Genomic DNA, 72,089 nt, shown 5'->3' on the forward strand with positions numbered 1-72,089 from the left:
TTTTCAAGTGCACATGGAATATTCTGCAGAACAGATTGCACATTAGCCCACAAAGCGAACCTCAACAAATTCAAGAAGATCAAAGTCATTCCATGCATCTTTCAGACTACAACAGTATGAAACTAGAAGTCAATCACAATAAATAATTTGGAAAGACCACAAATACATGGAGGTAAATAACATGTTACTAAACAATGAATGGGTGAGCCAGGAAATTAAAAAAAAAAAAAAAAAAGAAAAAAGCACATTGAAACAAATGAAAATGAAAACACAAAAGTCCAAAACCTTTGCGATGCAACGAAAGTAGTTCTAAGAGATAAGTTCATAGCAGTATAGACCTATCACAAAGGAAGGAAAAATCTCAAATAAACAGCCTAAACATACACCAAAAAAGCTAGAAAAAAGAACAAAAAACAAAACCTAAAACCTACAGAAGGAAGGAAATAGTAAAGATTAGAGCAGATATATTCAGCAAAACTAAAAGGCAACTGATGGAATGGGATAAGATATTTGCAAATGACGTATCAGATAAAGGGTTAGTATCCAAAATCTATAAAGAACTTATCAAATTTAACACCCAAAAAACAAATAATCCAGTGAAGAAATGGGCAAAAGATATGAATAGACACTTCTCCAAAGAAGACATCCAGATGGCCAACCGACACATGAAAAAATGCTCCACATCACTCATCATCAGGGAAATACAAATCGAAACCACAATGAGATACCACCTCACACCTGTCAGAATGGCTCACATTAACAACTCAGGCAACAACAGATGTTGGCAAGGATGTAGAGAAACAGGATCTCTTGCATTGTTGGTGGGAATGCAAGCTGGTGCAGCCACTCTGGAAAACAGTATGGAGTTTCCTCAAAAAATTAAAAATAGAACTACCCTATGACCCAGCAATTGCACTACTAGGTATTTATCCAAGGGATACAGGTGTGCTGTTTTGAAGGGACACATGTACCCCCACGTTTATAGCAGCACTATCAACAACAAAGTATGGAAAGAGCCCAAATGCCCATAGATGGATGAATGCATAAAGAAGATGTGGTACATATATACAATGGAGTATTACTCAGCAATCAAAAAGAATGAAATCTTGCCATTTGCAACTACGTGGACAGAACTAGAGGGTATTATGCTAAGAGAAATTACTCAGAGAAAGACAAAAATCATATGACTTCACTCATATATGAGGACTTTAAGACACAGAACAGATGAACACAAGGGAAGGGAAGCAAAAATAATATAAAAGTAGGGAGGGGACAAAACATAAGAGACTCTTAAATATGGAGAACAAACTGAGGGTTACTGGAGGGGTTGTGGGAGGGGGGATAGGCTAAATGGGTAAGGGGCATCAAGGAATCTACCCCTGAAATCATTGTTGCACTATATGCTAACTAACTTGGATGTAAATTAAAAAAAAAAGAGAGTAGAGCAGAAATAAATTATATAGAATCCCCCCAAAAATAGGACAGATCAATGAAACCAGGAGGTAATTCTTTGAAAAAATTAATTAAGCTGATTAAATTCTAGCAAGACTTATCAAGAAAAAGAGAGAAAGCACTCACATAAAATCACAAATCAGAGAGGAGAAATAACAACCAACACCACAGAGATATAAACAATTATCAAATAATATTATGAAAAACTATACGCCAACAAATTGGACAACCTAGAAAAAATGGATAGATTCCTAGAAACATATGAACTACCAAAACTGAAATAGGAAAAAATAGAAAATTTGAACAGACCAATAACCAGCAAATAAATTGCATCAGTAATCAAACAGTTCCCATCGAACAAAAGTTCGGGAACAGAAGATAGCTTCACAGGTGAATTCTATCAAATAATAAATAAGAGTTAAAATATATCCTTTTAAACCTATTCCAAAATATAAGAAAGGAAGGAAAACTTGGAATTTTGAACTTGAAACTTCATTCTTTAAAAACAAAAATAACGTCTAATTTTGAGAGAGCAAAACAGAGTGTAGGTCAAGAAAGGGGCAGAGAGAGAAGGAGACACAGAATCTGAAGCAGGCTCCAGGCTCCAAGCTGTCAGCACAGAGCCCAACGCGGGGCTTCAACCCACAAACCATGAGATCATGACCTGAGCCAAAGTCCAGCACTTAACTGACTAAGCCACCCAGGCACCTCTGAAAGTTCATTCTATGAGGCCAACATTATCCTAATACCAAAATAAAAGAAAGACACCACTAAAAAAGAGAACTACAGGCCAAGATCCCTGATGAATATGGATGCAAAAATTGTCAATAAAATACTGATGAAACAGATTCAATAACACATTAAAAGAATCATTCACCATGATCAAGTGGAATTTATTCCTGGGTTACAGTGTGCTTCAATATTTGCAAATCAACCAACGTGATATATCACATCAATAACAGAAAGGATAAGAACTATATGATTATTTCAATGGATGCAGAAAAATAATTTGACTAAGTACAATATCCATTCATGATAAAAACCCTCAACAATAAGTTTAGAGGGAACATACCCCAACATAATAAAGGCCTTATATGAAAAACCCACCACTAACACCATACTCCATGGCGAAACTGAAAGCTTTTACATAAAGTCAGAAAGAAGACAAGGATGCCCACTCTTTATTTTTTCAACATAGTAGTGGAAGCCCTAGCCACAGCAATCAGACTACAAAAAGATATGAAAGGCGTCTAATCACTAAGGAAGAAGTAAAACTTTCACTGTTTGCAGATGATGTGATACTCTATAGAAAACCTGCAAGACTCCACCAAAAAACTGCGAGAACAGATACACAAATTCAGTAAATTCACAGGATATAAAACCACTGTACAGAAATCTGTTGAATTTCTATGCACCAATATTAAGCAGCAGAAAGAGAAATTAAGAAAAACCCATTTACAATTGCACCAAAAATAAGATACCTAGGAATAAAGCTAGCCAAAGAGGGGGAAGATGTGTACTCTGAAAACTACAAAACGCTGATGAAAGAAATTGATGATAACAGAAACAAATGTAAAGCCATTCCATGCTCATGAATTGGAAGAACAAATATTGTTAAAATATCTATATTACTCAAGCAATCTACACATTTAATGCAATCCTTATCAAAATACCAATAATATTTTTCACAAGACTAGAGCAAACAATTCTAAAATTTCTATAGTACCACAAAAGACCTCAAATAGACAAAGCAGTCTTGGGAAAACAAAACAAAACAAAACAAAAAACTGAAGGCATCACAATCCCAGACTTCAAGTTATATTAAAAAGTAGTGACCAAAACAGTATTGTACTGGCACAAAAATAGACACATAGATCCATGGAACAGAATAGAAAACCCAGAAAATAAACCCACAACTATATGGTCAATTAACCTTCAACAAAGCAGTAAAGAATATCCATTGAGAAAAGGGCAGTCTCTTCAACAAATGGTGTTGGGAAAACAGGACAGCAACATTCAAAATAAATAAACTGGGCCACTTTTTTACACTATACACAAAAACAAATTAAAAATGGACTAAAGACCTAAATGAGACCATAAAAATCCTAGAAGAGAACACAGGCAGTAGCCTCTTTGACATCAGCTGTAGCAACTTTTTTCTAGATATGTCTCCTGAGTCAAAAGAAACAAAAGCAAAAATTAACTATTGGGACTGCATCAAAACAAAAAGCTTCTGCACAGTGAAGGAAACAATCAATAGAACTAAGAGGCAACCTACAGAATGAGAGGGAGATATTTGCAAATGAAATACATATCCTCTAATAAAGGATTAGTATCCAAAGTACATAAAGAACTTATAAAACCCAAAACCTCAAAACTAAATAATCCAATTAAAAAATGGGCAGAAGACATGAACAGACATTTCTCCAAAAGAAACATCCAGGTGGGCAACAGACATTTGAAAGATGTTCATCAGTTACCATCCAGGAAATGCAAATCAAAACTACAATCAGATATCACCTTGCACCTGTCAGAATGGCTAAAATCAACAATACAAGAAACAACAGATATTGGGAAAGATGTAGAGAAAAAGGAACCCACCTGCACTGTTGGAGGGAATGTAAAGTGGTGCATTCACTATGGAAAAAACTATGGAAGTTCCTCAAAACCTTAAAAATAGAACTACCTTACAATCCAGCAATTGCAGTACTGGGTATCTACTCAAAGAACGCAAGAATACTAATTCAAAGGGGTTTATGCATCCCTATGTTTATTTTTTACAATAGGCAATTGGTATCCAATGGCAAAAAAAAAGTGCTATGTATATAAAATGGAATATTGTTCAGCCATAAAAAAAGAATGAAGTCTTGCTATTTGCAATGATGTGGATGGAGTTAGTATTAGGCTAAGCAAAATAAGTCACAGAAAGACAAATTCTATCTGATTTTACTCATGTTAAATTTAAGAAGCAAAACAGATGAGCAAAGGGAAAAGAAGACAAGACAAACCAAACCAAAACAAACAAACAAACAAACAAACAAACAAACAAAAAAACCAGACTCTTAATTATAGACAACTAATTGATGATTATCAGAAGGGTGAGGGAGGGGATTGGGTTAAATAAGTGATGGGAATTAAGGAGTGCATTTGTTGATTGAGCATGGAGTGATGTATGGAAGTGTTGAATCACTATATAGTACATCTGAAACTTATATTACACTGTATGTTCACTGGAATTAAAATAAAAATATAAAAATGTAATCAAGGGATGGAAGAGAATACTCAGTAGATTACATGGCTACTTCAAAATCCAGGGAACAGTAAAAAATTAGCCCTTTGAACCATGTTGAGTTTCTTCCTTCTCAAAAGACAATTCCCTTTCAGATTCACATAGAAGAATAGTGAAAAAAAGCAAACTTAGAAACAACAGGATGAAAAGGTCTCATGTGTGTTCATGAACTTTAGTGACACTTTTATTTCCAAGAAGGAAGGCAGGGCAGACAATTAGTTACCATTATGCAATTTCCTGGTACTCTTTTATTATGCTAATAAATATATTCCCTCTGACAAACTAGATACTGTATTAGAGCCCCTGATGAAAGCTCTTAAATGTGGATTTGCTTTTCCTTAGGGAACCAGATTGTACATTTATTGTTCCTGTTACTGTTCCTTTGAGCAAAAATGTGAATTTACATTAGAAGAGAATTCCAAAGTGGAGCTTACTTTCCACTGGGACTTTTTAATTTAAAGCGCGCTTGCCCGCGAGTGTGTGTGTGTGTGTGTGTGTGTGTGTGTGTGTGCGCGAGCGTGCGCGCGCACATACCCCCATATGGACCCTACTTTGTGTCAGAATTTACAATGCAAGATGTTTTTTGTGTGGTATATCTTCATACTCCCACAGTACCTTGTAAAGTCAATATATCATTCCATTATCTAAAATAGGAAACAAAGACACATTTTGGTGTTCAAGATACTGAACTTGTTTTTTAAATTTTATTTTTTTAAGACAATGAACTTTTTAAAACCACAATACACATGTAAAATGCTTCAATATGAAGAAAATAAAGACTAATAATACCCCACAATAGTTGTAGCATGCTTTAAACTTCCCAAGCTCTTTGATGTCCACTACCTCATTAAATCTTTATGACAACTGTTTGAAGGAGAGCTAATATATCTACTTTGCATATGAGGAAATTAAGAAGTTCAATGACTTCCTAAGGTTACAGAGCCAAGTAGATCTGGAGCTAGAAACACTTCTGTCATCTTTGCAAAAAGACACAGGAAAGGCATTTTATGATGGATGTTTATTATAATTTACTCATGTTTACATTATATATTTATTTCCTTTCCTTTTTTATTTAAAATAATACATATTTGATATAGAAAATGTAATGATACTAATAAAGAAATTGTGGTTTATATACACAATGGAGTACTACGTGGCAATGAGAAAGAATGAAATATGGCCCTTTGTAGCAACATGGATGGAACTGGAGAGTATGAGGCTAAGTGAAATAAACCATACAGAGAAAGACAGATACCATATGGTTTCACTCTTATGTAGATCCTGAGAAACTTAACAGAAACCCATGGGGGAGGGGAAGGGAAAAAAAAAAAAAAAAGAGGTTAGAGTGGAAGAGAGCCAAAGCATAAGAGACTCTTAAAAACTGAGAACAAACTGAGGGTTGATGGGGGATGGGAGGGAGGGGAGGGTGGGTGATGGGTATTGAGGAGGGCACCTTTTGGGATGAGCACTGGGTGTTGTATGGAAACCAATTTGACAATAAATTTCATATATTGAAACAAACAAAAAAAGAAAATGTAATTATCACAGAGAAATGTGATTAAGAAAAATTACCTCACCACCCAAAGGTTATTAATATCTTTTGAAGTAATTATTCCAGATATATAATATAATATAATATAATATAATATATAATATAAATTATTCCAGATATATAATATAATATTATAATATAAAATATACATTTATATTATAATATGTTATATATAAATATATTATATTATATTATATTATATTATATTATATTATATTATATTATAATATAATTATATTATATATGATTGATATATATGATATGATGACATGACATAAATGGTATACTATAATGTGTTATGTTATGATCTAAAAGTCAAAATATAATATAAGAAGCTGCTATATTGACCTGGATATGAACCTTGACCTTTTTACTCAATGACTAGGCAGCAAAATTTTTACTCACTGAATTGCACTTTACGCATCTGTAAGTGAAGATAATAATACTACATTATTTGAGTTGTGGATTAATTATTATTGTATATGTGAAGCACATAGCATGTTTCCTGGGTCTGAATAGATATTTAATAAATATTAGTGTTCATTTTTGCTTGTATTATTATTATTCACCGGTATTTAATAAATATTAGTGTTTGTTTTTGCTTGTATTATTATTCACATGCATATATGTGAAATAAATATTCCATGACATTTTTTATAAACATAAGGTTATTTTGTTTACGCTGAGAAATTTGCTGAATTCTGCTTTTAGTTTTTCACTCAATAATAAGCTATGGATCTTTTTCTACAACAATTGCTTTTCATAACTTTATTTTTAATGATTTTTTATTGTCTTTGGTATGAATATACCATACTTTGTTTAATGTCTTCTTCATTGACATACATTGAAGTTGATTCTAATTATAAATTATTGTAAATAATTCTGAAATGAACATATTCATGCATAGCTGTCCCTATACATTCAACTATTTCTTGAAAACAAATTGCTACTAATTGGAATAATTTGTCAAAGAGAAACAATGGCAAAGGAGGTAGTTCCCCAGAAAATGTTATATTTCCAACTCAGCTAAATTGTAGAGGAAAAGAACAATCGATTCAATGATATATTTCCTGTTAGTGGCAATGATTTAGTCGCAAGAAAGAGAAAATGTTAACTCACTTATTGTAAACAATAAGGGGGTTTATCATCTCATAATTAGTATTATCAAGACTTTAAGTTTCTTCTATTTTTATATTGTCATAGCAGCAGATCAACTGACTTCTTTCATGTCCCTCATGTGTTTAAGATGGCTACAGACAGTCCAATGATCATACCCAGACACCACTAGTCCAATCGAGAAGAGAACTCTTTTTGTATCTTCTTTCATCACCACAGAAAAAGATAATTAGCTGTCTAGCTAAATATAGTAAGACAAAGAGCAAGTCATGTGAGAACAGCGCAAGAAAAAAAGAAAGAAAACAGGTAGGAGCTTGAGAGAAGAGATAGCTAAACTCCAAGCAGAAAGTCTATAATAAAAATCAAGTGTATAAGAATGAGTCCAGTATTAATGAACATGGCCAAATAGAGGGCATAGAACTGAGATTAAGTTTTTTTTATTTGTTTTTTTGTTTTTGTTTGTTTTTTCTCTTGGAGGAGGGGTGTTGGAAAGGCGGTAGGAAAAAATAAGAGTCCTGTTGTTGTTAGAATGTCATCTTCTAGGTATTCTCCTATTATTAAATAGGTATTCTCCTATTATTAAAATTTTAAATTCTTAACTTAATGTTCTAAGGCACCAAGTCTACAATTGTTCAGGGGAATGATGCCTTCCTGTGGAAGAGATGAGAGCACTTCAGAGGAGGCCTTCCACGCTGAAAGGCTGTTCTCTTCGTAATAGTGACTGGCTCTCGTGTCCCCCAGATACAGCAACAGTTCAGCTCCTAACATAAGTCTTCGAAATGGACCTCAATCATGTTATTTAATTCCATTACAAGTTTGAAAAACTGCCATTCTAGTCCCCATCTCAGAGTAAACCTATCTGTATTATTCAACATAGCTCTTTAGATATAATCAAATGATTATCTAATCACTTGATTATCTAATCACTGCATATCTACATATCTAATATAATGAAGAATGCTCCCTGTTTCCTTTCCTCATAAATATTGAAGTCTAAAAAAATTGAGTTGCACATGTCTGTCAGTCCACCCCGAATTTCTTATTGAATTCAGCACTGTCAGAAGGATCTCACACATATTAGTGATATAGTCATTTTAGACTAGACAGTTTATCATGAGTATAATGCATGAATTTTCTAGGGCTGCCATAACATGATACCACACACTGGATGCCTTAAACATCAGAAATTTATTTTCTCATAGGTCTGTAGGCTAGAAATCCAAGACCAAGGTATTTGCATGTTTATTTTCTTCTGAGCCCTCTATTCCTCTTCTTATAAGGATGCCAGTTAGATTGGATTAGGCCCCACCTATATAATTTCACTTAATCTTAATTACCTATTTAAAAAACACATCTGCAAATATAGTCAAATTCTGAATGCTGGGGACTGGGGCTTCATATATAAATTTGGGAGGTACACAATGCAGACCATAATATATATAACAGGGTATAGCTTTCCATGAAATGCAAAATTTTAGAAATCTTAACTAATTATCTAAGTACCAACTATCCTCACATAAGCAAAAGTGATATTTCACAATTTCTATATATTGTTGCCAAATATCCTTCATGCATTCCAAACACAGGTTTGAAAATTACTCAACTCTACGCTACTTAGTCTGTTTTCTACCATACTTAGGTTTAAGACCCTTTGCCCTTGGGCTTCTGTTTTCCTAACAATTATTTAAATTATTTCTCAAAGTAGCCATGAATAAGAGACATAAAGTCCAAGGTAATTGCCCTTGCTTAAAACATCAACTATCCAGGGCTTTCACTTCTCATCTTTCTGACAAGAACGTATCTATGACAAAAATAATCTACTGTCAATTCAATATTTAATCCAGGCTTATACTTGATTTATTAGAACCCTGCCTTCCTCTTCCTTTCCCATTAATTTATTTCCTTTTCTTTATACCTTTCCTTAGGGTCTTAAAACTATTCAGTCCTAGATATATAGTTTTATTGTCATAGCTCTTCTGGCTTCTTCAACTAAGATCCTCTTCATTATAAAAGTTTCCTAGGATTTCCTGGAAGATCGATGTTAACTTCCTCTCAGATATTTATACATTTTAATCATTTTTTATATCATAAAAAAATTCAGGAAATTCCCAAATGGGAATTGTTGACTAACAGTTATTTAGTCAGATATTTAGTCAGATATTTCAGATTTCACATTTTCTGTATTGCTTCCTGGATTGAGGCTCTTTCTGAGAGAGTCACTGCAGTAGATCTCCTTGTCATCAAATATTCCAATCTCTCTTTTTCTAAGCCTCAGACAAGCCTGCCAAATCCTTAGCCACTGCCTATATGTCTCCTTGTATTTCCATCCCAATTAGATGACCAAATATAACACCTCAAGTACAGCCCAATGGGGAGGGCTTACCCCTCACCACTGTCTTTAAGGGCCACCACTGAGTGGAACCAGAGTATAGCAGCAGTGCAAGTTAGACTTAAATACACTTATCATGTTGATGTATCCCTCAATCACACATGGTATTTTCCCTTCTCGGTTAGTTTGTGACTGCAAGATGTGAGCTGATGGGGAGGCACTAGAGCAATAGCAGTGGATGACATGGGGGTTTGGGCTATTTTCTTTGCAGCTCACTTCTGATTCTGCCCATGCCTCATATTTGGTGTCGTAATAGGGAAGAAACTTAGCATGTCTGATTCCATATTGTTTCTATTTCCCTTGCTTCTGTGACCTATAGGTTAGACACCTCAGCCTTCCATGTAGGCATGTTCTTTCATTGAAGGAATTTTGCTTGTAACTATGATTTGCACAAACTGCTTTTTATCTGAAACCTACATCACTGTAGAAGATAAGGAAGTAACCAGATAAGGAAGTAACCAGAATGGTCATCATCCCAACTTTTCAAGATTGAGGAATGATCATAACTTAGGGGGGAATTGAAACCATGCCCCATAGAGTTAATGAGATTGAAACTAGCAGAAAGTTTAAAGATTGATTTACAGAGAACTGTTTCCCACTAATCAGCTATTGTGTCTTTTCAAACCTCACTAACTAAGCCATTAGCTGTCTCTGCAGAAGCCTGAGCTCAAGGTCAACTGATAGGTTCCAGCCTATGAACAAACAAGGCCCTGCATTCTTTACCCAAAATAAGGGGCCCAGGACTGGATCCAGTTTATACCAGCTCTCACAGCATCCCCATAGTTCCTTCTCTTTGTCCTAAGAGAACCTACTGATGTCAGGGGCTGAATTTTCCCTTGCTCTCATGCCAAGTCTCTACCTCAAAGTGAACATGCGATGTATGCAACATGCATGTTTGCTCAGTGCACACGCTTCCTCTTTCCTCATGAATAATCATGTTTCACCTTCCTTTTCATCAATGTGTGTATAATCTCCTACCCTGAATTTCTTCTTAAAAAATCTGCTCCTTAACCCAGAACCTGAAAGATGGTCTTTGGACATCAGTCCGCTGTCTCCCCAGGTTGCTGGTCTCCTAAATTAAGCAACCTTTCCTTCCCAACCAACACTTGTCTCTTGAGTATTGGCTTTCAAATAGCAAACAGGCAAACTTGGGTTTCAATAAGTGTCTCATTTCCATCTTATGATGGATTACTTCTGAGCCTGATCATATTTATGATTGGACTCAAAATGAATAGCTCTGGCTGACCATTTGATACTCCATGATGACCAGATGCTCTGTCTCACCTGGGCCCAGGTAGATAAAATATATTTGCTACAGAACCCTAGAATTTTAAGTAGTAATTGTAGTTTGGGGCCTTGCTATGAACTCTACTTAGCACAGAGACCTTTAAAACAATACCACAAAACTGCCACAATGTTCACTCAAGTGGCAGGGCTGCTGGCATGATAGTATGAACCTACCTACTGCTAGGCCCTTTCCTTCTTTGCCCCTCGCCCTCCAAACTGTCAATCTTCCTTGGCTTTCCGTAAATGGGTTGGGGCAATATTCTCAATAATGAAATATGCTGCCTCCAAAGACCCTGGAAAAGCCTGATGGGTGATGTGCTTCCTTCTACTGGTGGGAATTGTGAGATGAAATAATTTGTCTTTTACTATACAGTAGATGTGGTAGGAGATCCTAGACTACTTGACTCCTAAAAATTTCACTGGTGTGGCAGACCACAGTGTGGAGCTCATGTTTCTTATCAAAGCTTCCAATGTATTTGTCACTTTTTGATCACCTGGTTTCGTTAACATAATGTCTTCAATATTGTGTGTCACTATGTCATTCTGCAATACATCTGAATAATACTACTTATTTGAAATACATTTTGAGAGAGTGTAGGATTGTAAGAACAAGACCAACAATATATATTTCTTGCCTTTCCCATTTAAAGTGAATTGCTTGTGGTTCTCACTTTGGTTAAGTATGGGAAAAAAAATACATTTACCAAATCAGTAGCAATATACCATACACCTAAAGTTGTGTTTATATACTGTAGCATTACAGCTGCAATTGGGCCAATTATGCGCTTGGGGTGTAACTTTTTTTGTTTGTTTGTTTAATCTTGTTCAGGAATGAAGGACAGTTTTAAGGGCCTCCACCTAGTCTTTTCCACAATAATAGTTCTTGCCCCACAGGCAAAACAAAACAAAACAAAACGAATCAACCAACCAAACAAAAAAGACAATGTGAAGGTTTGGCCAACTTCTATATATGTCCATTCTTTTCAGGCCACACTGAAAATAACCACTGAACCTGGTGAACCCAGTGTGAGTTGGACCTCAGCCTAGATTCTATGTGTTACTTGGACTCCATATTCCTCTATTCTAGCAAATTTTCTATGATGATACCCTTATATTTGTAAGTATTAATGTGAGCTCAGATTCTGTGTCTGAAATATCTGGGAAATATCTGGTAAATCCTTTCCTCTACCATATGGACATATGAGTACAAGTCTATATGACACCGTGGAGAAGGAAAAAATTGTTATAACATACACCTGCCATGTTTATACAGGACCTTCCTCCTCATCAGTCAATGGATTCTGAAAGCTGGTTCATGTCTGGAAACTGGGAAAGGGATCATGATATTATGGGAGTAACTGTATTCAGCCTCCTGATTACTAATCACTGATTTATTAACAGTGTATAAATGGATCAACAACCTTGTTGACTGGCCATCTACCTTGCTGCTAGGAATGCAGTATTCTGTTACAATTTTCATAGCTCTCTGCAAGTGAGGCCCTTCTGACTTCTACTCTGACCTGCTGTTCAGAAAAATAATTGCACCTATCTTGCTTCCTATTTTTAAGTACCCCCAAGTGGCTTATATTATTTTGAAATCCTAACATTCCCACTGTTATTAGAAAACTAGGTCTATAACCACATCACCTGCTCTAACCCTTGCTTACAAGATGATCACCACTGAGTTTTTTTAAAATGCCAGTGCTTCTTTTTGTCAGAGCATTTCCTATTGCTTTGGTAAATGTAGTGCATTCATGGCCCTATCTCAAAACAGTTGGCTAGGGAGATTTTTGGTCACCATATTAATTCTATCATGTCCAATTCTGTGAGAATTTTTATTCCCTCTCCATTGTTTGTAACAGTCTTTCTGGCACTGTTATCTTATTTTAGCTGAGTCATTGACTTTTCCAAATGTGCAAGAATTGACGTAGAAGTGTATTTATTAGTATTTCTCAGGGTCCTTTTCAGGATGTTAAATGGCATGTCTCTGAAATGATATAATCTTTCTTATTTAAAATTCTATTATTTTCCTTTATCCAGAATCCTCAGATCCAGTCCCATATGTATTCTACTGGTTGCTGCTGCTATGTGTTGGGTGGGTCCTGCAGACCCTCCAGCAAATAAAGACCTTCTCCCTTGGAAGGTTCACTAGTTTTTTGGTCAGAGGATTGTAACTTGACCCTAATTATTAGTCTGGTGGCCAGAAGGAAACGTGACTTCCTTCCTCTTCAATCTTAAGAGGGAGGAAGTACATATATTCTTGCAAGGCAGGGGCCTCTGTATTATTTTTAAATAAGTGGAGAAAGCTCTAGCCTTTTACAATATGGATGAACTTTTTCCACAGTCCCAGAAGAGATATATGAATCAGTGACTTTCAGGTGCATTGTCTCAAATATCCCTGTTAAAAGTCTCATGGCCCCTCTTCTCCCCAATTTAGGACCTAACTTTAGAATAACAGACATGCCAGGATTGAGAATTCAATATTTTCTGGAATTGTTCCTCAGAGCTTTTGCTCCCTAGCTGCAAGGCAGACAGTCATTATAAAATCTTCAAGGAGCTCTTTTGGCGTTCACACCTAGCCTTGAATTGGTGATCAGCTACCTCAAGCCTTTGTGTGTGTGTGTGTGCATGTGTGTATGTGTTTTCAGTGTATCAATGACTCTTTTGTATGCATCCCTACTATTTTCTTCAAAGCTCTCTATACACTCTAATGCTATATTTATCAGTGCATTTCCATCTTCCAGTATCCCCTTCTAGTTCATTGCTAGTGAACTTGCTAACACTGTAGTACAAACTTACGCTAAGGGCAATCAGTCCTCCACTGATTTGTGTGATGACATCCTCATTAACAGCCAACCAGGGAGTGATGCAGATACAACATACCATCTTTGAGTCTACTTCCTAGGATCACTTCTGGTACCAACTGTCATGAATCTCATTCCATGGAAGAAAGACTCAGGTATTCTGATACTTGTGTGTGTGTGTGTGTGTGTGTGTGTGGTGGGCAGGCTTATTGGAGTGTTATTTCAGTAATAGCATCTATCAGGCATGCAGATTGCAAGACTTAGTAGGAGTAGCTGAATTGAAGTGTAGTTGCAAAAGTGGCCACAACTGATCCCATGAAAACTACTAGAGCTGGATGATTCTTTAGAATCTTCCTGAATAAAGTCAAGGGACAAGGCCACAGTACCCACACCACAAAAAGTTGTTGCATGCAGAATTTTTGAGGCAGATTTCTTATAACATAACCTATTCCTGGAGAGGGACTCAGCCACAAGCCACCAGCAGCTAACATTCTGAGCAGTTGGAGAAATGAATGCACTGGTCCTGAAGATTAATGTAAATGGCCTACAATTAGGCGCACTACATTTTTTATGATAATAGCAAAAAATTAATAAATAAAGGGAATAATAAGGAGGAAGTTCATTGATTTCTTATAAAGAAATATGTTTAAGAATGATCAATTCTGTCCTTCAGGAAGGAACAAAACTGTGCTAGACTTTCCTCTTCATTCTGTTAATTGGATGCACAGAACAAAATGTGGCCTTAACAGAGAGGAAAATGATATCTTAGGCAGTAGTTTGAAGTAAATAATGTCAACAAGGACTTAATAGGCTTCAGTTTAAGGAAGAAGGTAAAAAGTATGACTAAGGATATGGTAGAGTTTCTTCTCATTAGGACAAGGGCAAGTTTGCCAGAGGTATGTGTTATGAGAGAAAATAGCATGGGTGAATTTACTTACAGTTAGGACTGATCAATATTGTGACTTATATAGTATGGTTTATTGAATACATTTTATAAAACAAGGAGTATATCCTTGGAATTTGGAAAATAAAACTCAGGTCAAGATAAGTTAAATTATTTAAACTTGGTCACACAGCAAGTAAGAACTAATAAGAGTAACTATTTCTAAGTATCATACTTAGAAATATTTGTAACCCAATAATATTTAAAAAGAAAATACAATTTGATCTGCCACAAATTCTTTTGGATTCAAATATGCATGTGTGTATGTGTGTGTGTGTGTATGTGTGTGTGTGTATGTGTGTGTGTGTATATATATATATACATATATATATACACATATATGTATAATTTAATAATAAAAACATACATATTTTTGTACTATACTTCTTAGTACAGAATGAAATATCTTGAAGTTTGAGCCTAGGGTAGTAATTATGAAAAACAAGACTAAAGAAGGCAGGAGACTGAATCTCGGACCAGAGGCACATGTCAGTATAAATCATGGGAATGGACAGGGTTGAGTGGATTGAGTTTGTTTAATTTAATAGCCCCAATGTTCCAAATGTGGCTGCAAGTGGTGAGAGGATATTGGTATAAAGAATTGTTGAATTGAAGCTACATAGAGAAACCTCTCAAAGATTTCTGAAATTAGAGGGTTTGTGTGTTGGTGTTTTTTTTTTCCCCCAAGCTTAATCCTTTATCACAAGATCTTTGGCAAATATTTCTGTTTATGAGCTGAAATAAATTTAAACAGGAAACTTTACAATTTTTTTTGTGATTACACAGCAGTAATTTCAAGACTGTTTTCCTTGGGAATCCGGTTGGTAATTACTAAAACTCCAAAGCTAATTATGTTGTTATGCTAGTGGGACTGTAGCTATGGATGAGAAGTCTTTTCCATTAACAGGCTCAATTTGTAGGCACTAGTAATTCTATTTTCACCCTAAAATCTTCCTCTCCTTTGTACTCTTTAGGGGTGGAGGAGGGTAGCAATAATTCAATTGATATGTCTCTTTGGAGAGGGAGAATTTATTAAAAAATCTTTAGTCATACAGAAAATAATTTGTTTTTTAAGGAGCAAGCAATTGAGCAGCCATTTAAAAGATTCTGAAAACATGAAGATGCTGTGTTTTAAAATGGCAAACTGTTTCCAAGAGGACTGAGACCTCTAACAAGGCAGAATGAAATAGATTATAAATAAGTTATATTAAATAAATAATCATAGACAACATTGTTGTGAAGAACTAATATCTGGCATCCTACATGAGTAGGATGCTGTTTCTATAAGCTGTTAAGTGTGTAGTGAGGTGTGAGGCTTCAAATATACAAGAATATAAATATACTTGGACAGGCAGTGTATCTAATGCATCCCACATTAAAACAAAGACAGCTGTGTATTTTAACAATACCACATCTAAGTAAACAAAACAGCAAATTTGTTTAAACAGAATGTCAAAAATTCAAACAAATAAGCATTTATTTGAATGAGTTATTAAACTATTAAACTGTGTTTTTTTTAAAGTTGCTCTCTTCTAAGACATGAAGGAGAAATTAAACACATCCAAGGCAACACAGAAAGGAACAAAGAATGTAAATGGCCAAATGTCAAGATGTGCCAAATCAAAGCTGACACAGCAAAAGCATCATTGCTATATTCTTATAGCCTCGTGGAAACAGGACACAGTTATATCTTCTGGAAAATGGGAGTAAGTTCTAATCTTGCTTCCAGGGCATACTTGCTTTGTTGCCTTGGGCAAGGTTACTGGTATCTCACTCTTTTTTAGTTTCCACATTTAAAATAGGGCCAACTATTCTATCATGCTGGTGATGGGGAAAAGCTAACACTTTTTATAATACTTAGAAATTATCTGCAATCTAATAATTTTAAACAAGAAAATATGATGTGATTTGCAACATTTCTACATCTTTGATAATACCATAGTCCTTAATAGTGAAATTTATAGCAAAATGGTCCTAAGTTGTGATTATTTTATTTATTTAGTTTTTTAAGTTTATTTATTTATTTTGAGAGAGAGAGAGAGTGTGAGCAACTGGTGGGGGACAAAGAGAGAAGGAAGGAGAGAGAGAAAATCCCAAGCAGGCGCCACACTGTCAGTGCAGAAACCATGGCTCAACTCAGGAACCATGAGATCATGACCTGAGTGGAAATCAAGTCTGATGCTTAATTGACTGAGACACCAAACATGTTTGTGATATATATATATATATATATATATATATATATATATATATATATATATATATATTGGTGGACAATGCCATGCTGTAGAAATTCTGAATTCTTTGCTAACAGGGACTTATGACAGACATTAGTTCTAATCTTGTATCTGCTATGTACCAAGCTGCTTGATTTTGCATAAAACATCTCAGTTCTTAATATTTCAGCTCTTAAACTCTCTAAATTTCAGTAGCTTTACCTATAAATTAAGGATAATAACACCAATCTCACAGAATTGTGAAGAATCAAATAACAGAAACAAGGTAACTACCACAAGCAGAAAGAGCTTAATACACTTTCTGGAATTTCCACAGGCAATTCAAAAGGAAACTAAATGTTAAAAGTATTCAAATATTTTCTTAAAATTGAAGTTAAAAACAGGGAGGGGGACAAAACATAAGAGACTCTTAAATATGGAGAACAAATGGAGAGTTACTGGAGGGGTTGTGGGAAGGGGGATGGGCTAAATGGGTAAGGGGCATTAAGGAATCTACTCCTGAAATCATTGTTGCACTATAGCTAACTAACTTGGATGTAAATTCAAATCAATCAATCAACCAATCAATCAATAGAAAAAAAAAAAAGAAGGTAAATTGTAGTCATCACTGTCCTAGATTTTAAAAATTTTATTTTCCTATCCACCACACCTAGCAACAGCAAGAACTAATTGGTATTGATACTGGCTATTTCTGAATGGCATCTTGCTTTTAGTTTGCAAAATAAAATTGCTTCTGAAGAAGACAATTATCTCAGGTAGTCTTTGTTTATATTATCATGCAAATTATTTATTTTAATGAGAAGTAACTTATTGTTTTACATAGTAGGACCTTAATAAAAACATGCTAATTACCTGATTAACCTAGCCAAGCAAAAAGTAATCTAATTGGCTGGATTCAAAGCACATTTGTATGTTGTGAGAAAATCCGAATTTGAAATGTGTTCATTTTCATGGTGACTTTGAGTTGAGAGCAATTATATATATTAATGATAAGGAACTGATGAGAGTTGCTTTATGACCTAGTAAATATTTGGGAAAAGATTAAAATAACAAAAGAAAAAGAAAAAAATGATCAAATGTCAGAATTTTAGGTGCTAAATAAATGTGATCGACTAATTCTCAAGCTATTATCCTAATTCATTCACATGTATTTTAGTATTTTAAGATCCTATTTTTTAAAAGTAATTTATACACCCAGCATGGGCTCAAAGTTACAACCTTGAGATCAAGAGTCATATGCTCTAAGGACTGAGCCAGCCAGGCACCCCTCATTCACATTTATTATAATGAAAATATATTAAATGAGTATTCTTAGAATATCTTAGAACATACATGAAGGACTTAAATAGATAATATCCTGAATGTGACCCTGAAGCTACAAATGGTGAGAAACTCTCAAATAATCTATGGCTTTATTATCCCAGCTTTATGAAACTCAATGAATTATAAGAATGTAGTTAATGGGTTTCTTTTTATCAGAATTACATATCTAATACTTTCTTCTAAATTATAGTTGTCTATTACTATGAAATTTTAGCTCTGAGTAAGCATTAGTACATAATGATGAAATGATGAGTTGCTTTCTATGAACTATGCAAATTAGGAAAAATGGCTAAAAATTTATTATCTAGGAGTTTGTATTCATTGTTTTTTTTTTCTTTTGGCACTAGGTGTAATTTCAACATAAAGATTTTTGAAAATAGCAGAATGTTAGCAGAAAAACTAAGAAATATGATTTGTGGAATATCAAGAATGACTAAAATAATCTTATTTAGGCTTTAAAGTAAGATGTAATTCTCTTTCCTATGGTTTTTTAATGTGTGTGAAAAAATGGGAAATGAAAAAATAAAATTGCTGAATTAATGAATTATCCTTCTTCAGGTTGCATAAAGATATATAGTTTTGTGGGTTTCTCTAGCATTAGAAAAAAAAAATGTTGGCTGTCTAGCATCAGAGTCAGTGTCCAACTCCTGCAGGGTGAGATCAGTGGGGAGAGAGGAGTTGGGAAAGAAAAGAAAAATGTCTTTCTTAAATCAGTGAAAGTGTAAGTTGTCTCTGTACTTTGTGGAGAGGGCAGGAGTTTAAAGATTCTTGAAAACTTCCTATTACCAAAGATTGTTTACTGAATCTCCCTGTTATTATGGAAAACTTACATTCTTTTGTACCAGACTATGTTTTGCTCCCCTTCAGTTTTTGTTTCTCTACACACAAAAGACACACAGTTTTTTTCTCTACACGGAAAGTGGGAACCTCAATCTATTAACCTGGGTGTTTGACTTTGCTTCAGAGTGGTAACTTCCAATTATCTTTCTATTGTTCCATTTGTATATTGAGACATAATAATATTAATCATGATCATGACATTAAATGACTCTCAGATAAATGTAATTTACCAATTATATGGCCAGCTTTAAGATATTTTTCATACAAATATAAAAACTGAAATTATACCTACTATTTTCTCAAAAAGAGACATAAAAAGGGATGTTTTAATCACATTCATTCAGACCCATAGGCATATATTTATATAAATAAACATTTACATTTGGGGATGTCAGTATACATATTCTACAGACACTGTGAACATTAGATTACTGCCAACTGAGTTCTAAGTACAGGAGTTTCACATATTTTAATGATATAAATTATATCACTGGATAGCTAGGAAACAGTAGTGTGCATTATTTCAGACGGATTATGTGTTAGTGAGAAGAAACCACACACACATGTGCTCATACACATACACACACACAGAGTAAGATGAACTTAAATCCTCAATATAATTACTTAAAGATACAAAATCTTACAAAATCCAGAGGCTACACAAAGCAGCACATCTTGGTGCATTATTCTTTGATCCCCAGTGTCCTAAATGGGTAGAAAATGGCTACCAATTGCAGTGTTAGAGCAACTTAGGGTTTTGCAAGATGTAGGAGGTGAAATTGATTTGCAACATAGATTTTACATAGTTAAAAAAGAAGAAAAGGAAATATTTATTCATCTGACTTCTGCCTTGTTCTTGAACCAAACTTAGTATCAATAGGGTTACGATATCATCTAGGAGAACAGTCAGTATCCATCTCACAAGTCTCTGGATGAAATTTGTACCTAGTACTTTCTCCCAAACCAGGAAGACTCAAGTCCATAACTATAATTTAATAACCTTTGATGTGGGTGGTGTGATAATGAATTTGTCCAAGAACCAATATATATCTATTTGCTGAAAATATTTCATTGCTTTATCGTCCCTTGGTATTTCTAAGATGTTTAACTGGAAATTTACACACACATACAAACACATACAATGGTGGTAAAAGTCAAGATTCATTGAGAGCTCCAATGTGCTTAAAAGTTTCAATTAGTTTCAATTAGTATAACCAGATTGTGTTGTTTGTTAGTTTTTTTATTACATGATTGTTATTAATGAGAAATGTGAGACTTAGTCCTAAATGATATGTATGACTAGTAAATGCTGGAGTAGAAAATGGAAAAGTTATAATTCTACAGAGTTTCCACTCTTAAATATTACACTATCCTGCCTTTCAGAAGCAGGATAAAAAGTCCAATTTCATCGAATTCCCTGGATCTTATTTTTTTGGCTCCTTAATATTAAGCTTGTTTCCTTGCTCTAAGTCTCATATTCAGTGTCCTTTTCATCATTTGCATAATACATGCTTATTCAACAAGATGAAATCATTCAAAAGATCAAATTTTAGTGGTAAGAATTTCACCACCCCTAAGGTAGAATGCTCAAGTGTTCCAAGTAATGCAGTCTTACGCAAAATCACTAAACTATACCAAGTTACTTAAAATAAGATACTAAAACTGATATTTTGACCCAAGACACCAGGATAGGGTATATGTGAAATTTCAAAGTGAGAACTCCATATGCATAATTTACAAAGGAAATTGTTTCTAGTCATTCTCTCAATTCTTAGAATCCTCATTCCAATTAAAGACATATAAGGGGATAAGAAACTTACTGTGAGTTATTGCCATGGTAAGAGTGTGATGAAGAGAGCTTCAAATGGACCAGTAAGAAAGCTTCCTAAGCATTTCATAGATATGTGGAAATTATATACTGGTGCCTGACTCATATCTGAGAATCCAAAGCAGCTCATGGCAACATAGTAGAGATGTCTATATTGGGATAAGACAGACTCCCAGGATGCGCTAGCACAAGGGATATGCATGTGTTTCCTGTGGACTAGGTGTGGGTTGTGGGAAAGAGGGAAGTAGCCTGGAGCTAACTCAAGTCCCATCCAAAAAAGTACTTCTGTTGGAAAGTGGTAACCTCAATAGATAAATGAGTACTAAAGAAAAGTTAATGGGCATAATTTTGTTGGAAATGAAACACAAACTTTAGAATGATATTTATTAGCAAATACAACATGTCTGGGAAGGGAGATTTCCAATTAGAAAATCTTACTCCTTTTGCATATATGAGCAACTGCTGTGAATTTTTCAGGTTGTAAAAAGCTATAGAAGACTATAAAAGAATGATATTCAGAAAAGAGATAAATTCTGATATCACTGATGTTAATGCAACTAATATTTGCTGTGAGAATTGTAGTAAGAATGAATATTCACTGGAATACTCATTATAGGGACACCTGAGTGGCTCAGTTGGTTAAGTGTCGAACTTTGGCTCATGTCATGATCTCACGGTTCATGGGTTCAAGCCCCATATTGGGCTCTGTGCTGACAGCTCAGCCTCTGAAGCCTTCTTCCGATTCTGTGTCTCCCTCTCTCTCTGCCCCTCCCCCTCTCACTCTCTGTCTCTGTCTCTGTTGTTCTTTCTCAAAAATGAATAGATATTATTATATACACAATGGAGTACTACAGGGCAATGAGAAAGAACGAAATATGGCCCTTTGTAGCAACGTGGATGGAACTGGAGAGTGTGATGCTAAGTGAAATAAGCCATACAGAGAAAGACAGATACCATATGGTTTCACTCTTATGCGGATCCTGAGAAACTTAACAGAAACCCATGGGGGAGGGGAAGGAAAAAAAAAAGAGGTTAGAGTGGGAGAGAGCCAAAGCATAAGAGACTGTTAAAAACTGAGAACAAAGTGAGGGTTGATGGGGGGTGGGAGGGAGGGGAGGGTGGGTGATGGGTATTGAGGAGGGCACCTTTTGGGATGAGCACTGGGTGTTGTATGGAAACCAATTTGACAATAAATTTTATATATTGAAAAAAAATGAATAGATATTAAAAAAAAAGACTCATTATACATAATATGCATTATATATTTAGACACATATATATGTGTGGTATGTGCCTGTGTGTTTGTTTATGTAGGGTTTAATGATAGCTTGGACTTTAATGAACAACAAAAAATATATATAAAAACTGCTCTAATCCTTTTCTCCCTTTTTCCTTCCTTCCCTTTTCACTTAAATCCTTTAAAGGCTTACAAAAAATGCCCTAAAAAAGCCTTGCTTAAGCACAAGAATCCACATAAAGGATAACAGTCCAAAGATAAAAAGGATTTCAAAATTATCCTTAAAAATATTATTTGAGTCATGGTTCCATCACTTATTATCTGGGTGACATCAAAATAACCTCTATGATCCTCAATCTCCTTATCAATAAATGGAAACAAAATTACATGTTTATTTTTTAAATGATAATTACATGGGAAATATGTGGAAAGTCCAGGGATCAATGCCTGGGACATATAAAAAGTTCAATAACTGGTAATTTTTGTTGTTGGTACTAGCCCTAAAAAACATCACTTCAGTGAAAAATAATTCATAGCCTTAAGTCTGTTGGTTTTTCTCTCATCTGATTCATAAAACTTTCTATATATCATTTCATTTTTCCTAGGGATGAGCACACCAGTTGGCACAAGATCTCAATTTGGTTAAGTCAGGTCAAATAAGTTTGAAGACTAAAGGGATCGCAGAAATTTATTCTGTTTCTCATTTTTAGAAAGCATGGGTGAGGTAGATTCAAGTGACTTGCTTATAATCACCAATTTATTTTTGATAGACTAAAACTAGATTCCACGTTTTCTGTACCTTGATCATTACTATTTTTATTCTTATGCATCACTTTATATCAAATATAAAAATATAAAAAAGAGATGCATTTCTATATATTTTTATGGTTATAATTTAAGTTAGAAAATATTTTCTCTACAAACGTATCTGCCTCAAAAAAATTAAAACACATCTTAATTACATTTTGTATTTATTCTAGAAATTCACAAATGTCTACTTCACATCCAGACCTTCTTTGACTATATCCAGGATAGGGAAATCAGGTGATTCCACATGTAAGACAAGTTCTTTTGCCATCATTACTCATCTACTGCCTTCTCACTTTCTGTGAGATGGAAGGTTGATCTGGTTGTGCGGAAGTGAGAAATATGCCATCTGCTCAATTTTCTTTTCCAAGAAAAGGTAGCACTGTTTCTCTTCTCTTTCCTCCAGTTTTAGCTATCATTAATTCTCATTCATTGTCTGTTTTTAAGCACTTAATTCTGCACATATCAAAGAGCTAAGATACCTGCTGTTTTCAAATATTCTGTCAGAAATTTTGAGTGAATAACACTGTAAAAATTTACTCATCCAATGTTAATTAATTCAGGATTTATTCTTACATGAAAAAATATATAGATTTCAGAATTTTAAATCTGTAGAAAACCTCATTTGAAAATCATTTACGTGTTGCAAGTTAACAAATGTAAAAGTTACTATATTTACGGTTTTTCTTGACACCTCCAGGCCTCTGTTCTTTATTCCAAAAATAACTATATAATATTTTGATCATGATAACCAGTCATTGAATATACTTTGACAAAAATACATTCATCCAGCAATAATGCTTTTCACAGGGAATAAATGCAAAAGGTAAATGGATTAAAAACAATTGAAACCAACAATATAAAAATGTATTAGCCCAACTGAATACTTGGTCATTCCTTTGACCTCTCCTTACACATGTCATCTGTGATGTGATTACTGGCCAAAATGTGATTACTGGCCAAAAATCATCAGAATGGATTATTGTGGCATGATCTGGAATCCAACAGTCCTGTTTTCCAAACAACCTTTTTACCACCATGAATAAACCTACGTAAGCCTCTTCAGTATACTGAGCCTCAGTTTCTTGGTCTGTAAAAAGGATCTAATGATATCTATTTCATGGAACTGTTGCCTGGATGAAACAATTGATATATGCTGCTGAACACAATTTCTAGAACACAGTATAATCTCAATAAATATCAGATTTCTTATTTTCTTCCAAACATATGACATCTTTTCTTCCTTATGTTATGTGGTAGTCTCTCAATAATTTTTCAAAATTTTAATCTTTACTTGTAAAATCAATTTATCACATAATCTTAATTTCTATATTGACTATGTTTAAATGTGGTTTCAGTGAGTTAAACTGGAGTGCCTGGCTGCCTTGGTCAGTAGAGTGTGTGAGTCTTGATCTCAGGGTCATGAGATTGAGTCCCATGTTGGGTGTGGAGCCTACTTAAAATTAAAAAAAAAAAATTAAAAATAAAAATAAAAATAAATAACAAGTCACATTTCAGATAGTCAATTGTAATTTTAATTGACATATAAATATTAATCAGTATGTTCATGAATGATCAGATTCTAAAAGATTTTAGAATTCTACTAAAGAAATAAGACATATGTACTCAAAATATAGTAAGATAGGCTATAATTCTACAAATTTTGTTTCTTACTTATAATGGATTCCCAGTGTCTACTTCAGTTCAATTTATACTAAGTAGTCAATAAATAATTGATGAATTAATTATTGAAATCATGAATGAATGGAATGTGATGAAGACCCCAAGGATATAAATTCAGAGGAAGGAGTGATTTTTTTTTTCCTGGAGAAATATTTGAGAAATTTTCATGATTAAACTAAGTACTAAAATAATAATAAGTTTTAAGGAAGGAAACTTTAAGGACCATTAACTCAAACTCACTATTTTTTATAAGTTTTAAATTTTATATAATTTCAAATAAGAGAAAATGTATAATGATTGTCCACTAACTCTCATATATTCCTTGCCCAAGTTATATTTTGTCTCATTTGTTTAATCATTATTGATAAGAATTATTTGAGATTAAGTTGGAGATATTGTGCTTCTTTACATCTTTGTAATAGATTTGTATCTCCTAAGTCAAGGGCATTGTCTATATAATATTATTATTATCAAAAGTGGACAATTTAATATTGATACAACAGTTACCTAATTTATAGTCCATATTCCCTTTTCATCAATAGTCCCAATATTGTATTTTATAGCTATATTGTTCCTACTCTTGAAATCAATTCAGATTCACATATCATATCTAGTTTGTCCTGTTTCTTTGTCTTTTTAATTTAGAATGGATTCTCAGACTTTCTTTAAAAAAAAACCAAAACAACACTTTATTTATTTTTGAGAGAGAGAGAGAGAGAGAGCACAAGTGAGGGAGGGGCAAACAAAGTGAGAGAGAGAATCCCAAGCAGGCTCTGCGCTGACAGCCAAAGTGGGGCTCAAACTCACAAAACTGTGAGATCATGATCCAAGTTGAAATCTAAAGTCTGATATTTAACCAGCTGAGCCACCCAACCATCCCTTCTTTTTGTTTTTAAAACATTTTTTTAGAAGTATGAGCTAGTTGAAGTCACCTCATTCTGGGTTTGTCTGATGTTTCCTCGTGATAAAATGTAAATTATGTATTATTTTGTCAGTAATATCACAAAGTGATATGGTGTCTTTCTCATTGCATTATATTAAGAGGCACATGATGTTGGTTTGTTCCAATATTGGTGATATCAACTTCGATAACATTTTCCCCCTCTGGATTTAATATTCATTGGTTTATCATTTCTATCTTGTTTCTACTCCAAAAATATAAGAATTTAAGAATGTTTAATTTTTTTTCAGTATTGAGTCATGGATTCTTATTTTACTGAATACATTCATCATTCTTATTATATAATCTAATGCTCAAACTATTCTTTTATGTACTTCTAATAGGTCCCAATCATTTTCTCAGTACTTCCTTTCTTTCTCATGTAATGAAATGTTCCAAGAGAATTCTTTTACATACCTGCCCTAGCCTTAGAACAGACTGTTATCCATTTGAATGTCAACCAACTTACTTTTAAATGAATGATTAGAAGAGAAGTGCATGTGACGGTACTTTTAATCTTAAATATTTTCCATTTTATAAGTGAGTAAATTTATGATTTCTTATGTAAATTGTAGGTTATTGTAAGCTGACATCCAAAGTAAAGCAAAGCAGAACAAAACAAAACAAAAGAAAACAAAAAGAGATGAGAGAAAGAAAAAATAAAAAGAAACTCAAGACAATAATTCAGGTGCTACTTTTGGTCCCCACATCTCAGTTATCTTCAGTCTGCGAGGAAAAAAAAGATCTTATTTTCTTCCTCCTTTCAATCACATTCCTTTTTCTGCTTTTTCTTTCCTCTGTGAACCCCATTCCACTTCCTGGATCATGGGAGTAATAAAATTAAACCTTTACCAAAGGTAAATAAAGCTTGTGTTTTCCTCCTTGTACAAATCTCCAAGGGAAGAAATCTCTAAGTGTTTAGCTACCTGCTTAGAATTTGTATGTGTTTTACAGGTAAGGGAATAGAAAAATAACACACATGAATTAATGTGGCAATAAATTATCTTGTCCCACCTCTTTCTACCATATCAGAAGATCATATTTTCTTGCTGCTTGATAACTAAATATCCAACATATTGCTGCATATTTGTATGTGATCAGATACATCAGATTCAGCAGGGGTCGACTCTATGTAAAATTGCTTTCCTGCTGCTCTGGGTTCTTGTGAAAGAAAACCAGTGAGTAAATCAATTCACTCTAAGTATCTATGAATTTAAAGTGTTCACCCTTTCCAGGACATGGACTTATACACTGAGAGAAAGAAATGCTGAACTCTAAGGAATGGAGCTCTGTAGATATTTGGTAAGATACTGTTTGAAGAAAGGATCAAAACCACCAGAAGATGGACCAATACCTTTTTTTAGAAGGTCACAAACCTCACTCTACAGATTGTTTAAGTAGGTCAGAGTTCAGGGACTACATAACATTTTTGAAATGGGAACTGTTTAATTCAGATAAATTAAGGCAGGTAATAATGCATTGCTGAACTATAAAACCAGAAGGTAGAGGTTTGTGGATAGGGATTCAACCCATCTGGAGTGTATTCCCAGAGCCATTGGTGAATAAGTAATGGGATTTTCATTTGGACAATTTTTGCTTGCAGGTGGCAAAATGAGTCTTCCCCTTTGCTCTAGGGGTTTAGAACCTAGAATCTTGGCAAAGCATGGAACTCCTTTTGTTTATGCAGAAAGAGATAGAGTTGGGAGTTAATATTCATTTGTGATTTCCTTAGGGATAAAAAAGGTTCAGTTATCAGCAGGAAAGGTAGCTGTCTCTGGAAAAGCTAAGGATGATGACTTCTACATTTCATCATTTAATATGCATCAAAAAGTGGACACTGACCTTCAATGAGTACAGCTTTCATTTATTGAATAATGAAGCAATTTGCTGTCCAATTGTTTCATCAGATTCTATTAGTCATCTGGGATACAATGGATAAGGAGTTTAATTTTATTATTTTCATGGGATCAGACCATTGGGAGTGAGTCTAATTTAGGAAGACACAGTAGAACGTGTACTTTCTATAGGTTCCTAAAAAGAATATTTTAATTCTTTTGAAATAATGGGTTATAAAAGGTCTTGTGAGTTGATTTCACTGTTATAAGCTCTTAGACTTGACAACAGGGAGACAAGTTGCAAATGGAAGTTGTACTTATCCTGCTACATTGTCAGAGAAAACCATGAAAGATAATCTCTTCACAGAAAAAGAACACATCTACCCAATAATGCTTCAACTCTGCCATTTAGTTTTCTTCCCAAAGTTTACCTCTACTTAATCAAGGAGAGCACATTAGGATCAGACAAATTTACTTGAGCAGACCCAAAATGGGGGAAAATGTTGGTTCTGAGAGAATTTTCTTGAACCTATATTATTTTAGACATGAGTTGATCCTTACTGAAATAAAAATGGAACTTACCATCCTATTTCAATCTTAACACCAACTATTCTGTTTTGATAAATATCCTCAGCATTTGGATTTCCCTACTATCAACAATACATATTAGCTATGCACCAGGATCATATTTATTTCTTGGACCAGTATTTCCTTTTATTAAAAAAATTTTAATGTTTATTTATTTTTGAGAGATAGAGAGTGTGTGAGTGGGAAAGGGACAGAGAGAGAAAGGGACACACAGAATTCGAAGCAGGCTCCAGGCTCTGAGCTGTCAGCACAGAGCCCCAGCAGGGCTCGAACTCTTAAGTTGTGAGATCATGACCTGAGCTGAAGTCAGACGCTTAACCAACTGAATCACCCAGGCGCCCCTTGGATCAGTATTTTCTAATTCCATTAAAAAGCTAAGTGAAACTAATTAAATTAGTTCTGATTCCATCTGCTAGATATCTTTCTTTATAGCAAATTATACCAAAGACTATTGCAAATCTAAACTTTGTTGGCTTTGATTCTTTCTGAAACGTCTTTGTTAGCCTATAATTTAATATCAGTGTTATGCTATTGGCCTTTAATAAGGATGATATAAGAAACACTTTTATCATAAGCATTTCTTCTATAATCTTACTATTAATAACATGCATTATTCTTTTCAATTGTTGCTGGTAAAGTTTTTCAGAATAACCTGTCATTGTATTTGACATAAGGAAAAAAAATTGCTAACATCATCTTTTAATTGGATAGAATAATTAGAATTCTACCCTAATTCTCCATTCACCTTGGTTTTTAGAAAGCTTTGTGTAAATTAATAGTCACTCATACTTTGATGTACCATTTGTTTTTTCCCATTTCTTTACTTTTTATTTAATTTTGGTATTGTATGGTGCTCTTGATTTGAAAACCACTGCTAGATTTTGGGGATATGAGGGAGATGTGTATTTTGCAAAAATATGCTCATCAAAGTGATAGTATTCTGCAAAGTAAAGCCGCCATTATCTTTCTTTAAAAAGACAAGTTAAGTGTTTCTTTAAGCAACGTGTGATAAAGGGTGTAAGATGGGGAGATGGCAAAAGTTCACTCAGTCTATTTTCAGCTTCCCTACTTCCTTCCTTTCTATAAATTGAACTAACCTATAATATCGATCTTGGAATAGCTTCCAAGGTTAGGTAAGGATTATCAGAGTTTGTCTATTAGCTGAAATAGATGTTCATTCTTCTTGTAATACGATAGTCATGAGTTCAGTTCTTGTATGGACCATTTATATTTGCTTTATTCCAACACCCCAATAAGTACCTATATCTTTGGCTAATTCCTAAGCAAATGTGCACAGTTAGACATTACGTTAAGTGGATATGAAAAAAAATCCACCATTTAAATGTGCAAATGTAAAGTATATCAATGATCCAAAAAAAATTGTTTTAATGTGTAGCCAAAAAATATATGTTATTGGTTAGTTTTGTCCAGAACTAGGATAGCAATCAGTAGCAAAAATTATAAATATGAGAGCAAGCCAGACTATTTACCTTTTGGTTTTGGCAACTGTTCGTTGACTATATGCAGAACAACGTTCTTTGGTTTTTTTAATTTTTTTAATGTTTACGTATTATTTGAGAGACAGAGACAGAGCGTGAGCAGGGGAGGGGCAGTGAGAGGGAGACACAGAATCCAAAGCAGGCTCCAGGCTCTGAGTTGTTAACACAGAGCCTGACGCGGGGCTCAAAACATGAACTGCCAAAGTCGAAGGCTTATCTGACTGAGCCACCCAGCTGCCCCAACGTTCTTTTTGATATGTAAGTTCACAGGCTTAAAGTTACTCTGTTAGCATTGCAAGATTTTCCTACGCCTGTAAGAAGCATTCTACTTCCAGATAATCACCACTCCTCAATCCTTTTGCATCAGAATCCATTCATTTTTGCAAACTTGTTTCTTGTAGCAGAGAATCAACAATATAGACCATACAGAATATTTCTATTTAAATTTTGTGATGAAAATTATAACCTAGATCTCAGAAACCTAATTCTTCTTAACAGTTTTGCTGCTTTAAGATACATTTTTAAAAGACTGCCTTAAGAGCTGAGGATCCATCCTCTTTCATAGCTATTTCTTGGATCAGGTCATCAGATAAGGATGTACCTGGAATAGACTTTAACAGAATTATTTATAAAAACTATGCTATTAGATTAGATTGAGGAGACATAAGATACAAAAGTGTGAAAGTATTATTTTTCGTATAGAAAAATTCATTAGGAACCAATCTCTTAAACTACATGGTGGCCTATTTGTGATGGTTCAGTGCAAACTATAGCCACGGAGCCAAATTCAGCCTGTTGCTTGTTTTTATAAATAAAATTTTATTGTAATGCAGTCATGTCTATTTATTTCTTATATTGTCTATGGCTGTTTTCATGCTATAGTGCCTGGGCTAAGTAGTTGCTACAGAGATTATATGGTTTACAAAGTCTAAATTATTTACTATCTGGCGCTTTACAGAAAAAAAAAAAAGAAAAATGTTTGCTAACCCATGATATTTAGTAAAGCTTGCACTGAACAAGTCATTTAACAAAATTCTGGGCAAGGAGAATTTATTTACGATAGACTTCCTCTCATTGCTTTGGTAACTAGGACATGCTTAATTAAACTTGATATGTACCACTGGTATAGTACCACTATGTTAAATATGTTGCATACTGGGGCGCCTGGGTGGCTCAGTTGGTTAAGCAGCCGACTTCGGCTCAGGTCATGATCTCGCGGTCCGTGAGTTCGAGCCCCGCGTCGGGCTCTGTGCTGACAGCTCAGAGCCTGGAGCCTGTTTCAGATTCTGTGTCTCCCTCTCTCTCTGACCCTCCCCCATTCATGCTCTGTCTCTCTCTGTCTCAAAAATAAATAAACGTTAAAAAAAAATATGTTGCATACTAATGTAACTCCTTCCTCCTCTTGGTGCCACATTTGTGTTTCTTTCCTCCATATTTTCTTAACTTCTAAAAATCTATTTTTGCTGGATGGATATCTGCACAAATTCTCATACAATCTCTACATTTTATTAAAAAACACTAATTTTATTTGCATTCAAATGTTCACCTCTCTTCACAAAATTATATTTGTTTCACAGTAAGTCAGGTGGAACATTATCTTGTAGAAAACATTTTTTGGCAATTAAAGATAATGTGGTTTTTAATTTAATATAAGATAATTCAGCTCCAAAACTTTCTCTCTCTCTCTCTCTCTCTCTCTCTCTCTCTCTCTCTCTCTCTCTTTTAATCAAAGGACTGTTATTTAAACACTTAAAAATAAAATATTTGAGGAGTTAGCATAAAGATAGTAACAACACTAGAGCAATTAGACTTAAGTAGACCTAGGCTCAAATCCTGGCTATACCAGTTTCAAGATATAGGCAAGTCATTAAATACTTAGGGTCTTCTTTTCTCACCTGTAATGCGGGAAAATATAATAAAATTGTGCATGATTAATATGAGAATTAAGTAAAAAATGGCATAGATATTTGTCTGTTTTGTTTGCTGCCATATCACCAGTGCCTGGCACATAGTAGGTATCTTGATAGATAGATAGATAGATAGATAGATAGATAGACACCTTGCAGTTTCATAGCATACATTAAGCATTCAGTAAAAATCAGTTTCTGCGTCCTTTTTAGACATATCATAGTAAGGTTCTTTAGTCTTATTTCTAAATAGTTATAAGTTAATTGGAGAGAATAACTTTTTAACCTATCATGCTGCCAATCTGGTTGAGACAGGAGAAATTCTGGTTATATGCAATGCACACATGGGCTACTTCGAAGCCTGGCACAAAAAAATCTCAGAAACATGTTTTTTGTGGAGATCTTTTTAACCTAAATTTTAGTACCTGGAGTTATGGTCCCATCTTTGTCAAGGAAAAACTGAATGTGCAGTGAATAGTAGGAACGTTGGAAAAAGATGTCTCTCTCTCTCAAGTATCTTAGTTCAGCTCTGCAGTCTGTGAAAATTCACAACTTTAGGGTCTGGCAAAAAGATTATTTTGTTGATAAGCCTTCTAAGAAAGTTTGTATTTCTCATTGTGGACTTTTAAAATCATTTTTCATCAAATCAATGATATAAGCATAAATAGAAAAGAAGACACTGCTGATTTAAGAATCAGCAATATGTTTGGGGGCACCTGAGTGGTTCAGTCAGTTAAGTGGAAGACTTGGGCTCAGGTCATGATCTCATGGTTTATGGGTTTGAGCCTCATATCAGGTTCTGTGCTGACAGCTCAGAGCCTGGAGCCTGCTTCAGATTCTACATCTCCCTCTCTCTCTGCCCACCCCCCCCCCCCCCGCAAAAGGAACCTTGTCTCTCTCTCTCTCTCTCAAAAAAAAATTTAAAAAAAAGAAACAACAATATATTTAAACACAGGTGCCATTATTAAGACTGAATATGGAATAAATGGAATAAAGGGAAAAAATGTGGGCTGCAGAATGGGGAGGTGGAGTTGGTTTGCCATTACAAGATAAGGTCAGTCCACTGACTGATGTTTAAAATAAGAAAAATTGCAAATAAGCAATTAGATCATTTCACTGACTAGCCTGCTGATGTATTCATTTGTTCATTAAACAACTATTTATTGATCATTTGTGTAATAGTTTTACATTAGTAAAAGTAATAGTTTTACATTAGACAATTAAAATAGACCAGGCCCTGTCCTCAGGGAGGATGCCTACATCAGATGGTTGGATTTGTCCTTTGTTACAGATCCCTTAAAAATTCATATTTATGAATGCCTTTCTCCTTTATTATGTACTGCCCTCACATTCATGTTGAAACCTTAACCCAAATGGGATGGTATTAGGAGGTGGGGCCTGAGGTAATTAGGTTTAGAAGAGATCATATGAGTGGAATCTCCTTGATGAGTTTATTGTCTTTATGAGAAAAGAGACTAGAGTTCCTCTCTCTCTCTCTCTCTCTTTCTCTCTCTCTCTCATTCTCTCTGCCTTAGGACACAGAAAGAAGATAGCCATCTGCAAACCAGAAAAAGAGCCCTCACAAAAACCTGACAATGCTGGCCCCTTAATCTTGGACTTCCCAGCCTCTAGAACTGTGAGAAATAAATTTCTGTTGTTTAAGCTGCTCACTCTGGTGTTTCGGTTATAGCAGCCCAAGCTAAGACACCCTTCAAAATAGTCCAAGATGTTTACTTTAATTTGATTTAATCTTCATAATAACATTGAGATGGGATACTGCAAGCAGGAAGAGGTAGAGGTCCCCTGAAAAAAGAAAGATTTAGCTCTCGTGACATAAGAAAAGTCATTTTAGGCCCCCAGCTATCTCTTAGCCTCTCTTAGGAGGCTAAGAACAAATAGCCACTATCTGGCCAGGTGATAGCCAAAACACACTCAAAAGTAAGGACTGACCTGACACACATTCTTGAGTTACCGTAGTAGGATCTAAACCCCTTTGAATGCTCAGATACTGAACCAAGGAAAGCCAGAGAATTCATGATGCTGACCATTGCTGACCTTTGTGATTCAGACCTGGAGTTGATCACGTTAAGATGACTCTTGCCCCAATTCCATGCTGTATTCCCCATTGCACAAGCCTCTTCATAAATATGTATGTACCCTTAGCTTAAAACTTTCCCAATTTTGTTGTTTGGGGGGATGCTGTTTTGGAAAAGTTCCCCAGTGTTCTTTATTGGTTGCAAATAAAACCCTTCCTTTTCCTATTGTTTGGTTTAGAAGTGTCTTTTTAAAAATTTTATTATTATTATTACTTATTTATTTATATTTTAGAGAGAGAGTGTGAGCTGGGAGAGGGGTAGAAGGAGAGGGAGAGAATCTTAAGCAAGCTCTATGCTCAGCCTGGAGCCCAATGTAGGGCTCGATCTTACAACCATGAGATCAGACCTGAGCAAACTAAGGGTCAGACGCTCAACCAACTGAACCACCCAGGTGCCCCTTGTAGTGTCTTTTGGCTTGACATTCCCCAAGAGGTGAACCCAGTTTTGGGTAACAGGAGTGCAGAGAGTTTAGTTTGTTTAGCGTCTCTCTTTTGATGAGCACTCTTTGAAGCAAATTATACATCTATGAGCTTTTAGTTCATCCCAGTGTCTCTGAGTTAGCCAGTTCTACTTAGTTAGAAGTGGAAATATCTCTACTGTAAGGTGATGCTTTTGTTTTGAAATCCTTACTTTATCCACTCTATAGGATAACTGACACTTTATTCAACATTAGATTAGTAATTATTTAGGATTATGTGGCTTCAAGTATCAATTAGGGATGATAGTCAACTAAAAAAATACATTTTTTGTCATTCACTTTGGCAATTAACATAGTTAAAATAAAATAAGATAAAGTAAAATAAGTATATACTTTCTATTTTTTTATAATCTAGGGGTGAAAGGTAATAGCAGAGCTGATAATAATTAGTAGTCATACAATTGTTATAATTAGTATCTTGCACACATTTAAAATATTGAAGAAGGGGAAAAACATGTATCTTTCTCCTGGTCCCTGAACCTTACTAAATTCTTCACAGCACATGGAGGGCAAGGGCATTTAAATGCTTTTTTTGGTCCTCTAACATAGAGACTAGGAAACTGAAGGATCCCATGAAAGACTGCTTTTTTGCTGCCTTTATTTTTGTTAGGACCTGCACCTCCACTTTATACATGCCTTAATGCAAGTCTTTCTTCTAAAGTTCAAAGAGTTAATAATTTCTCTGGAGTCTTCTAGCATAATAGGTAACATCTAAGGAGTGACCAGGCAAGGTCATCACATGTGTTTCCAAGGACCACTGACTCTGGACACCTCCATGCCAAGAACTTCTGGCTCTAGGGCACAAGTGACTTATGAAGGACACCTGAGCACTCATTTTGTTTGGACCAGTTCCTAGAGGCTGAAAGGACACACCCACCAGACCACTGTCCTCAATAAAAACCCCAGCCTCCGAGGAAAGATGAGATTCTTTCCCCTTTCCTTTCTGAGTTTCTCAGACATTCCATCTGTTATACTCTATCACTTAGGCTTTCAATAAACTCTGCCCTTACTTCCTCTCAGTTTGTGTTTGATTTCTATCTGCAGGAGGCCAAAGACCCTCTTGGCTGTTCCTGCAGAACCCTCTTTGCATCCTAGGCTGCATCAACATGACATAAAAGAATGTTCCATGCTTTAACCAGTTATACAACATTCAGCATTAAAGCGGTGGGCTGTTGTTGCTGTTGTTGTTTAAATCAATTTGTTCTCTACAGTTTGCAACTAAAACTAATTCACCATTCAGTTGGGATTCATTTTCAATTCAATTTCTTGACCAAACTGCATTTTTACATTAAATTACATTCTTATGGATCTAAGTTGAGTGTTATTATAATGATTAATAAGGCCCTGTAACTTTATAAATTAATCATAATTGGCCAGAGTGATTGGGAAGGTAAATCCCATTATAGAGGATTGGATTTGAGAGAGTGGAGACAAGGCGGGTGGGTGAGGGGCTTTTACATTCTGTTATAGATGTTTTGTGGAAATATCCATTAACCTAGAGGGATTAGTATTTATTCATTTGTGAACTTGTTTTACTTAGCTCAAACCTTCTATTTTTTTTTTTTTTTTTTGGTAATGAGTAAATGAATGAGTTAGTGAGTGACAGTAGCAATTTTCAAGTGCTGCTTAAGATAGCAAAATAGTAATAACAATCCTTTGAAATAGACTATAATTTCCTACTAGGAAGAATATTTTTTTCTATTCAATTTTGAGTGTATATTATGTAAAGAAGAAGATTAAGAAAATGTTCTATGCTTTAGTCTAAGTATCTATGATTCTCATTCATATACTCTATAGAATTTATAAACATGAAAAAAATTCATTCTAGTACAATGTAATTAACCACCATTTTATTTTCTTTTATTTAAAAATTTGTTTTTAAAATGTTTATTCAGTTTTGAGACACAGAGAGAGATCGAGCATGAACAGTTGGGGGGGGGGGTGCGCCGGGGGGGTGGTGCAGAGAGAGAGAGAGAGGGAGACACAGAATCTGATGCAGGCTCCAGGCTCTGAACTGTCAGCACATAGTCTGACTCTGGTCTCAAACTCATGCATCGGTGAGATAATGACCTGAGCCCCAGTCGGTCACTTAACTGACTGAGCCACCCAATGCCCAATCAACTATTATTTTAAAGTGATTTTGACTTTATGAATTCATTACAAAATATCTATCTATCTACCTATCTCCAGAAAACATACATACCTTCCTTCCTACACCATTAAAAATCCACAATCTTGTTTTTGTTCACTTTGGTAATGTAAATATATGGTAGAAGGCAACAAATAATCTTTTATTCTTCAAATTGCCTTTAGTCCTCCTCTACTATGTTTGATACTAAGTTGTAGACACATAAAGTGGATGTTGTTTTTATGTTTAAATTTGACTGGACTAAGGGATACCCAGATAGCTGGTAAAATGTCATTTCTCAGTGTGTCTGTGATGGTGTCTATTAAGAGATTAAAATTTGAATTAGTAGGCCAAATAAAGAATATCACTCTAACTGATGTAAGTAGGACTCAGTAATCCCTTGAGGGACTGAAGGGACAAAAAGATAGGAGAAAGGATGAATTCACTCTCTTTGTTTCAGATGGGACATCCATCTTCTCCTGGCTTTGGACTTCAGGTGTTCTTGGTTCTCATGCCCTTTGTAATTGGACGGGGACTTACACCATTGACTCCCTTTTGATTTTCAGGCTTTTAGGCTCAGAAAAAAAATCACATAACCAACATTGCTATCTATCCAACTTGTAGAAGGCAGATGATGGGACTTCTTGGTTTTCCTAACCAGGTAAGCCAATTCCTATAATAAGTCTCCTCATATGTGTGTGTGTGTGTGTGTGTGTGTGTGTGTGTGTGTGTGTATTATACATTCATATATTTATATCTTCTATTGTTTTTTTTTTTCCTCTAGATAACCCTGACCAGTAGCATGGGGATGTGATATCTAGGCATTCGGGCTAGGTCTTTACTTTCAAAAGCATTGGGCAAGTCAATCAGACAGCTCTACTCCCTAGAGTGCTTGAACCTCTTGCTTGACAAGAAAAGAAATGTAGTATTTGGGATACTTTTGGTTGCAAGTAAGAAAACAAACAAATAAATGCAGTGGTAGCTACAAACTCTTAAACTTACTTACTATAGGAAAAATGTTGTTTGACAAAATTAGAATAGCTTCAGTCACTGTAAGCATTTTAGCTTAATCTCTTTCAAGTACTCTCAGTTCTGCCTTGTGCTGCCTTAGGTTCCTAGGATTGTAATAACAAAGTTACTTAAAACAAAATAATTTTATTTTCTCACTGTTTTGGAGGCCCACTGTTATGTGGCTTTCTCTTTGTGTGTGTTTCTCTTCCCTTTCTGATAATGACACCAGTCACATTAGATAAAGGCATTCAACATAAACCTGTTGAGCATTCTTGTCTTTGTTTAGTTCTCCAAATGATGGATATTTTTCGAAAGATGCACAGAAAGGCTTACCAGGACATCATAAACTAGCTTGAATAAAGTACAGTAAGGTGAAGGAAAGAGGTCAAATGACCATTGCTTTGGTCAATCGCAAAGTCTAGGTATAACCTGCTGGAGTATCACTCTTCAACAGTGAAATGAGCACCCTTGCCAAAGATCAAGGGGTACATGAACAATGAGAAAGTTAAGATTGGAAACCTTTTTCATTGTAGCCTACTGATGTTATGTAATCAACCTTACATATTTTGGCTTCACGTTGCGGTTCATTGATTTGTCTTGGGTGTAGCATGTTAAAAATATTAAAACTATGTGGGGAACCTGAGTGGCTGAGTAGGTTGAGCATCAGACACTTGGTTTTGGCTCAGGTCATGATCCCAGGGTCACAATCCCAGTGTCGTGGGATATAGAGCCCCACCTCAGGCTCTGCACTGTGGAACATGCTTAAAATTATCTCTCTTTCCCTATGCCCCCTCCCCTGCTCTCTCTCTCTCTCTCTCTCAAATCAATCAATCAATCAATCAATCTATGGAACAGAGAAAACTCCTCAACCTGGTTGTCAATTTTTATTTCTAGGTAGGTTAAAAAGCAAGTAGAGTTGTTGCAAGGTGCTTTTCTAGGGTGGTTACAAGGAATCTAACAGAGGAAAAGATAGGGTACCAGTAAAGAACAAATGATGACAGAGATAGAGGGAGAAAATAGCTCCAAATATCCAGTGTAGAGTGAGAGCTCAAATATTTTTTGTGATAGAAGTTAGATGGTCCCAGTAACACTTTAACATCAGAACCTGTTGGACAACGGGTAGAGTTATTTCAGAAAGAATGGATGGTTCAAAAGAAGAGTGACTGCCTAGTGAAGATGGTCAAATACTGGTCAGAAAGAAATAAAACTAAAAAATATTACCTAATATTTCTTATGATTTCATGTATTGTGTTTTTTTTTTCTGCTTTAGTTTCCTTTTTAATTTTATAAAAAATCTTTAAGTCTATGCTATAGATCACTTGAATTTCTTTGTAAAGCAATAACCTAACATGCTAATAAAATAATTTTTCTAAGTTTATTATTTTGAGAGAGAGAGAAAGAGAGACAGAGAGAACACACGTGTACAGAAGGGGCAGAGAGAGAGAGAATCTCAAGCAGGCTCTGCACTGTCAGAGCAGAGCCCAATGTGGGGCTCGAATTCATGAACCATGACATTATGATCTGAGTTGAAATCCAGAATCGGACGCTTAACCAAATGAGCCACCCAGGCGCCACTAACATAACTCTTTTCGATGGCCCCCAAAACTGACCTGTACTTATATACATGGTGCACTTTACCAATATTAAGAAGTATTTTTTTCTTGCAAAGATTAAACAAACAGATCGTATTTCTTACTTTTCTGTTATAATAATTGAATTATGAGAAGCCAAAATGAACTGATATGTTGGAATATCAGTGCCACATTTCATACAATGCTAAAGACAATTTTACTTGCCAAATTAATATGGTTGGTTCTGAGTCCTACCACATGGATGATAAACACGTGGCAGTATTATAAACAAAAGATAATGATAAATGGCAGTGTATCAGGAAGAAGGTATAGAGATGTTAAATGAAATGTCACTGAAGTCATTGCTGACCAGAATGACTTAACTGCACAGTCTGGTACATGAAGAGAACAATACAATGAGTGGAATTAACAGGCATCCAAAAAGTTTCTTTTCTGTGATACAAGAGTGACTATGGAAACAAGCAGAAGAGCAAGAGGGATTCCTAATCTCAGAAGGACCTAGTTTCTGTATTCTTCACAAAAAAAGTGCAAAAAAGGTATAATTCCAAAAGACAAAAAGAAATTATGTTACAGCCAAATTTTTAATACAAACTGAAAGTATGCAATTCACATAAATGAACATAAGGTATTTTACAGAGCTCCAACATATAGTAAACATTGAAAACACATTACATGTTTATGTTATTATAATCAAAAGGTCATTGCTATGTTGGAAACAAAATTACATATGATTTTCTAAGTGAAGAAACATGAGTTTTACTATCTTTTTTGTCCTACAGGTACCTGTATTTCCCTAAGTCTCACCAAGCCACACTTGATTAAGAAGCTCAACCTAGCAGATAAACTATAACATGCCATCTATTTTGAAACCATACTTTTTAAAGAGGGATATGTTTTAGGTCTTTTTGGGGGGAAACATTGCGGCATATAGAAAGAGAGATATATATTCATTCACCATTTAACAAATATTTACGGTAATTTACTTAGGTCACAGAGCAAGACAAAGACAGAGATGGTCCCTGTTCCCACAGAGCTTACAGGCTCAAAGGACAAACAGTGCTGAGCTTCACTTCAAACCCTGTCATTGTTTTTGGTAAATTTTAGCCAGGTATTGAAATAGTTTCTTTTTGATATATGAAGTAGGGCTAAGAGTACTTACCCTAAATGGTGGCTGTAAGGATTTAGTGAAATAAAATGCAAAATTCTCAGGTCTATATTTTTCACATAGTAGGCATTCTCTTTGCTTTCTTTTTCAAACATAGTGCCAGTTAAATAATGTGACAGGCACAGAATCCCATGAGCACAAAAGAAACCAAATAAAATCTTGACTATTCGTAATAATAATTGAGGTGACAAGACACATTGTTGACAATTTAATTTTTTTTAATCAGGGATTGATATTTTGAAGAGTATTAAATTCTTAGATAAGTAAACTTCTAAGTTAAAGAATGAAATTATTCATACATAGAATTGAGTTCAACTGCTGAAATCTTCAGATCCATGTATGAAAGGTGTCTATTCACTAGACTGTAGTATGATTTGCAATTTTCATCAAATCGTGGAATTTAGGTATAGTAAGTCCTATGTATAACTTGCTCTGTTTGTGTGTGTGTGTGTGTGTGTGTGTGTGTGTGATTTTTAATTGGCCTCATTTGCAAGAGTATGGACTAAGATCAAGTTTTGACTATGTTCTTAGGAACCATGAGATGTTTAACATTCCACATGCAAATAGTCTGTGTTCCTGGCCTTTTATATAACGGCATAATGTTAATGACCAAGTTGCACATCACTCACTTACATAGGTGCATGCCCAGTAGAGCTATAGTAATTATCCTTGGTCTGAATGGATGTATTTCTCATGATCTTTTTTTTTAATTTTCTCTTAAAGTCTATGCAAAAATATTGTAATGTCAGTATTTTAAATTGGCTATACCCAAGGTGAAATTACAAACTGCAATGTGAAAGCTAGTCAATTTTACTGTATTAGGTAAGTCAGAAGCTTAAAATGAAAAAAAAAAGATACATCACCTATATTTATCTTCCATCTGCTCAGAAACTGTTCAGATTGCCAACACACTGATGCATCATTTACTTATAATAATGTGTTAATCACAATAATGAGCAATCAATTTTCAGATGTTAAATGAACACTCAGAATAGGAAACCCTGTCATTTAGAAGGCCAGTTAATGAGAGCAAGGTGGAAAAATTGCTTGATTAGGCAGTTGACTTTCTTAATACAAATGTTTGTGTCACCATGAATTTAGAGTCTGCTAAACAATTGAGCTTCTTTATGCTGATTTTCAGCAAATTAAAGAGAACAGACTGTTTTGAAGAGGGATCTTCAAGTACAACTGCTTCATTGAGAACTTCCTGAGAAGTATTTATTTCATGGCTTCTCCCACATAACAGATTTTGCTTGCTTACAAACTGTAACCAAGTTTCTTATCATATAAATAGTCCATGGTCTAGTGCAGCAGTTGCCAGTTAGCTTCTACTATTTAATAGGTTGAAATAAATCAAAAGAAAAATAATATTTGTGACAGATGACAATAAGAAATTCAAATTTCAGGGGCGCCTGGGTGGCTCAGTCGGTTAAGCGTCCGACTTCAGCTCAGGTCACGATCTCGCGGTCTGTGAGTTCGAGCCCCGCGTCGGGCTCTGGGCTGATGGCTCAGAGCCTGGAGCCTGCTTCCGATCCTGTGTCTCCCTCTCTCTCTGCCCCTCCCCCGTTCATGCTCTGTCTCTCTCTGTCCCAAAAATAAATAAACATTAAAAAAAATAAAAAAAAAAAGAAATTCAAATTTCAGTGTCTATAAATGGAGTTTTATTGTGCCACAGCTAAATGCATTCGTTTGCATATTGTCTATAGAGGTTTTTTTGCTACATTGGCAGAGTTGAGTTCAAAGTTGGTTCAACTGGCAGAGCTGAAAGTGTTTACTATCTGACTCTTTAGTTAACAAGCTGGTCAACCCCAGGTCTAGAAGTTATAAGAGTGTAAGTACTATGGAGACAGGAGTGAAGTGCAACATAGAATTTCTACTCTTTATTCTTCTAGTAGCTGAAATGGAGCAAAACAATTTTCTGCACATCTGCCAGGTTACCTTACAATTTTGACCTAATATTTAATACCTTCTTTAATCTGATTCTGCTCTAAAAGAAATAGTCTCAATCTTCCATTGGTTAATGTTCAGTTTTTACTTATCTACGATCCAGAATTGTCAATTCAATTGGAAACAATAGACTGAGTTGTATTTGAGTATTGTGCTTGGATATTTTGAATACAAAAGGAGGCTCATCTATGTAAGAACAAATTTATGTCTCATTGTAACCCATTATGTCATGTTGCTACTTTATATGCTCAATGGTAAGACATGCTCTCCAGGTCTTTCATGTTAGGGTATCTAACCTGAGATACCGCATGCATTCTCACCTAGCATGCCCAACATATAAATTAATCTCACTATCCTCACCATATTTATTAAGACAATTGTGACAAATATAACAATAAAATTAATAAAAAAAAACCCAAAGATTTATTGAATACCATTTTGACCTAGGTCTGTTTTAAATACTTTGTATGTATTAACACATTTGATCCTCACAATAATCCTGTGATCTATCTACTATTTTTCTCCATTTTACTGATAAGCAAATAGAGGCAAAAAAGATTTCATAAGTTGTAATTCAGTTCAGACCCCTCTATTTCCAAGCTTTATGAAATTCAAGACCTCTGAAGTAAAACCTGAAATAATTTTGGAGAAGTGTCTTGATCACAGTGTTACTGTCTGCAGCTGGCCAATCTCCCTTTATCCCTTAACTTTAATGTATTGGAATGCAGAGATTAAATCAGGATATCTTTAGGTTAATCTGTTGAAAACTATTTTATTGTTGCTTTATAGGTGAGACCATCCAAACTTCATAGAAACTAAATGCTTTAGTTCCTCATGACATTGAAAAAGGAGGATATATCAGATGCACTCCTGTCCACAGAGTTTTGAATGACTTAGTAATGAGCCTTTGTTAGTGATTCAATAGTATCACACTGCTGATGTGAATAGTTTGACACTTTTCCTGTATCTGAGCAAAGTGGGACAATCTTGTGGAATATAGTTCACTTGCATAATGTTCCCTTCAAGAAAAAATCTACATGGTTATGCAAACACTACATATGCTTAGAAGGCAGATGCATTATGCATGCCTATTTAAAAGATTCAATTATTGGCATATTAATGTCTTCTTTTTTTCTGCCCTCAGTATTCTTTCCAGCCTCTCTCCTTACCCTCATACCCTCAATCCAACACAGGTGGCCAGATATTTGGATTTTCCTGTCTCAGGTGAAAGCTGTTATTCAGGGATCAAAAACAGAAGACACTCAGGGGTGGCTGTGTGGCTCAGTTGGTTAAGTAACTAGCTCTTGATTTTGGCTCAGGTCATGATTTCACAGTTTGTTAGTTGAAGCTCTGCATCAGGCTATGTGCTGACAGTGTGAAGCCTGCTTGGGACTCTTTCTCTCCCTCTCTCTCTCTGCCTTTTTCTCCCTCTCAAAATAAGTAAATAAACATATAAAAAATTAAAAAAAAAACAACAAACAGATGATACTCAGAGGCATTCTGCCTTCCTGTCAGTAATGAGGGAGAGGTGAGCCATTTGATTCAAGAGAGAGTGAACTGAAAACTCCCTGAGCCTAGAAAAGAGACTAAGGCCCTAGAAGTTGCTTAGTGGGGGTTCCATTTCTCTGTAGGAGCCCCAGAGAGGTGATTGGAGCTCAGAGGAAAATGGCACGGCTGTAGGCAGATCTAGGTACACAAACCCAGCAAAGATGTCTGTACGTGGAGCAGAAAATAGGAACAGTCCAGTTGTTGACTATCTAGGACCTATCTTGGCTCAGACAGTGTATTGTTCAGTGGTGACCATGATGACCGAAGACTAGAGCCCCTTCTTCCTTTTTTTTTCTAATTTTTTAAAAAGTTTACTTATTTTTTTGAATGAGAGAGAGAGAGAGAGAGAGAGAGAGAGAGAGAGAGAGAAGGGGGAGGGGCAGAGAGAGAGAGGGAGAGAGAATCCTAAGCAGGCTTCACACTGCCAGCATGGAGCCTGACACAGGGCTAGAACCCATGAACTGTGAGATCATGACCTGAGCCAAAACCAAGAGTCAGATGCTCAACTGACTGACCCCATCCAGGTGCCCCCCCCCTTCTTTCTTTTGTCAAACACTACTTAGGCCTCTTTGGTTTGGGGGCAATATAAGGAAGGAACTAGTTCTTCAGGTAATTCCCAAGAAGAAATTTTCCTCTATTGTAGCAGGAAACAGGCTTATAGTTGGAGCTACTTTGATTTATAGAAAATAAATAAATGTGTCATCTCTTGCACACCTGAGATTGAGGGACAAAATTCATAGCCATTATATGTGTACATACCTACAGAACAAATTCTTCTTGTGAATATCCTCACCTGTGTGCCTTTATGTCATTCTCCCCTTGAGTCATATAAAACAATGCCTAAGTGAGAATGAAAAGGATTATCCATTTACAAACACATAAACTCTTACTTTAATTTCTCAGCATGCTACCTAAAAAATGGCACCTTGGCCTCATCTAAAAAGAGCAACAGTATGTGCCTCAATTATTATTTTTCACATGTATTTCCATTAGTTTTAGACATGTTCCCTGAGGCTTTTCTTCTGCCCCATTGTTTTGTTTTGATTTTTTTTCCCTCAATATGGATGAAGACTAGAATGTTTGGGTTCTTAATCTATCTTCCCAATAGAGTCATAGAACAGCCTCTGGCAGCCATTTAATTTCCTCCCACTGAAGTGCAGCAGTCGGAAATACCCACCAAGCCCTCTCAGAGCGTATTTGGTATTTCTACTTAATTGTTATTGGTGACGAATTTGAGATTCTTTAATGAAAACTTCTATTGTAGGGCAATATGCTGCAATTTAATTTGGAACTATTACCATAGTTCAGAAGGACATGCAGACATCAAGCTTTATATTAAATAACATTCTTTGTGAGGTAAATAACTAAGAACTGTGAATACAAGTGGAACATTACAGATTCCATTCAGATGAAGCCAAATGGCCTATTCTACAAGGTGTAAAAGAATTTAACTAACCATAAGCCTATGTATTGCAGAGAGAGAAAATGTTATCTTGTCTACTGTTAATGACATTTCTTTAATAACATACTATATTTTAGAGTAGACTTAAATATAGTATTTTATTTTCTCACCTTCTCTTATGTTGAAATTTGGTTTAGTTTATAAATTACTTTTATTTCACTCAGGGCCTCTGACTGTTGGGCAACAATACATATACATATATGAGACATTGTGTTTGTTTGTTTTTTTCCCTTTCTAGGGGTCCACTACTGTACAATAAAGAATTTCAATTTTTACTTAAACAACCACTAGTGGTGGTATTTAGAAAAAACATTAAGTGGCCTAATATCATTTTAGGGAAGTAATATTTTGGTCATGCTTTAGATAGAACATGGTATTTGAAGACCATTAATAAATCCTTGATTCTTTTTGTAAACAGAAAGTTAGAATAAAGTAGACTGAGCTGCATACAATATGATCTTCTTAACAACAACAACAACAAAATCAATATGACTGATCATTGACATCTTGTGAACCATAGAGAAAGGTCTTCTTTGAAAATAGGGAAAAATCAATAAGTGCCAGCAAGATGTGATGTGAGGCATATTTGAAAGGCCCTGATGTATATATGCCCCAATGACAGTGTGACGGTGTCAGAAATACTTCCACTAGTAACAGTTTCCTTGAGCTCTCTGTCCTTACATTGTTTATATTTATTTTTTTAAATTAAATTGTTCTTGGGCATATGAAATAACTAATTTAATTGGCCATAACTTGAAGGTGGATTTTGTCATTGTCTTAGGATCTGAATAGATAGGAGTGATAGGTCTTCTGTCAAATGTAAAAGCTTTGAAAGCTACCTGAGGACTAGTAGGTGATTAGAGAAGAAAAGGCAAATGTCATCTGCTCTACAGTTCCCTTAGGAGTTCTTCTGCCCATAGGTTTCTTTGTGTCCTGATTATACTATTAGGTTTCTGCATGGTATGTATTTATTTGTTTATTTATTATTTCTTTCTTTCTTTCTTTATTTACTTGAGATGCTTTGAGGATATTGAACACTGCATATCTTGAAAATATGGTGGTCTGGAGGTCAATATTTCCCCCACCCTATACCCCAGGGCTTATTTATTTTATATTTAGTGTTCCTCACTCTTTATGAACCAAATTACAATCAATTTGTCAATATATTTTATGACGAAAAGGTTTTGTTTCACTCATAGAGACAAGATAGTACAGTGTTACAGCACTCTAGAACAGAGTGCTTTGGAATAAAATAAAATAAAATAAAATAAAATAAAATAAAATAAAATAAAATAAAATAAAATAAAATAAAATAAAATAAAAAATGGCTCTTTTGTTTTCTAGCTCTGTGACCTTGGTAAGTTATTTCATTTCTCTGCCTTTTTATCCAGAAATGAAAAAAAAGAAAACGTTAAATTAAATTAAGTGAGGATTGTTAATACTACCTACCTAACATGGTTGTTGGTAAGATTCGACTGTCTATGTGTCTATGTGTATCAGTTAGGATATTACCTGACACACAATTAGGGCTAAATAAATATTGTTATTGTTTATTATTATTTACTCTACAAATATTCATTAAGCATGTATTATGTGTCAGAAATGTAGTGTCCTTGGCACTAAAGATACAACAGCAAAAGCAAGACAAAACAAAAACTGTATCCATAACGCACACATCTTGAGTTATAAGCTCAGCTACTATCATTGCCCATTACTCCTTAAAGCAAGGAGAGAAGACTACTACCCATTGTCAAACTGGCTAAAGAATGCAAATGGTAGAAGATGCTACAAAATTTGTGTTTTGCTTTGGAAGATTCATTTTATTGATTTTAGTATATGTGTGACCAAAAGCTAACACATAACAGCTAAAATAATTAAGAGTAAGAGTTTGCTACATACTCATTCTAATTTTTTTTAATGTTTTTATTTATTTTTGAGAGAGAGAGAGACAGAGCATGAGCAGGGAAGGGGCAGAGAGAGAGGGAGACACAGAATCCGAAGCAGGCTCCAGGCTCCGAGCTGTCAGCATAGAGCCCAATGCAGGGCTCGAACTCACACACTGTGAGATCATGAGCTGAGCCTAAGTCGGACGCTCAACTGACTGAGCCACCCAGGCGCCCTGCTACATACTCATTCTAAGTAAAAGTATACATTGTTACTTATTGCTTTTCAGAAAACATATCCTAGTTTTCACTGGGTTATTGACATCTCTTACTTTTTTTTTTTATCATGACAAGTTTCCTTAAACCTTCAAAAACACATATCATATGACATTATTTTCAGTAGTCAGTCTAATGGAAGTTTATCCATTCTACTGAACCAGGAAGAGACTTAAGAATTAAATAATCCAAACACAAATTAAGATCAAATAAATCAAGTAATTTTATCAGTATTTCATAGGGAGAAATAATACCCTTAAAATATTACTGTACAATCCTCATTGCTTGGAAATTATTTCAATTCTTCCTTCTTTCCTCATTTTCTTCCTCCCTCCTTCCTTCCTTTCCTTTCTTCTTTCCTTCCATAGCTGTTATTCACATTTGTCCTCAGTAAAATCAGAGAATAATTTTGGATAACCCAAATTATCTCAAATCACTCTTTCAACTACTCCTCTTCAGGAAACGGATTGACATCTTTAACCTTCCTTAATAGGTTAGTAGGAGAAAGCATAATTTTGAAGTAATTGGATCAGATGATTTATTTAGCAAAACAAAAGAATTATAGAATTTTATAGTTGAAACAGGCAATACAGATCAGCAAAGACAGCAGCCTTCAAGTTTTTTTTTTTTTTTTAGCTGTGTTAATTCTTTTTTCAAATGAAAATTTATTCAGAAGTCCAAAGTGTAAAACAGATAAAAGGAGAGATGCTCTGATTGAAATGAGGTGCAAGCCCTGGAGCTCAACTCCTGTGGTGATGGCAATGGAATTCACTGCAAGTCAAGAATCCCTAGTTTAAATATCCCTGACCAAATTCAAGTCCTTCATTTCACATTTGAAGAAATTTAGGTCTGGAAAGGTAAAGATATTTAAGGCCAGAGATGCAAGTATAAACCGGACCAGGAGTAGAACCAAAGTGTGCAAACAGATATTCAAGCTGTTTTCCTTTATAATAGAAAATAGTATTTTGGACTATAATTACATTGAAGGTTAAACTAGGTATATACATACTACTATTCCAATAGCAAGGTCACCTTTTCAGTAGTGCATGTGGGCTGGGAGATATTGTTACAACCTCTTTGGAAAATAAAAGCTGCCACAATCCTTCTTCTGACCACAAGAGTTCACATTCCTGCACCATGAAAAATACAGTTATCCCCTCTGATGCATATCCAAATCTCACCCCATTGCTGCATCAGTTTAAAGACCATGATCTCATCAAAACCAGGTTCATGTACATAAGAAGCATTAATTTCTAAAGGAATCTCCATACCGGTTTTGGTGGTGACTATACCAGTTCCAACAACACTGTACAAGGGTTCCCTTTTTCCTTCACATGCTCACCAGGCTTGTTGCCTTTTGTCTTTTTGATGATAGTCATCCTAATAAATGTGAAATAATATCTCATTGGGGTTTTGACTTACATTCCCCTGATGTTGTCAGGAAGATTATTCCCTATGTTTTCTTACAGAATTTTTACTATTCCAGGTCTTACATTCAAGTCTTTAATCCATTTTAAGTTGATTTGTGTGTATGATTAACACAGGGGTCTATTTCCATTCTTTTGCACATGGATATTCAGTTTTCCCAAAACCATTTATTAAAGAGATCTTCCTTTCCCCATTCTATTTTTAAAAAAAATTTTGTTAACATTTATTTTTAAGACAGAGAGAGGCAGAGCATGAATGCGGGAGGGTCAGAGAGAGAGGGGGAGACACAGAATCTGAAACAGGTTACAGGCTCTGCGCTGTCAGCATGTAGCCCAATGCAGGGCTCAACTTACAGACCGCAAGATCATGACCTGACCCGAAGTCCGACGCTCAACCGCTCAACCGACTGAGCCACCCAGGAGCCCCTCTCCCCCATTCTATATTCTTGGCACCTCTGTCAAAAATTAATTCACTACACTTGCATGGGTTTATTATTTCTGGGCTCTCAATTCTGTTCCATCAATGTATTTTTATAGCTCATTATCTGTTTTTATGCCCATACCATACTGTTTGGCTTTTACTGTAGCTTTGTAATACTATTTGAAAGCAGGAAGGATGATGTCTTTAGCTTTGTCCTTTCTCAAGATTGCTTTAGCTTTCAGGTTCTTTGGTTTTGTAAAATATTTGGATTTTATTTTTCTATTTCTGTGAAAACTGCCATTGGAATTTTGGTAGGAATTGCATTGAATCTGTGTTGTCTCAGTCACCTCATGTGTAGGAGTCACTCAATTAGTTTCTGGGTTTCTCTTAGAGACAATTGATCTGTGTATAGATGTGGATTTGGTGCCTCCATGGGAGGTGGGGAATTCAGGATCCTCCAAGATTCCATCTCAGTGACATCATTCCTCTTAAGCTTTTTTTTTTTTTTTCCCCTCAGTTTATTGACAGCAGCTAGATGTTAAGCATATCATGCAACATTTTACTTGGAAATCTCAACTAAATCATATAATTCATTAGGTTTATTTTCTATTTTTTATATTTTCCAGGAAATAGTGTTATTTATTTATTTATTTATTTATTTATTTATTTATTGTCATTATATAAGTCTTTTATTCTCCATCATTCACTTTCATTTTCCTCGCTTTCCTGTGAGCCTTCAAAGATACATTGCTCAGGGTTCTTTAGGTTTCTACTAACAGCCTCAAGGATTTTCAGATTTTGTTCATCATCCTTTCCCAAAAGGAATACCACATTTAGGTTTTATTATAGCAGCATCCCCCTAATCTCTCTATAACAGATTCATTAAAATGTATCCCAAGGGGCACCTGGGTGGCTCAGTCAGTTAAGCGTCAGACTTTGGCTCAGGTCATGATCTCGCGGTTCGTGAGTTCGAACCCCACATCGGGTTCTGTGCTGACACCTCAGAGCCTGGAGCCTGCTTCAGATTCTGTGTCCCCCTCTCTCTCTGAACCTCCCTTGCTCACTCTCTCTCTCTCTCTCAAAAGTAAACAAACAAACAAACAAACAAACATATCCCAAAGTTGGTAAGGTGTACCAACAACAATCATTTATTATTAGTTTCCTCTTGGCTTTGGGAACTGACTCTGCTTAGCCAGGCAGCTCTCCTTAGGGACCTCTCATGCAGTTGTCATCAGATAATGGCTTGGTCGTGAGTCATCTTTAAAGCTTTCTTACATATCTGACAGGTGATGATAGCTTTGCCCAGAACCTGCCTCATCTCACAATATGGCATGGGCTTTCTTGCATTATAGTGACTAGATTCTAAAAGCAAGTTCCACAAGAAAGAAACAGGCAGAAGTCTTAGTGCCTGTATGACCTAGAATCAGAAATCACATATCATTTCTGCTATACTCTTATCAGTTAACGGTATAACAACATTCCACCTAGATTCAAGGAGAAAGAAGATCAGCTTCTTTTATAGATGGAGAAGTAGTAAGGTCACATAGTAAAAATAAAAAGTCCATGAGTGATAGAAGATTGTATTACACAGGCCTTTAAAATAATATCTGTCACAACAATGTACCATAAAACATCAGCTGTAATGTTTCAAATGCCAACAGGAAAACATAAAGAAAAAAAATAAAATAATGATATTACATTATTTCATATTAAATGGATGAAAACAGCTTAATGTGTTTATTAAAAAATAAATAAATAAAATATTTCCCACCATAGAGATACTATTTGAAAAATTTGACTGTTTCAATGCTTTGGTATTTGAAAATAGACAGATCCAACAAAATGTATGATAGTTGCTGCTAGGAGAAAGTAAATATTTCACAATAAATGATATGAGTCATACTCAGTAGGACAAATAAATATGTCAGACTCTCTTACAGAGATAAAACAGTCTGAATATGAAAAGAATAACTTTTGTACTAAATTCTAAGATACAGTAATGTGATAAAACATAATATCTGAAAAACTTAAGTTTTATCACTTTTAAACCTCTTTAAGAGGTCTTCCTATTTTTTTTTTTATTCCAGAGAGTTTATTGTAAGATAAAGTATATTAAAATAAAGGAAGACCTAATTACTTTAAATACTGTAGCTGCTTTTGGGCAGCAACTCAACATGCTTTCAAGTTGGGAAAATTTTCTCACTCTTTCTTATAGGAGAGGAAAATGGGGCTAGATTACAGGCTTTTAAGACTGTTGGCATCATATCAGGAATTACTTAAGTCATAATTATATGAGGTTCAAGCGGATGGTCACCTCAGAGAATGCTTTTTCTTAGCTCCCTTCTTTTATCAAGTCACAGTTACCTCTCTATTTATATATCCCTCCCGTGCTGTTCTTTTGAATTTAAAGAATTCCTTGAAAGAAAAATATTTATTGCATGTCTAATATATGCTAAGCATTATGCAGGTCTAACATGGTATCTGATATTTTCCTTTATAATCCCCTCTGGTATAAATAATGTCATCATCATTTTGTCTTAGAATCTGTTTGTTCATTGCTTAATTCTGTCCAAAAATTACTTTCATTGAATACTCCAGACATGTGAAAGCATGGAATAGCATATAATGACCACATGTGTACCTATCACCTGGCTTAAATATTTCAAATAAAATTTATTTAAGTCCTCTGTGTAGCTTTCCATGATTCCATTTCTCTCCTTATCATCCAAGAAGTAATCATTATGAATTATATTACTTCTACCCATGAAAGCATTTTTATATTATTTTGCATATTTTAAAATGTAAAAGTTACTGTCATATGTTCTGCAACATTTTTTTTCCAAAATTGCTTTTACTTTTAACCACATTGATGCAGAAGGGGTTTATTTATATTTATTTAACTGTTGTGACAGCTGTATAATATTCATTAAATTTACCCACTCTTTTTTTTCTTGTAATAGATATTTATATCATTTAAAAATTTTACCATGTACAAACCATGTTGCAATGAATATTTTAGGTATTATTTATTGGCTTTGCTATTCTCTCAAAGTATAAATCATTATTCTTCATTAAATATTTACCCTATATATTACAATTAATATGAAAATACTATTCATTAGTAAACCATATAGTGCTCTATGATTAGCTTTCTCTTCCTTTACTACTTTCTCCCCCTCATGTTACTTTAGGATGAAGACGAGCAAGGCAGGGAAAGTATGCTTCCCAGTCTTTTATTTTATTGAATAATTTTTTTTAAATGTAGTTTTAGAAGGATGTAAATAGCACTTTGATAAAAATTTAACTTATTAAAATAAAAAAAAATATGTGTCAAATAGAAGGTAAAGAGAGGTTTGAGTAACACGAGTAACTTGAATATTATACACTCTGTACTCAAACATATTCTAACATATTTACATTGTATCTACTGAATACTAGATATACTCTACTTGACTCTAATATTTCCATTATATCTATTGAATATTAGATATACTCTACTTGACTCTAATATTTCCATTATAAAATAATATAAAATTCCTTAACTCTCTCTCTCCAACTCCCTACTCACTTATTTTTTTATTTCTTATTTTTTTTTAAATTTATTCTAAAGTTAGCTAACATACAGTATTATGAAGCCTTGGCTTCAGGATAGATTCCTGTGATTCATCACCGTATACAATACCTAGTGCTCATCCCAACAATGCCCTCCTAATGCCCATCACCCATTTACCCATGCCCATCAAACTTCAGTTTGTTTTCTGTATTTAAGAGTTTCTTATGGTTTGACTCCTTCTTTGTTTTTAATCTCATTTTTTTCATCCCTTCCCCTATGGTCATCTGTTATATTTCTCCAATTCCACATATGAGTGAAATCATATGATATCTGTATTTCTCTGACTGACTTATTTCGCTTAGCATAATATCCTCCAGTTTCCATCCACATTGTTGCAAATGGCAAGACTTCATTAGTTTTCATCACCAAGTACATTTATATTGTGTATATATATCACATCTTCTTTATCCATTCCTTAGTTGATGGATATTTGGGCTCTTTCCATAATTTGGCTATTTGATAGCACTGCTATAAACATTGGAGTGCATGTGCCCCTTCGAATCAGCACCCCTGTATCCTTTGGATAAATTCCTAGTAATGCAATTGCTGGGTCAAAGGGTAATTCTATTTTTAATTTTTTGAGGAGCCTCTACACTATTTTCCAGAGTGGCTACATCAGTTTGCATTCCCACCAACAGTGCAAGAGGATTCCCCTTCTCCACAACCTCGCCAACATCTGTTGTTTCCTGACTTGTTAATTTTAATCACTCTGAGGTGGTATCTCAATGTGGTTTTGATTTGTATTTCCCTCATGATGAAGGATGTTGAGCATCTTTTCATGTGTCTGTTTGCCATCTGGAAGTCTTCTTTAGAAAAATGCCTATTCATGCCTTCTGCCCATTTTTTCACTGGCTTATTTGCTTTTTGGGTGTTGACCTACTAACTCCCTTTGCTTCCCTTCTGATATAGGGAGAATAATGGCTTCCTCAAATATGCAATCATTTAATCCCTGGAACCTGTAAATATGTTAGCTTTATTTTTTTTTTTCGACTTTTTTTTTTTTTTTTTTTTTTTTTTTTGGGACAGAGAGAGACAGAGCATGAACAGGGGAGGGGCAGAGAGAGAGGGAGACACAGAATCGGAAACAGGCTCCAGGCTCTGAGCCATCAGCCCAGAGCCCGACGCGGGGCTCGAACTCACGGACCGCGAGATCGTGACCTGGCTGAAGTCGGACGCTTTAACCGACTGCGCCACCCAGGCGCCCCTCTTTTTTAAATTTTTTTTTTCGACGTTTTTTTTCTTTTTATTAAATATGTTAGCTTTAAAACAAAGTCTTTGCAGGTGTGATTAAGGGTATGGACTGTTGAGATAGAGAGATTATTTTGGATTATTCAAGTGGGCTTAGTCTAATTACATAAACCCTTGAAATTGAGGAACCTTTCTGGCTGGATTGGAGAGGGAGAAAAGATGATTAAAAAAGGGTTGGAGAAAGTCAATGTTGCTGGTTATGAAGAAACTCAATATTACTTGCTGATGGGGCTCTGAACCAAAGAAAGGGATAACCTCTAGAAGCTGGAAAACACAAGGAAACAGATTCTCTTCCAGAGTGTCTAGCAAGGAACACAGCACTATCTACATCTTGATTTTAGCCCCAGTAAAACCTGTGTTCGGGTTGTGACTTACAAAACTGTAAAAGAGTAAATTTATATTTCCTATGCTGCTAAATTTGTGGTAATTTGTTATAGCAGCAGGCACACACACACACACACACACACATATTAATACCTTCATAGCTAAATTTCTTGAAAGACACATCTCTTGCTGCTGTCAACATTAATTCACATTGAATTTTCTCTTTAACCTACTCATTAGGCTTATATCCTCACCATGCTGGTAATTTGTAGATGTTTCAAAAACATCTTTAAATTCCTGTCTCTTAAATTTAATCATTTCCCAATTCTAACCTTAACTGCCCTCTTAGCAATATTTGATTCACTTGATCATTTTTCCATTATTTAAACATGATATTATTTTAAATGTTTATTTATTTTGGAGAAAGAGAGAGGAAGAAGGGCAGAAAAAGGGGGAGGGAGGATCTGAAGCAGCTCTTCACTGACAGCAGAGAGACCAATGTGGGGCTCGAACTCATCAACAGTGAGATTATGACCTGAGCTGAAGTCAGACACTTAACAGATTGAGCCACCCAGGTGCTCTGAACATGGTATTATTTTAGATTTGGATTTAGCAAAACCCTACCCACCTGGCTTTCTTCCTACTTTCATACTCTCCTTACTTGGTTTTACTAATCCATTCCCATGTCCATAAATATAATATACATAACTTTCCCCATCAAACTTCAATAACCAGTTGCCTATTTATTCTTTTTACTTGGATCTCTAATCATATTTCAAGAATATGACCAAGACAAAATTCCTAATTTTTATACCAAATCTTCTTTTCCCACTCTTTTAGTTGCTCAAGTCAACTCCTAGGAGTAATTCTAGGTTTGTGTTTCACTAACTCCTCACATTCAATCCTCTGGAAGATAGTATCCACCCTACCTCTCGTTTGTCCACTTTTTTCTGTGACTTTCACCACAATTCTAAGTCAAATCATTGTCATTTGTCAACTCACAAAATCCTCCTATTAGTTCTGTTTGCTTCTGTTCTTTCCTCCTCCTTCCCCACTTGGAAACTTCATTCATCATATAGTTGCCAAAGTGATTTTTTTAAATGTAAATGTACAACATTATTTTCCTATTTAGAACAATCCAGTGGAATTATATTTATTTACAGTGGAATAATTGTATCAGATAATCTCTGTATCATATAATCTCTATTACCTCTCCAACTTCATGACATAGAACACTCCTCTTATCCTCTAATCTCCAACCACAATGTCTTTTGAAATTACTATTTCTTCTGCCTGAAAGCCTCTTTCCTCAGAATCTTCACCTCGATGGAATCTTATCATCCCTCTGACTTCAGCTTAAAGGGGAGCTCTCACAGAGAGAGGCCTTCTCTGGTCATCAAATAAAAAGTAGTCATCTAGTCAGTATCATAGTCCCTGCTTTAGTTTTCCACACAACTTTTTTCTTCTTTACATACACATTGATTTGTAATCCATTTTGCATTAGAATGTTAGCTCCATGATGACAGGGATCTTATCCGTTCACTATTATATCCCCAGAAACTAGAAAAATACTGTACATATACTATACCCTTAATTTGTGTTGCATGAGAAGTTAGATGTCTTCCAGTTTAAAAATTCAAAATTATATGTCTATGTAAGACTTAAGAATCATGAGTATGCTCACATGTGCATAATATTTGGATAATATCTACACAAATATGTTCATAATCTAAACCAAGATCATTATCACTAACATAAAAGGTATATCAACTTACTTCAGCCAAATATTTTGGAAGGAGTATCATACAAAATGTTTTGACTTCTACATTCTAGGTTTTGCTCTAACTGTATTTCATATTAGCACGCCATCTCCTCGGTATAATATTTTGAGAATGTTATAATCTAACACTGCATGTTGATGTTGATGAAGAAGCATTATTTTGACTCAGGATTCACCTTCTTTTTTCCTCTTCAGTTGCAACCGCTGTCTGTGTTTTGTTGGGATTAAAGACAAATCAATAGAGATAGGTGGCTCTTTACTAGGTAGAGAAAATACCCAGTCTCTATACTATCTAGAGAAAATAAATGGCAGTCTTTACTTGTAGGAAAGTTCTTTCTTTGATGTTAAATGTGTTTGATGTTTGAAAGTATTCCCTAGGGTTCTACTTTTAATAAAGACAATTCATATTTCCTAAACAAATTAAAACTCTATTATCTTTGAACATGCTTGCATTACAGTTACTTTAGTATTATGGGTGGAATGATGTGGAATAAAGAATACCTACCAATTTGTTTTTTTTTCTTGAATTTTTAAAATTTTTATTCATTTGAGAGACAGAGACAGACCGTGAGCAGGGGAGGGGCAGAGAAAGAGGAAGACACAGAATCTGAAGCAGGCTTTAGTCTCTGAGCTGTCAGCACAGAGCCCAATGCAGAGCATGAACCCACTAACCGTGAAATCATGACCTGAGCAGAAGTCAGATACTTAACCCACTGAGCCACCTATGTGCCCCAAGAATACCTATCAATTTGTAACCACAACCAGAGTGGTATGTGCCACAGAATAAAAGGTTACATCACCTTAAAAGTATTTTCTTGCCATGAGATAAAATATTTCACCTTTCAAGTTGCTTCACCTATATGTTAATCAGTTTCTTTAAAATATTACAAATATTCATGAGACTTCACACATTCTCATGAAAAGACTGTATAACATGGAAAGAAATGTAAATTACTTTTCAGACTTAGTGATATTTCTGTAGATACTGATAAAATTCATCTTATATCTATAAATATAAGTTTCTCTCCTTGATATTTTTTTCCATTACAAGATATTTAATAAAATGGAGACACTTATTGTAAAAAAATTTTAATTATTTTTTAGCATATCATGCAATTCACTAGCTTGCCAGCATTAGACAAGGCCAAATAGTATATGAAACTGCTGGGGAATTTGATTACACATTGTTGAATATAAAAAGAGGATGTCCTGGAAAATAAAAGATGCAGTTATCACTCTGCCCTTTCTCACTTCGTAAATCAGCAATTGGAAAGTACAAGACTGAAACATAATAAAATCATGTAATTGTCAATTTTTATAAACATATGTTGAAGGCCTTCACATAACAGTTTTAAATCCTGGACCCAAACCTCACGGAGATGTGGTGGCTGCCCATCCAATCCCAGTCTTTATTTTCAACAATTTAGATTTGGCAAATTTATTCCTTTTGTTGCCCATCTCTTATCTCCCTAAACCCAAGTCTAAGATTGCAAATCTGGCATTTGCATACTTAGTGATTATGATGGATGAGCTGGGGAGTTGGTCAAATACATGCAGCAAAATTTCAGGAAAGTATATAAAAATGAGAGTACTGCATACTAGTAAGGGTGTACTTTCTGAAATGAACAAAGCCCACGGTAATATAAACTAGGAGAATTCTTTTGGAAAGCAATCTGATATTCAAGAATATTACCAAGATTCCACAATTATTAATTAATTACTAATTTTATTTCTTTTCTATCCATTTATTTCTGCTACTGTATTATTTTTAAGCAAATTCCAAATATTTTTCAATTCATCTGTGAAATTCAATACATTCTTTCTAAGACACAGATTATACTTTAGAATATAACCACAATACCATTATCCTACTCACAAATCAAAATAAATTCTTTAATAGCCTCATACAAACAGTAAGTGTTCACATTTTCCTGATTGGCTTATAAATCTCTTCCACCTCCTCCCTGGTTTCCTCTTGTCCTCCTTTTTAAAGGAGGAATATGTTTTTAAACATATTCATTGAAATTGGTTGATATGTCTCTCTTACATCTATTATTTTTTTAAATGTTTTTGTTTATTCATTTTTGAGAGAGAGAGAATGAGTGTGAGTGGGGAAGAGGAGAGAGAGAGAGACACAGAATCTGAAGCAGGCTCCAGGTTCTTAGCTATCAGTGCAGAGGCTGACGTGGGACTTGAACTCACAGATGGGAAGATTGTGACCTGAGCTGAAGTTGGACGCTTAACTGACTGAGCCACCCAGGCAACCCTCTTACATTTCTTTTAATCTATATTAACATTTGTTATCCGTCTCTTGGCAGTGGAATATGGACAACTGCTTTTGGGTACATTTCCTTGTTTTTGCATTTACCTAATGTGCGAAATAAGTGGATTTTATCTTTTAAAATGAATTCAATACATTCAATAAAAACAAATTCAAATTTGACTAAAACTTGATACTTAGTTAAAAATGAAACAATCATGTTAGAAAAGTGAAGTGTTTTGCATTATAGAGTGAAAGAAACATGATGACTACTGATTTTTAAATATTTAACTGAGGGGCGCCTGGGTGGCTCAGGTGGTTAAGCCACCGACTTCGGCTCAAGTCACATTTTGCGGTTTATGAGTTCGAGCCCCACAACAGGCTCTGTATTGACAACTCAGAGCCTGGAACCTGCTTCAGATTCTGTGTGTCTCTCTCTCTCTTCCCTCCCCCGCTTGCTCTCTTTCTCTCTCAAAAATAAATAAACATTTATAAATTATTAGAAAATTAAAAAGTAAATATTTAATTGATTTATTTGTTCCAAGTAATATAATGTATTAGCCAGGCTACTCCACCCTGTCCTCTTTCATTCATCTCCTATGGTATATACTGGCAACCCCGAATTTCAATTAAATTTTTTTTCCTCCCTCTCTTTTTCTGCTTCTTACCATAATTAGCTTTCTAAGTCTCTAGTGTGTTTAAACAATTTACTCCAATTAATTTGGATCAGGTGATTTTGTACACTCTTCTGACATCGACAGATATTGAGCTGCCCACAATAATTTCATTTTCTAATAAGCAAGTCGGGCTAGAGGAGAACCTGAAAGAGTAGAATACACTGATTAATAACCCATTTCCACTGTATTTTCCCAGTGTGTATTGTCAGAGGAAAAGAGAGGTTTAGGATTGATGTATGAGGTGAGTGCACATTTGCAAGTCCCATCTAGCAGCAACGAAAATATAAGTATATGCTCAGTCTCTGCTAATAGCTTTTCATTGCTGCAGAGTTTGCATGTTCCCTACCGGTAGTGAGCGTTTAGATTTTGAGCCCAAAGAAATTCTGTTTTAGATATCACAGCTATCCTCCTCCAACCTTCCACAATATAATACCACTCTGCAGCCTATATTTTTCCATAAAAACACTCTACAGAGAGATGCTATCTTTTACTATGGCCTAACAAAAAAATCATTCCTTTTTTTATACCTTTTACTTATAAATGATGTTGCTCTTACAATAGTCAAAACCAAACATGGTCACAGTGTTCTTTTCATACCTCTCACTTATTCTTCACTTTTCTCAGAGACTCTGCTGCTAATCTGATTTCTTCAAGCTGTCCAGTCCAGAGCTATCAACGTTCCTAGTAATCTTCATTCTTCACTGCCATATAAAATGTCCTGCTCTAGGGGCACCTGGGTGGCTCAGTCAGTTAAGCATCTGACTTTAGCTCAGGTCATGATCTCATGGTTTGTGAGTTTGAGCCCTGCATCAGGCTCTGTGCTGACAGCTCTGAGCCTGGAGCTTCCTTCAGATTCTGTCTCTACCTCTCTCTGCCCTTCCCTTGCTCATGCTCTCTGTCTCAAAAATAAACATTTAAAAAAAAGAAGTGTCTTGCTTCATTGTATTTGAATTTCCTGTGCTGTCAAAAGGTACAAACTTCCAGTTATAAAATAAATAAGTCATGGGGATATAATGTGCAGCATGGTGACTATAATTAATAATACTGTACTGCAGATTTAAAAATTGTTAAGGAAGTAGATCTTAAAATTCCTCATCAAAAGAGATAAATATTTTGTAGCTATGTATGGTGATGAATGTTAACTATGCTTATTGTGGTGATCATTTTGGAATATAAAAAAAAATGGAATCATTCACTATGTTATACTTCTGAAACTAATATAATGTTATATGTCAATTTTACCATATGGATATATATATACACACATATACACATATATGTGTACATATATATGTGTGTATATATATATATGTGTGTGTGTGTGTGTGTATATATATATATATATATATATATCTATATATCTGACACTGAAAAAATAATTCCTTTTCTAATCCACTTGTCTAACAGTATATCTTTTTACTGTAACATGCTTTCCCACATTAATGTGATAATTAGTGAATACATAAAAATCTACCACTCATTGAGCATCTGCTATTTACCACTTGAAATTTTGTTGTGTATATTACATTTTTGTAACATTTGTGAAATCATTTCTTGTAATCTTCACTATCTCTGAGGAGGACATTTATATTCTTATAGCTGAGAAACTAAGGTTCAGAGGAACTAAATAGCTCGGCATGTTTTACGAAAATAGGAAATGGTAGAGCTGGGTTTTGAAACCACCAACCCCATGATTTTCCCCCATTTTACATTTCAAGTCTTCCCTACTCCCAGAAAGTATCAGAGACTGGAGAAATGGGTCTGATTTTATCTACGCATTCTTTTATGGTATAAAATGTCTTATGTGTGTATGAAATTGGCAGGCAGAAAACTGCTGTTACAAATGCCAACCACAATTTCACAGGATATTTGTAGATTTGGTAAATGGCAAAATTTAGCTTCTTAGCACATCTAAAAGGGAACTCGGTATCATAGTCTATCTTCTGACATTCGAACAAAAATAGAGAAATGTATTTTTAGAATGTAAACGTGTCCTTGCAATATGTTGCCAGCAAAATCTATTGGAGTTAGATTTTTAAATGCCCCATTGAAATTTAAAAATTGCCTTAGGAACTAGTACTATGAAGACAAAGCTTGAACTTAATGGCTATTTACTTAGCAGAAGTCACATACCATCAATGGGAAATAGAGTATTGAATCCCCTTTTTAATAGACACCTCTAAAAGGAGGATAAATTTTTTCACAGCTACAAGGATTAAGTTATATCCTTTGCTAAGTATGTAAATGTGACTAATTGAATTAATGCTCTGTCCACAAGCCAGATCCTTCTTCTGCATTATTAACAACTATGATGAGGAAGTGTATTAATAACAAAATAACACAAGACAAAAGTCATTACTCCTTCCAAGTTAGCAGCATAGTGAAAAGAGGTGAAAGGTTACTGAGTAACCACTATGGCAGGACAGTGTCATAATGCCCAAGTATAAATTATGTAGTTTAGTCTATAAAAATATTCATCTGAATGCCTGGAAAAAAACAATGATGAGTTACATGGAGAAAGTGGGAAAATTAATTATTAAATCTGTCTGCACTCATAAAGACCTCCTACCTAAACACTAAATATTTCAAGTTGTAGTTTGACCTTTCGTACACCTTTTACATAGGCTCCCTTCCTTTAACAAAATGCTACAGAGAATGGAAGTGTTGTCAATTAAGTAAAAAGGGTGTTTGCATCAACCTTTTCATGTGTGGAATTTAATGACATTTTAAGGTTAAAGTAAAAGTCAAACATCGATTTTTTTTTAGTGTCTTCCCCTAATGCACCTAATGAATAGACATTCCAATAAAAACCTTTTAATCCATTCTAAACCTTCCACTATCAAAAGACTTCTTTTCTTTTATTTTCATTACTTAACTTTTTTCATCCCTACTGACAAAGATTCAGGACATAAAGAAATGCCGAGTCAAGATGACCCAGGAAATCCAAATCCAGAAGATCTTGACAATGATGTATTCTAAAATAAAGCTAATTAGGTGAATCACACCTGTGCACACACAATTTAGAAATCAGGAGACAGGAAATTCAGAATTCTGACACTATTAGATTGGATGCTGATAATTTTCCACATGATTGAAAAGATGCTTAGATCTCTTTCACTTTACTTACAAGGTATAATGTAGAAACATGCTTGTATCTACATATTTTGCCAACATAGACTGGCCTAGATAAAATATGTAGTTGAATCACAAAGTATCAGTAAATTCAGTCCCATAACATCATGAACCACAAAATGAATTATAACAAATATGATCCTTTAAGTAGAGCTTTACAATTTAAATTTAGCTTTGCATATGTAACATTTACCTCACAAGGTGATCTGAGAATGAAATGAGACGATCTCCATTTTATGGGTAACACTGAATAGTGTATTAAAATCACAGTATCAGAGAATCATTATTTTGGCTTCAACAGATTTTTACTTCAAATTCTGAAGAGCACTGAAAAGATCAGCACATTAAACATATAAATAAGTAACTAAGCTTTGTCCTAAGTGCTAGATAGTAAAGGAATAATAATAGTAATAATAGTACAATGGTTAACATATATCTAGCAATTACTGTGTATAATGCAAATTTCTGAGTGTATTACATGTATTAAATATTTTAATACTCCTAATAACCTTAACCAGGAGATATACTATGATTCCATTGTATAGAAAAGAAAAATAAAGGAGAAATTTAAGTAACTTTTTAAAGTTTCCATAGCTAGCCAGCTCCAGAGCTCAAATTCAAACCTTGGTTATCTGTGTTGTCCAATGTCCATATACTTAACTGCTGTGAGGTTTTTTTGGAAACTAGTTGAGATATGCTGAGGGATTAGAGTTTTAATCCAATGTTGGGGAGTAAATGATGGTAATGTTTGAAGCAGCAAAGGTGAAGAAAATCAGAATGGCCTACTGCGGTCTGTGTGAATGTAAGTTTCTGAGAGTTAGGGGTTGGTCCAGCAAACCAGACCAGAATGAGGTGAGAAGGTACAAAAGAATAATCTCACTTAATTCTCTTTGCTAATGAGCTTCTGCTCTAACCCGAAGATTATCAATGAATACAAACTGAGTTCAGAGTTTCTTCTTTAAATTTCCAGAGTATACAGTAAAGAGCTTTATTCAGTACTGATCAATTATTTCTTCTTAAACAAGTCCATAAAAGATCTTTGCACTTCCATATCTGAAATATCTGGGGTGTGCCATAGCTGTGGAAAAGTACAGAGAGTCTTGAAATTGGAATCAAAGGATGTGTTTTGAACCCAAATTCTTTCATTAATGTTTTGGGAGACTGTGGAACACAATTCATGTATCCCTGCTGAATTTCAGTTTCCTCTTATGTGTAAAAGGGATAATACTTTTTTTACAATGTTGTTAATAAATGTCAAATAAGATCTTATATATAAATGACAGTGACTAATAGTAATAAATGGTCAGATGATCCACCATTTGAGTTACTTAACTATTCATTTTAATGGAGATTTAACATAGCTATTTTGGGGCAAGTTATGCATTTTCAAAAAGAGGGTGGTAAAAGATAGTTATCACTAAAATCATATTGAAATATCAAACTTGTGACCTGGCAACTTATCATGAATTTGCAATCCTTGAAGGATAAGGTAATTGAACATTGAGGGAGGAGTTGTATTAATATGCTATTGCTTCTGTAACAAAAGACCACAAATTTAGCAACTTAAAGCAACACAAATGTATTAGTCGAAAATTCTGTAGGTCAAAAGTCTGGATTTGGTGTGACTGGCTTCTAATCTGAAGGCCTGGCCAAGAAAGAGTGTTTTAAAGCAGTTAGGATGTCAGTTCCTCACAGTTGTAGAACTGAAGTCCCCATTTCCTTACTGATCAGCCAGGGGATGTTCTCAGTTCCAGGAGCCCACCTGCATCCCTTGCCCTGTGGCTATCTCTATCTTCAATGTTAAATCTCACACTTCCCTTTTAAGGGCTCACCTGATTAGTTCAGACTCACCCAGGACAAACCTCTGTTTTTTAAGGTCAGTTGGTTTGAGAACTTAATTACATTTTCAAAATCTCTTTATAGCACCAGCTAGATGAATAACTAGAAAAACATGTATGTATACCCAAGAGAGGGAATATTAAGGAACCAGGTTAGAATTCTGCCTACCAGAGGGGCCATTCAGTTTCCCATTGCTAGAATACTCAGTAAAGTATATCTGAAATGCTTCTGTTCGGCTTAAACTGTTTACTATATCTACCACTTTCCTGTTAGGGAATCCCCTTGCGCCTATATATATATATATATAGAGAGAGAGAGAGAGAGAGACAGAGAGAGACAGAGAGAGAGAGACAGAGAGAGAGAGAGACAAGTTCAGAAATGGTAGCTACCATATTCCCTTCCTGGACTCTTCATGAGGTGTTAGAGTGTTCTGTTAGGTGAATGAAGATTGGAACTGAGCCAGAAATTAAAACAAGATTTAGTATTAGTGATGGATCTATGATCGTTCATTGTCTTCCCATTATGAATTTATATAGGTGCTGCTCTAACAATGATTTAGAGGAATGTTGTCAATGTGGTATCCATTTTACTATCTGTTTCAGAATATCTGAGGATAATGTCAAAATGCAAATATCTTGGCCTCACGAAAAATTTACCAAATCAGACTCTCTAGGAATGTACTTTAAGACTTTGTTTGTTTGTTAATCATTTATTTAGAGACAGAGAGCACATGAGCAGGGGAGGGGCAGAGAAAGAGGAAGAGAGAGTGAATCCCAAGCAGGCTCTGTGTTGTCAGTGCAGAGCCAGATGCAGGGGTTGAACTCAGGAACCATGAGATAATGACATCAGCCAAAATCCAGAGTAAGACACTTAACCAATTGTGCCACCCAGGTGGCCTCAGTTTGCATTTCTAACAAACTTTCCAAGTAATTCTAATACTTACTCATTCAAAAAGTTGTGACTATTGAAAATATTTTCAAATTCATTTCAATTTATTTATCTTAAGGTTTGACTAAAATCCTACACAGAGAGTTACAAAATGGATTAAACTTTAAGCTTTAAACTCTGAATCATCCTTCCTTCCTTATAAGATGTTCCAATAGCTTAGTGTCCAGGTCTGTCAAACAATTTGTTCTTTTCTTGATTCATCTTAAATTGATGTTGTTATCAATAACATTTTGTTCCAGTACAGACTTTGTAAGTCATTTAAACCAATTTTCCAATTTTACAGGCAAGAGAATTGAGGCATAGAAAGTTTAAGTAACTTATAAAGTCATCCTGATCTTTAGTGGGGAGATGTTGACATGAAAACTGTGTTCAAGATTTGAACACCAGTGATCGTTCCAATGGAGTATATTGCCTATTTTTATGTGAATTTAGTCAATACTGAAACATTTTTTGTAAAAAAACAAACAAAACATAAACAAGAATGAAACAAAAATGCGTACACATTGAAATTTAGGAAAATTACGTGAAAATTATGGTTTCATCTTAAAACTAGATGACTCATTCACAGACTTTAAAAATAGTTGATAATACTGCATTTTGGTTAGTATCCAGTAAAACAGCACCAATATATAAAGTGTTTCATTTATCTTTAGTACTTGAAATGCTCCATATGCTATCCTTAGTGTATTTAAATCTCATTTTATTTTATACGCTTATTTTAATAATTTATGTTTCAAATGTCTAACGCTTTAGCTTTATTTGTGCTGCCATATTTCTAAATAGATTTTGCTTACAGTTAAAATATTTTTTGAACTTCAAAATTATTTGGTTTTATTTCCCTGAATGGTAATGCTTATATTTTCATATCATCAATCTTTTATCCTGATAAATAGCTCTGTGTAGGGACATGAAATAATACAGAAATTGGCTGCTTTTGAGTGTGAAAAAGCATTAAAAACAACTCTCCTCTTTGTATAACTCTGTTTTATAGAGATTCTCCTAAAACCAGAGGCTCTTCACATTCATAAATAAATGATTCATAAAAATAATTACTTAAAAACATCCTTCCCACCCAGGTGATGTCATCCTAACACAATACCTCCGACTTGGAGTTTGAAAAGCACTGTCAAACTTTGGGCATTTTTAGAGTCTGTGGATTCAAACTGAAGAAAGAGAAGCTAGAAATGAGGTAGAGATTGGATCCTATTAATGAAGACAATTCTGAACCTAGACACCCAAACTACCCTCCAATTTACTATATCCCAATCTATTTGTCAGTTTATTTTTTTATATTTTAAATTATCATTTTTTTTTAATTTTGGGTAAAGAGAGAGAGAGAGAGAGAGAGAGAGAGAGAGAGAATGTGAGCAGAGGAGGGGCAGAGGGGAAGGAGAGAGAATCTTAGGCAGGCTCAGCACTCAGGGCAGAGCCTGACAGGAGGCTCAATCCCATGACTCTGGGATCATGACCTGAGCCAAAATCAAGAGTCAGATGCTCAACCAGCTGAGTCACCCAGGTCCCTGTATTTGTCAGTTTATTTTATTACATAACAGTCAGTATATTTTGTTATATACAGCTTTGTCACCAATCTCAGAATCATATTCACCGTGGTTAAACAAAGTTTATTTCTAAAATTAAATATGTTCAAGAGAGTAAGGTTTTCACTAACTGCATACAACTGGTTAATTGAATGAGATTATTCCTCTTGAATTCTTCAGTGAATTAATTTGGAAGTTTTGACTGATGAGATAGAATGGAGCAAGCAATTTTGGAATGAAGGATATTTAGGACATTGATAAGTCTGGCCAGTGTGACATAAACAGAGTCTTTGAATAATATGTGGGGATGAGAAAACTATAGAGAGTTCTTGGATGGGTTGTGTGTGTGTGTGTGTGTGTGAGAGAGAGAGAGAGAGAGAGAGCATGAAACACTGAAAGGATAATGGGAAGATGCTCACCAATTCTCTGGCTCACAGCCCAGGCTTCAATGAATGCAATGGATTTCAAATTTAAACTTACTTTCCAAGAAAATGAAATTCAATTCAATTCCAAAACTTTGGCATTGTGTTCCTACTGTATGTAAAACATAGCAACTCAAGAAAACAAACAAATAAATAAACAAATGGTCTTTTTTTTCCCACGTCTTTATAGTTAGTCCAAAAAGGAAGGCCTATGATACAATTTTTCAATATAAACATAAAGTCACAGAACCTTTATAACTGGAAGAAATTTAGACACCATACATTCTAATTTTCTCAGCTCACAGAAAAACAAACTGAGTCCAAGTGAAATAAAATGATTTGTCAAGAATCCCAGAGAAATCATCTGATATTATTCACATACCTGAAATAGCTTTATCATATGGCTGAGAAGAGAAATGGATGAAAAGGGAGTCAGGAACACACTATGATTGCTGTCATCCCAAGTCTGTTTATAAATAACTAATTTAGTTATATATGTAACTTGCTACAGAATCTCTTTAACCCTAGCTTGGCTCTGAGACACAACTATGAACTACTGATTTACCTTTCATCAAGATGAGACTTTAGCAGTCATTTCTTCCTTCTTAGGAATTCCCCACTTCCCCTGAGTCATTATAAAAACAAACAAGAAGTGAGACAAAAAGTATAATTTCCAAAGTTATCTTCAGAGTGCCACAGAGTTACCCAATTGTCAGATTCCAAAGCACCAGGTCACACTCAAGGCCAGTTAGAAATTCTCAGCATCCTCAATGAGCCTCATGTACTTGGTTCAGTCAGAGCAAGGGCCACTGTCTCCATAGCAATTGTTGAGTACCAGCTGCCAGTTGAAAATGATCTTTGCATTGACTTTTCCAAGTCTGTCATTTTTTTTCTTTAAAAATTTTTTTAAACACTTATTTTTGAGAGAGAGAGAGAGAGAGAGAGAGAGAGCACTCGTGCGCAGGGAAGAGGAGGGGAGAGGCAGAGAGAGGGAGGCAGAGGGTCTGAAGCAGGTTCCACACTGTAAGTGCAGAGCCTGATGTGGGGCTTAAACTTACAGTGAATGAGATCATGACCTGAGCCAAAATCAAGAGTAAGCTGCTTAATGTCGGTTAAGCCACCCAGGCGTCCCTCAAAGTCTCTCTTAAAATGGTTGAAAGGTAACTAAAAATGGACCTGAGAGATTTCAAACAAATTGGCTGGTTAAAGCATCTAAGGTTTGAACACTCATCATGTTCTCTATCGAACTGTATGTTAATTTCTTCTCAAGCCACAGGAGACTTCACTTGGTTCTTTTCTCAGTTACCTCAGTTTAGGAGTCCTCCCCTCATCAAAAGAATGTGATACAAAAACATTCTTTGTCATCCAGCTGCAGCAATTCACCCCAACCCAAACATTTCTACAAAACTCCTTGATTCAAGACTACCTCTCAAGTCCATTATTTAATATCACCTCTTTAGCCTCTGGGTAGAGTGAGTTCTAATGTACAATGAGTCCCTGATGAAGGACTAAGAAGGTTGTGAACCTCCCAGTAGATGTGTCCTATCTTCTGCATTCTTTATGATTAAGGTGAGTAGTGCCCACTCAACCCTCAGGGTATCAGCTACATGGTCACTATGCAATCATGAAATCCCAGGGCCCAGAGTATACATGCATCTTCACTAATTTTCTCAATCATATAACACAATGACTACATATCTTATTCTGGAGCAGTTCAGGATTTAGGAACTAAAGTCTGGATCTTGTAATTGTCCTGCCTGAATTTAAAAACAAATAATTACAATGCATAAAATATTCTCTGTCCAAGGTTTGAATACTATTTTTCATTTAGATATCCAGAAAGTGTAACAGACCTATGAACATGCTAATCATTTTTTCAAACTCTATGGCAAAATGTCATATAAAACCATAGGAAGGAGAATGTTGTCAGAGTAGAAGGAAGATAAATTACAGAATAGACAGAAATTGGCACAAATGCTGGTTTTCCAACTTGCTTTTGGACATGGGGAAAAATCAGTTATTTCTTTTAATCTTTTTATGTGTAAAACCAGAATGATAGCAACTGCCATGTAAGTCATTTGTCTAGATTAAACAATTTAAGATATGTGAAACACAGTACTTGTGATGTATGGAGGTGCCCAATAATAATTAGTCCTTCTATTTTCAGTTTCTTCTTTACAAATTGAAAAAAAAAAAGATTGAACAAAATAATGCCTACTATGAACATTAAGCAAGCAGTATGCACAATTACTGTAGTAATACTGTGGTATTTACATAAAAAGCAACATGAAAGGATGATCACTGTTCATTAATTTGTTATCAGTTTCAAATACAAGAGAGAGAATCTATTTATGGACTAAACTATAATGTATATATTCCTGATATCCATATGGAGTTTTAAATTTTTCTTCAAATCTTGTTTTTAATATTCTGTAACAAATATTAATACTTAAATATTTATGTAAAGTTTTACATGAAAAAAACATGTGGTAGAATTTCACTTAGATGTCTATTGGATTAAAACATTTTAAAAATTGCATAATTCAGCAAAATGTGTGATATAATTTTGACATCTTGCCTGTGATTACTCAGCATAAATCAAGGTAAAGGTTTGTTGCTTGTTTGTATAACGGGATCATTATAGATGACAAAATTTGCTTCTCCAGGGACAGTTGTAGCACTGGGCGTCCCTCAGAAAACAAAAACTGTTTAGATTTGTAAGGAGTTCACACAGGAAAACATTACATATGAAAAAATAGGAAGGGCTGCTAGAGTGAAGGTCAGAGAAGCTGATCCAGGAAATCAAAACGTGCTGGGGAAACTACATATGTGATCTGCAATCCCGTATGACTGCCGCTACTTCTTGAAATGGTTACTGCCTCTACTTCTTTTCTACTTGCTGGAAATCTCATGAGTGTCCCCACTGGTAAAATTGAACCTAGAATCTTCCCCTTAGGGATGCTGGGATACAGATTTACTAGGCTGCTAGCCCCTGAGATACAAGGGAGATCATAGTAGGGAAATAATTTAGATATCTAAAATAACCTGTCCATGACAAAGGATAAAAGCAGTGACAAAAATATCAGGGCATTGTCTCAAATGGAACTAAGAAGGTTGGAATTATAAGATGACAAATAACTACAGGGACAACATAATAAACCTCTTTAGGGATTCCTAGAAATATGGGGTTTATTTGGTTTTTTTAAAAGGGTGATCCTAGAAGAAACATACCATCTTATAAAGGAACTAAAGTTCCAAGTTTTATGTATGTAGTGAAGAAAGAAATGATGTCCAAATGCTTACTATTCTTTTGAATACTATTTCAGAATATGTTTAGTAAAATGGTAGTGCATATGTGTGAAAATTATTGTGAACTTTTTCATTTCAAATGTTTAGTATTGATTTGTAAAGATTTAGAATAGATTCTTTACCTTTATCTTTCCCTCATCCTCCAGAATTAAACACAGGGAGACACACATATACAGAGACACAGGCACTCACATGCACACACACACATACACACTCACACACACACACTTACACAACCAGACTTGATTATGTTTTTATACGCAGAAGACAGAAGCAGATGGTAGGAACTGCGAATTCCTAGCAACAGACTTCGAGACCACAATATTACTCTAGCAAAACAACAAAACATACTACTTATGTAAACCGATCGATATATGATTCATTAAGAAGTCCAAATATTTCTAGCAATTTATTAAAGAATTAAATCAGCAGTGATATAAAGTTAATAATATATTTTACTTGAGTCTCCGCTCTCAGATCAGTTTAGTTTTCCAGAGAAGATAAAAAAGAAATAAAAATAATTTAATTTTCTTTGGCAAGGAAAATTACTCAAAAAAGGCATAAGGAAAAAACTTTTTTCTTCTTTTAGACAAAACAGAGCATGAGGCTACAGCTTACTTAACATAAGGGGATATTTAAAAACAAAATCAAGCAAACAAACAAATAAGTAATCTGTTTCATATCATTCACAAGGGAACCCCTAATACAGATATTTTATATTTGGAAAGCACAGGATTCCAGCCTGTTAGAAATCATGTGCACACACACACACATACACACACACACACGCACACACACTATAAAAATGCACCTTCATTGGGTTGCCTGGGTAGCTCAGTCGGTTAAGCGTCCGACATCAGCTCAAGGTCATGATCTCACAGTTTGTGGGTTCAAGCCCTGTGTCTGGCTCTGTGCTCACAGCTCAGAACCTGGAGCCTGCTTGGGATTCTGTGTCTCCCTCTCTCCCCCTTCCCTGCTCACACTCTGTTTCTCTGTCTCTCTCTCTCAACAATAAATAAACAATAAAAAAAAGTTTAAAAATGCATCTTTATTACCCAGGGAAATAGTAAGTCTCTAAGATAGTACAAGAAGAAAAATACTTAAAGAGCTGAGATATTAAGGGAAAAATTGATTTTGCTGTGGCATTTGCTTTATAACATCAGAGTCTATGTAAAGAACCTCAGGCTGATACAAATAAATAATAACCTATCAAATTGTCAAATTACCTTCAAAAACTAATGGAGATAAAGCTTAGTATATTAGTTAGGTCTGCTAATTCAAGAATTCAATGAATGGCCAGTGTTCATGGCTGCAAATGAAAAAAAAAAAATTCTAGGCCAAGAAAGGATTTCCAGGGGTTATTTTTCATCTATTGGTAAGATTGGCCTTAGTGCAAAATAGAGGCTCTGTTTTTACACATTTTTACACATGCCTAAATTTATTCTGTTTCAGTTAGGCTTCACAGACTAACATTTAGAAAACACTTTTATAAAATCTTACCTAAATTCATACAAATATACATATATATATATATATATGCATATATATATACACATATTCTTATCTGCTCTAGAAAGACAAGGTGAAACTATGATCACAATCTGAGAGATATGGCTTGGAGTTTAGGGTTATCATTGATTTTTTTCTCTGTTATTCAAAATTTAGATTCAAATTTTACAATATTAAAAATCAGTTAAGTGTCATTATTTGGGATTAACTTAAGAATAGTTGCTTACAGTGCGAAATTCACATGATCTAGAAAATTAATGGATTGGTTTCTTCCGTAAAAAAAACAGCAGAATAATCTGTTGATCAAGCAAAGCCTAGTTTATTACTGCAGTAGGGGAGCACCCCACTTTGACAGAGTGTTAGTATTTGCTCGGAAGGGGAGATTAAGGGTGACAGGGTTTAGAGTTTTGGGTTGGAATAGTTTAAGTTGAGTTTTCCCATGTTGGATTTCATTGGCATTGGCCAAACACTGTATTATAATAATTTGTGAGTGATGGACA

The sequence above is a fragment of the Lynx canadensis genome, chromosome A3, assembly GCF_007474595.2.
Source record: "Lynx canadensis isolate LIC74 chromosome A3, mLynCan4.pri.v2, whole genome shotgun sequence".
NCBI classification, from domain to species: Eukaryota; Metazoa; Chordata; class Mammalia; order Carnivora; family Felidae; genus Lynx; species Lynx canadensis.